Here is a 72089-nt window from a genome sequence, read left to right as displayed (position 1 = left end):
TGGACACTTAGGGTCAGTTTGCAATGGTGTCATAGCATGATGATGATCGTGCAAACTCTGAAGTTGAGCATTACTTTCACCTGCAGTGCATTATTGTCATCTTTTCCTGTTGCATTCAGCCTTGCAGTGTTTAGCATCAGAGTGCGCTTGTGGCATGAGCTGGGTTTTTTGGGCTGACATAGTTGTGTTATGGAATACCATAGAGTATGCACCTCATGGGGGCTGTTTTCTGTAGGGGAACTGATCTGAGCTTTCCATCTCCTCCCTGCAACCTCTACCTAGGAAAAGTACAGTCTTTCTCCACAGTGGGGACCAAAGCAGGAAGGAAGCAACCTCATCAGAGTATAATGACACAGAGTCCACCTTATAAAGCAGCCATTTCATCTAGGGGAGCTGATCTCTGCCATCTGGAGAGCAGTTGTAATTCTGAATGATCTCCAGCCCTCACCTGGCTACAATGGTTTCCCAGGAGGAAATGGCTGGTTTGGAGGGTGACATCTATGACATTGTCCTTGTCTGAGGTCCCATCCCTCCTCAAACCCCACCATCTCTAGGCTCCACCCCTCAAATCTCCAGGAATTTCCCAACCTGGAGTTAGTAACCCTATCACCTTCCCAGTCATTTTTTTGCTGCTACTATTCAGCAGCACCCTCCCTGTGGTAGCCAGTGTGGGATAGCATTTAACATTTCACACCCAGGCTTTTGCTGTGGAAGCTGACTGGGTGATTTTGGACTAGTCACAGACTTTCAGCCTAACCTACCTCACAGAGTTGTTATGCAGATCAAAAGGGGGAGAGGAGAATGTTGTAAGCTGCTTTGGTCTTCACTGCGGAGACTGTACTTTTTCTAAGTTGATGCTGCAGGGAGGGGGGGAGAGATGGAAAGTTGAAGTCAGAGGGGCACATACGGGTAGGCTGATGGTTGGCTAATTATTGCAGTGATCCCCGCACACAAAATTCCTGTGACAGAGTAGCTAGCAAAATTATGCAATTTCCCAAAGGCTTCCTCAGGCATGCATGCTTTTGGGGCACTATAGTGCAGGGATCATTGCAACAATCACAACAAAGCTTACTCCAGCAAAGAAAAGGAACGGTAGTTCCCTGAAGTGGACAAGTTGGTTTCTGGATTTTCTATATTGGACTGTTCACTTTCTAGTCAAGTCTGCAAAGAATTACATTTATTTATATATATATATATTTATTTATTTATTTATTTTTGTAATTTCTATCCCGCCCTTCCCAACAAGTGGCTCAGGGTGGCTCACAGCATGGAGTTCCACATAAATACAGTTTAAGCATAAAACAGTTAAAAATAATTAATACAGTTTAAGCATAAATCAGTTAAAATAATTAATACATTTAAAATTTTAAAACATTTAAAGCATTTAAACCATTTAAATATTTAAGATATTAGGGATAGCAACCTCTATTATAACTACACCTTGTAATGTATGGCGTTCGCAGAACGCAACCATTTCATAATAACGCAACAGCAAAATAGCGTTAGTCCGCCCAGCAGCAGAGGCAACGGAGAACATCCAGGTGCCTCCGTGCGGGGCGCCGCCACCCGCCAATCACAGCTAGTGGCGGGAAATATGGCTGGCCTACATTGGACTGGCCAGCAGGAAGAATAGTTCTGGTGCTGTATATATGCGGGGCCCGGCCCGCGTGTTCTCTCTCTTCCATCTTGTTTTGTACCATGTAATAAACTAGGTTGCCCTACTCTCGTCTCCGCGACTGGTACATTACAGTGGCGACGAAGGTGGGATTCTAGCCTCATCGGCTACTACGGAGATCTAGGGCAACCACAGGTTGCGACCGCCGCCGCCATGGCAACCCAGCGCGGAACCACCGGCTACATCGAGACCTTCGACCCCGCAAATCCAGAGGGCTGGGAGTCCTACGCGGAACGGGTTGAGTTCTACCTCAGGGCCAACAAGGTCACTGACGCTAGCATGAAGAGGGATGTTCTCCTGAGCGTCTGCGGCCCGGCCACATTCGAGATCGCCAAGGGTCTCTCGGCTCCCGACTGCCTAACGGAGAAGTCCTACGAGGACATCATCAGGCTCCTCACCGGCCATTTCTCGCCCCAGCCTTCACGGGTGGCCCGCAGGTTCCTGTTCCACAGAAGGGACCAGGCTGCAGGGGAATCGGCCGCTGACTACTTGGCGGCCCTCCGCAAAATCGCCGGGAACTGCAACTTCCCACAGCTGGAAGACACCCTGGCTGACCGATTCACGTGGGGCCTCCGCGATGAGAGGCTCCAGCAGAAGCTCTTCGCCAAAGAAGAGCTCACCCTCCAGAGCGCCTTCAGCGAGGCTGTGGTGTTCGAGAGGACCACCCGGACCTTCCCCAGGGCCAAGACCGAGACCGCCCACCACGAGGAGCTGGAACCCGAGCACCAGGATGAGGGAGAAGCCTTCCAGATGCGCCGCTCCACAGGACCAACCACCCGAGCTCCACAGCGCCCCCAAGCCAGCGAACGGCCGAATCAACGCACCAACGAAAGGACTAAATGCGCCAGCTGCGGCGACCCCCACGACCGACGGGACTGCCAGTACCGGACCTGGGACTGCAGGAGCTGTGGGAAGACCGGCCACATAGCGCGGGCTTGCCGAGCCAAGTCCTACTGCCCGCGGCCAACCACGCACCACGAGGCTGCCGAGTCCCACTCCACGGCCTCCACCACACTCCAGGTACTGAACTTGCCCCTTACCACCCCCAACAAGATCAAGATGGCGGTCCTCATAGAAGGAGCCCCCTGCCTCATGGAAGTGAACTCAGGCTCCTCCATTTCCATAATCGCGGAGGAGACCCTGAGAAAGCTATGCCCCAGCCAGGGGGTGCAGCTGCGACCGGCAAATTTTATCTTGCGGGACTTCCAGAAAAACCCGGTTCAGATCGCGGGGTGGGCACGGGTGCACGTGGAGCGAGGATCCTTCAGGGGCCCGCTAGACATCCTGGTGGTCAAGCGACCGCTTACCACCCTGTTGGGTCTTGCATGGTTCGGCCCCTTGGGAATCCGCATTGAGGTGGCACAAACGACCACAGCAGGAGGGTTCAGGGAGGTGTGCAGAGAGTTCCCAGATGTATTTGACGGGTCGCTGGGGAGTTACAAGGGCCCGGCCATCTCCCTACCGCTCGACCCAACGGTCAGACCGATCCGGCTCAAGGCAAGAAGGGTCCCCTTTGCCCTGAAGCCTAAAATCGAGGAGGAGTTGGACCGCTTAGTAGCAGAGGGGGTCCTGGAGCCGGTCGAATATGCCATGTGGGAGACCCCCATAGTGACTCCGGTCAAACCCAATGGGGAGGTGCGGATATGTGCTGACTATAAGTGCACAATCAACAAAGCGCTCCAGGATAACCCATACCCAGTGCCGGTAGTCAGCCACGTTCTGGCCGCCCTTGCGGGGTCAAAGATTTTCGGGAAGTTGGACTTGGCACAAGCCTACCAGCAGCTTCCGGTGGACGCCAAAACGGCTGAGGCACAGACGATTGTCACCCACAGGGGGGCGTTCAGGGTGAACAGGCTACAGTTTGGGGTCAGCGTAGCTCCGGGGATCTTCCAGAGTATAATGGATGCTCTCCTCAAAGGGATTCCCGGAGTCCAGCCGTTTTTCGACGACGTTTTAATCGCCGCCCCGGACCCTGAGGAGTTCAGCAACCGCCTCAGGGAAGTGCTCCGCCATTTCCAAGCTGCTGGCCTAAGAGTAAAGAGGGAAAAGTGCTTGCTGGGGGTGCCACGGGTGGAGTTCCTGGGATTCGCCGTGGACATGGAGGGAATCCACCCGATCGAGGAGAAAACCAGGGCCATCGTCCTAGCCCCACCCCCCATGTGTAAAGCGGAGCTACAGAGCTTCTTGGGGGTTCTCAATTTTTACCACACATTCATACCCCACAAGGCAGCCATTGCCGAGCCCCTACACCGGTTACTGGACAAAAAAGCTCCATGGGTGTGGGGGAAGAGGCAAGCCGCCGCTTTCCAGGCAGTGAAAGACGTTCTGGTCTCAAACGCGGTGCTGCACCACTTCGGGTGGTGGTCCCCCCCCCTCTACAGAAACGGGTCCTGGAATCACTCCACGAAACACACCCCGGCATAGTAGGAATGAAGGCCCTAGCCAGGAGCTATGTGTGGTGGCCGGGAATGGACGGGGAGATAGAAAAATGGGTCCAACGGTGCAGCACATGCCAGGAGTTGCGGCCGGACCCACCCAGCGCCCCGGCTACACGGTGGGAGACGACAAGGAAACCTTGGTCCCGGCTCCACATACACTTCGCAGGGCCATTCCAGGGGCAGATCTTTATAATCATTGTAGACGCATACACAAAATGGTTAGAGGTCATCCCCGTGGGGTCCACCTCTTCCGCAGCGGCAATTAGAGCACTATGCAGGGTCCTGTGCACCCACGGCATCCCAGACACCGTGGTCTCGGACAACGGGGCAGCATTCACCTTGGGGGAATTCCAGGCGTTCCTCCAAAGGTACCTCATAAGACACATCAGGTCGGCCCCCTTCCACCCGGCCACCAACGGCCAGGCTGAGCGGATGGTTCGTACAACAAAAGAGGCCCTGGGCAGAATAGTGCAGGGCGACTGGGACCACAGACTAGCCACGTTCCTCTTCGACAACCGGGTTATCCCGAACTCAGTCACCGGGGTCAGCCCAGCCGAGCTCCTCATGGGACGCAAGCTCACCACAAGGCTGGACTGACTGCACCCCGACCGAGCCTCCGACGTGCGAGGATCCCCAGAGGTCAGAGACGCGGCTAGGGGGTTCTTCACGGGGGACCCAGTGTTCGCCCGCAACTACGCTTCGGGACCAGAGTGGGTAGCCGGGCGGGTACTACGGGTCGTGGGGTCCCGCCACTACGAGGTATCCACCGAGGGGGGCCAGATCCTACGCCGGCACATCGACCAGATGCGCCGCCGGACCCTACCAGAGGTACCCATGGAAACGAGGGGAGTGGCGGGGTCCGAGGAGCCACCAACAAACCCTGCACAAACACCAAGCCCACACCCGCAAGCAGAGGGGAACCAGCCCCCAGAAACAGACCCACAGCCCACCGACGCTCAGGCCCCCGGAGGGACCCGAGAAACCGAAGCCGGCCCGGCACCGCAAGCAGCCCCAAGGCGTTCAACACGGGAGCGCCGACCTCCCGCCTACCTCCAGGATTATGTCACGAACTAAGGGGGGAGGAGTGTAATGTATGGCGTTCGCAGAACGCAACCATTTCATAATAACGCAACAGCAAAATAGCGTTAGTCCGCCCAGCAGTGGAGGCAACGGAGAACATCCAGGTGCCTCCGCGCGGGGCACCGCCACCCGCCAATCACAGCTAGTGGCGGGAAATATGGCTGGCCTACATTGGACTGGCCAGCAGGAAGAATAGTTCCGGTGCTATATATATGCGGGGCCCGGCCCGCGTGTTCTCTCTCTTCCATCTTGTTTTGTACCATGTAATAAACTACGTTGCCCTACTCTCGTCTCCGCGACTGGTACATTACACACCTGATTTCTTGTTTCTTGTAAAAAAGTGTATGCAATTGTTTTGCACCATAAGTATTGTCATATCATTTTCTACTGCTTTTTGATAATTCTTGAATATATTATCTGATTTATAGCCATTGGGACTGTGAGCCTTTTTTTTTTTTTTTGCTGTTTTGGCTTTTGAGTTACACGGTTGCCTCTTTTGGTTGGTTTAGCTGAATAGTAGGAAGCAACCAAGACTAGTTAAGTCATGCCAGTCAAGTGGCATCAAGTTGCCCGTAGAGTGCTGCTGGACCTAGGGTAGTCATCTGGAGAGCATTTGTATTTCTGAGTGATCTGCAGCCCTCACCCAGAGATTGGCAACAATGGTTCCCCAGGAGTAAATGGCTGGTTGGCTGCTGTTGAACAATAGCAAGCAGCCAAGCCTAGGGTAGCCAACCTCCAGGTGAAGCCTGAAGATCTCCTGGTATCACAACTGAACTCCAGACAACTGATCTCTCTCACCCTCGAGAAAATAACTGCTTTGGAAGGTGGCCTCTATGGCATGATATTCAACTGAGGCCTCTCCTGCAAACTCTGGCTTCTGTATACTCCATCACAAAATCTTCAGGAATTTCCCAACCTGGAGCTGACAACCCGAGTCAGGACTGGCCCCAAAGAGTTCTCCCTCAAAGGCCAAAATAGGCCTGGAAAGCCTCCTTCCCTGCCTTTTACTGACAAATCCAAGCTTGGAAAACTATGATTGCCTACAGGGCTTCTTTGGTAGAAAAGGCCTAGCAGGAACTCATTTGCATATTAGGCCACACCCTCTAACATCACCAATGTTTCACGTGGGGCTTTTTGTAGAAAAAGCCAAGCATGAACTTATTTGCATATTAGGCCACACCTCCTGGCATCAAGCCAGCTGGAACAGCATTCCTGTGTGTTCCTGCTATAAAAAAAATGTCCTGGTTGCCTAAACAACCACTGAGGGAAAATGGAGGACCCAGTGGGACGGGCCAATAGGATATGAAGGCAGCTTCTCCAGTGGCCCAGTCCTTGTCTGTCCTGGGGCTGGAGGGTGGGGTTGCTTTCTGTGGAGATTGAGCAACATGTGGCTCAAGCAATAGGAGGGTTGGTGAGCTGTTGCTAAGAAACTTACCTTTTATATCTATAGGATACAATGCAAGGGCTTATTAGTAAGGGAATTCAAATACAGTGACCAGTAAATATATAGTTGCAGCTGAATTTGGAATACTACGTACATTCTGATAACTTAACCTCAAAAAGCTAATGCAGCATTGGAAAAAGTGCAGACAAGGACAACCAATGGGTATAACAATGGGTTGGAACATCTTCCCTACAAAGAGCACCTTTCCTACCAGGAGAGGCTAAGGAATTTGTAGCTGAGAAAATATGGCTAAGTTGGGACATGGATGAGGATAGAGAGAACTATCCCCCTCTTTTCCCATACTAAATGAATCCTTTTATTAGCTCATTTGACTAAAGGTCTTAAGCCAGCATTCCATACAATTAACATAAACATTTAGGAAATACACAACACTAGTCATCATAGGATTGTAGCTAAGAAAATATGGCTGAGGTGGGGCATGAATGAGGATAGAGTGAACTATCCCCCTCCTTTTCCATACTAGAACTCATTGATGCCCATGAAAGCTGATGGTCAATGTTCTGAAAATAGACAAAAGGAGGAACTGTGGCTCAGTGGCAGAGCATCTTCTTTGCATGCAATATGTCCCAAGTTCAGTTCCCAGCATCTCTAATTTAAAAATAGGCAGTAGGTGCAGGGCTGGAGCTAGACTGTTTGGCACCCTAGGCAAGGCCACCCCAACCCCCACCCCACCCCAGTGATAACCAATTCTATTCTATGGGTCTTAGACCCTGGAGAGTGGCTGCCAATCTGAATAGAGAATACTGACTTTGATGGACCAAGGTTCTGATTCAATATAAGGCAGCTTCATGTGTTGTTGTTTTTAAAATTTATAACTGACCCTCCCCTGAAGGCCTCAGGGCAGAGTAAATAATAATCAAACATAAAAAACTAAAAATGCAATAGATAACAAAAGAAAATATATAACAAATAACAGCTAACAGATAAAAACAGTAACATCCTCCAGGACATAGATGACATAGATAAAAACATTCTCTCCTTGCATAGAGTGAGTCATAGACAGGGCATGGTGAAGACCATGGTAGAATTCAGATAAAAATTGTTGCTGTCCTCAACCACAGGCCTGGCAGACCATCTCGGTTTTACATACCATGAAGTACTGAGCTAAGTCCCGCAAGGCATGGATGTCACCAGATAGAGAGTTCTACTAGGCTGGTGCCAGGGCCAGCCTCGGAGCTAGGGGTTCTGCTGCCCCAAGCAGAACCTCACCCTCCCCACCTGCCAGGACTCTAATCCCCTGCCCCCCAGCCCTCTCCCCCCCCCCAGGACTTTAATCACCATCCCCCAGCGCTCTCCTGCTTCAGAAGGAGCTGGCTGGGCAGTGGCTGCATCCTTCTTCCTTTGTTCCAAGAAATCGGAGCAAAGGAAGAAGGATGTGGGCAGCCGCTGCCCAGCCAGCTCCCTTGGAAGCGGGAGAAAGCTGGGCAAGGGGTGGGCCAAATGAGAATGCTTGGGCTGCCCCTTGCACAGCCATCTCCTGCTTCAGAGGGTGCTGGCTGGGCAGGGGCCACATAGTTCTTTCTTTGCTCCAATTGCTCAGAGCAAAGAAAGAACGTTTGACCTGCCCCTTGCCCAGCCCTCTCCCACTTCAGAGGGAGCTGGGCAGGGACTGTGTCATTCTTTCTTTGCTCTGAGCAATCAGAGTGAAGAAAGAACATGGAGTATCAGGGTTGACGGGAGTGGGGATGGAGGGGGCACCCACCCCAATCCCATAGTGAGGTGGCACCCTAGGCACCTACATTGCCTACTCCCACACGCTGGCCCTGGCCAGGGTCAAAAGGCCCTGGCTCTAGTTGAGGACAGTCAGATGTCTTTTGGGCTGGGGATCTCAAGTAGATTTTGGTCTCCAAGTTTAAAGCTCTTCAAGGGCATACCAGTGGAAGCAGTCCTGCAGGTGTTGGACTTAGTATATGTGGGTTCAAAAGGCTGTCCTACAGGTGTTCATGTGTGTTCAAAAGAAAGAACTTCTGTGCTCAAAGAGTAATTAACTTGTGGAATTAACTTTCACTAGATGTAGTGATATCCACTAGTTTAGTTGGCTTTAAAAGGGGATTGGATAAATTTTTGGAGGATTCATGATGACAGGGACTAAATGCAAGCTCCATGTTTAGAGGCAGCATCTCTGTCTACCAGCAGCAGTGAGAGGGTTTGTCTTCTTTACCTTGGTAGTAGGTCTTCAAGGGACATCTGGTTGGCTACTGCATGAAACAGGAAGATGGATTAGATGGATCATACTTTTAATTCAAGCCTTTGACTCTAAAAATGATGCCAGAAACCCAAAATCATCTTCCGCGTGACACCTTGCCATGCCCAGATGTGCCTAGGTTCACATGCATTCCTGCTGCCTTCATCCCTGTATGTGGCTACAGAGGGGATTTCTGGTTCTAGGCATGACTCATATAGTGCAAAAAATCTGATATGTTTTCTATAATGTATGTGTGGTCTTGCAAGATGTTTGAATGTAGAATTCAACACGTAAATAGTCCACAGGTACACCCTCAATTCAAATCAAGGCCTTCCAATGGACTTGGGTCAACCATAGCTCTGGCAGAGGAAAGGGCAGCTTCTGGGAGAGCTCTCTCAGCCCCATCCATCTCACAGGGTGTCTGTTGTGGGGGAGGAAGATAAAGGAGATTGTGAGCCACTCTGAGACTCTGAAATTCGGAGTAGAGGGTGGGATATAAATCCAATATCATCTTCTTCTTCCTCCTCAAAAATTCTAGAATTCCATCCTTACCATATACCATAGTTTTACTTTTGAAAATATCTAGTGATCCCTAAGCATGCTTGTTAAATCTTTTTTCCCCTACTATAACAATCTATGTCACTGTTAGACATGTTTTCCCAGCCCCCCAAATTCTGAGGGGCTGTCTTTCATGCTGCATGATCACAATAATTCGGGAATAAAATCTGAAAAGAAACTACTCTTTAAAAACATCATGGGCCATTAAAACCTCTCATTAAGAATGATAGATGATTTCTACTACATTCTCAGCAGAAAATTCAAGGTAACAGAAGCCTGGGCACAGCTAGCATACAACTATCACATTCAGGAGAAAGTACAAGAGCATCACAATATTATCAGGCACAAGCAAAATGTCTGCAAAATATGTAGTTAAATTGATTTGTGTTCTAAAAGGGAAATAAAGGTTCATCTCCCATGTTTAAGGCTGCTTATCAGTTTTGCTGGCAACATTGCCTAGCTGCATAGCTTTGCATAGAATTAGAGGAGCATCACAACAATCATAGCTTGGTTTGAATTTTTTATAGACTTCAGTCTGAAGTGGGCAAATGCCCAAATCAACGATGTGTGGCTTTGTTTTCCTAAGCATCTGAGTCAGACAACATCAGAAAAACCAAAGGAAAGCCATTTTTACACCTTTGAATACAAAAAAAGACAAAATGCATAAAATACCTACCTGTAGACTCCTGATTACAAATTGCTTGAAAATGAGACTGAATGGAATTGGGTGTGTGTGTGGGGGGGGGGGAATCAGTTATTCTGTTTTTGTGTATGTCCTTCTAAGATATTTTTGTGTGTGTGTGTTATTATTAGCTATCCAGAAACATTTCTTATCCATAAAACACAAATGTTTTCTTTGTCTATTATGAATTTTGTTTTAATGACCATATTTATATAATAAATGTGAATCTTTAAGAACATAAGAGAAGCCATGTTGGATCAGGCCAATGGCCTATCCAGTCCAACACTCTGTGTCACACAGTGGCCAAATATACATATATATACACAAACACACTGTGGCTAATAGCCATTGATGGACCTCTGCTCCATATTTTTATCTAACCCCCCCCCCCTTGAAGCTGGCTATGCTTGTAGCCTCCACCACCTCCTGTGGCAATGAATTCCACATGTTAATCACCCTTTGGGTGAAGAAATACTTCCTTCTATCCATCCATCCATCCATCCATCCATCCATCCATCCATCCATCACCTTTTGACTCCAGCAGGAGCAAAAATGGTGGGGCAGAGGAGCATCTCAATGTCACTTCTGGTTGTACTTAGAAGTAACATCACATCGCTTTAGGAATTCCCAGATCTCTATGGTGAAAAATGATAGAGAAATGTGTAGAATGTCATGATGTCACATCCAGGTACAACAAGAGGTCGCAGAAGTGGCGTCATAATGCTGCATGGTGCTACTTCTCACCCTGCATTTTTGCTCCTCTTAGAGTGAAAACCAGCAGTGGTGACTGGAAGATTGTTTGCCATGGAGGACAATCTGGTAAGTAACAACTTGTCATCTGTTATAAATAATTCAATCGTCTACAGAGGATCTCTGAGGCCATTAAATTGGCTTAAATCCACCAAGATACAAAGCTTCTTTGAGACTGATCAACATTTGATAACCAAGGATATCAGAATAGAAGGTAAAAGATTTATATCTATCACTTCGGGATAAACAAAAGACTAAATAAAAATAAAAACAAAGGTCTGGATCCAGAAATGTAATATTATACCTAGGAGGATAAAGGAGGGGTTAAAACTGAGACTTAAAAATTTGGAGAATTGAGACTAAAAGAGGAAAAATAAATATTGTTTGGAATATTCCAATTGTTTTGGAATAAATATTGTCGGAATAGACAGCCCCTCCGAGAAGTTTTGCTGAGCTGGTGACTATAATACAGGAAATGTCGTCATTGAAATAACATGAGACTTCACAACCACTGAAAAAGAGACTTTGTGTCAAGAAAGGAAGGAAGGTGCTATTAGGAGACAAAAAGAATAACAAGTTCTCCAGCCCTCTCTAGGACTCAAAATCATAGAAAATATCAGCTGCCATTATAAGAAGGTCAAAACTTTAAAAGTTAATAAAAAGAAATCTGGACACTGAAAAATAGTAGAGCCAGAAGATATCATCATTAAAAGGTAAAATCTATTGGGCTATATACTTAGAATCAACCTTGGTGTAGTTTTGGAAAAAAAAGGAAAAGAAATTTTAAATGGACAGAAAAACCGTGGTGGCCATTTTGAGTAAACATTTTTTTTTTAAAAAAAAAAAATTAATATCTCAATTTAGGAAGATTAGAGAATGGCAATTTTGGGCTTATGCCACAGGGCATGATCTAATCTACAGGACTGTGTACTTAAAATTTGAACCTGAGAAGTCAACTTTTGAACTTATTTAAAGCAACAGACAAATAGTGATGTCGGAGCAAAGATTAGCAGCAAAGCAGATATGAACGAGGGCTGGGTCACTTGAAGAAGAGAAAATGGCTAAATTGAAAATTGATAAGACTGATAAAGCAGGATGGCAAGAGGCAATGGATGCTATGGAAGCACGATTAGCAAAGATAATTAGAGAAACAAAAACAGAACTAAAAATAGAACTTAAAAAAGATATTGAGACCAGTGCAGAAGAGGTTAAAAAAGACATTGAAGATCTCAGAAAAGACTCACAAGCAGCTCTACAGAAAGTGCAGAAGGTAGAAGAAACGGTGAAGGACCTAGATACAAGAATGGATCATGCAGATTCCACTATGCAAAAAATGCAGGAGAAAGCATTATTAGCTGTTAATGGAGAATCAAATATGGTTAAGAGGGGTGCCTGAGTCTACTACTATTGATTTAAGGCCATACATAATTGAAATTATTGCTAATTTTTAGGAGAAGACCCAGAAGGAACTGATCATTATTATGATTATATCTACAGGGTAAATTCGGAATATGCAAAAAAAAAAGCTACCAAGAGTTGTGGTGGTAAGATTGGTGACAAGAGACATGGTGGGAAGGATTCTTAGTAAACAATTCAAGAGTCCACTGGAGGTGGATAGCAGTAAAGTAAGAATTATGAAAGAAATGCCAAGGAAAGTCATCAGTGACAGGAGACTTTACAGAAGACTGACAGAAAAGCTGAGAGAAAAAGAAATAAGATATAGATGGGAACTTCCAGAGGATCTGAGTTTTGAATTTAAAGATTTACCATCTCAACCGTTCAACAAATGACAAAATTTTTGAGTGAACATAAAGACTTTGGGGGATCAGATTAAGAATAAAAACCATTATGGATTATAAACTAATGTCTTGGAATATAAATGGACTTAACTCACCACAAAAAAGAAGGGCAATTTTTCATTGGATCAGGAAACAAAAATGTAATATAATTTGTCTACACATCAAACAAATAGATTACAATTTTTTATGGAATAAACAACTAGGCATGAATTTTTTTTCATCAGCCAAGGAGAAAAAAAGGGGGGGTAGTTTTTTATATTAAACAAGAATTAGACCCGAAATTAATTTTTAAAGATGATGATGGCAGATATATTGCAGTAGAAGTGACAATGAATTATAAAAGAACTTTGCTGTTGGGAGTGTAAGCTGCAAATGGAGCAAACGACTCTTTTTTAAAAGGAATAATGCAACAATTAGACCAAGTGGTGTACGATCAGATTATGATAATGGGAAATTTAATGGGACAGTGGAAAATACTTTGGACAGAATGGGGGAAAAATAATGAAGGGAAACTACTAAAATCATTTCTTGAACTGGTAAAACAAGAGTTTAGAAGACATATGAAGGGAATTAAACTCCAAAGAGCGTGACTATACTTATTCCTTAGCAAGGCATAATTCCTGGTCGAGAATTGATATGATTTGGACCACAAAAGATCTTGGACTTTTAATGAAAAAAGTAGAGATACTTCCTAAAATAAGAGCTGACCACAATCCAATATTGTGGTCTGCAAAATCAGGAGAAAAGACTCTAAGATGGTGGATAAATGAGGATTTGCTACAGAAACAGAAAATAGTGGTGTCTCTGGAAAAGGAAACTAAAGACTTCTTCCAAATAAATGAAAAAGAAGATACCCAGTTCTGAATTGTGTGGGATGCATATAAAGCAGTGATGAGAGGCATTTTGATTACATTGAACAATAAGGATAAAAGAGCTAAAAATAAACAAATGATGGACATCCAGAAAGAAATTGGCAAAAAAGAGAAAGAGCATAGAAAACAATCTGGGAAAAAGAAGATTTTCTATTATTATAAGAAAAAAAGATTATAAGATTATACAATATTACAAAGCCAGTTGAGCCATTTGTTGAATAAAAATTGGAATGGAATTTAAAAAGATTACAGCAGAAATTTTTTGAAGGTGCAAATAAGCCTGGAAAATATCTTGCATGGCAAATGAAAAAAAGAAGGGAGAATAAAGTAATTAGCAAAATTGTATCTGGAGGAAAAGATATTGTGGACCATGAAGGCATCAAAAGGGAATTTTACAAATATTGTGCAAAATTGTTTAAAAGCCAAAGGGTAGACAGAAAAAGCATTTATGAGTACCTACAGAAAATTAAGGTTAACACATTAACAAAAAACATGGAGAATTCGTTGAATAAATGAATTGAGAAAGGAGAAATAGAGGAGGTGATCAACTCAATTAAATTAGGGAAGGCACCTGGTCCAGACAGATTTACAGCAAAATTTTACAAAGTTCTTGCAGAGACATTATCACCAAAACTTCAGATACTGATGAACACTATAAAATCAGATGGGAAGGTTAAGAAGTTGCATTATTTTTTGCAGACGCAGAGAAAGCATTTGATAATGTGAATTGGGACTTTATGTTTGCAGTGATGGAGAAATTGAGATTGGGAGAAGACTTTATTAGAATGGTAAAAGCGATATATTCTGAACAATCAGCAAGGCTCTGCATTAACACAGATGTAACAGAAAAAATGATAATAAATAAAGGAACAAGACAAGGGTGCCCTCTATCTCCATTGATATTTATTATGACTTTAGAGGTTTTGTTAACTCAAATTCAAGACGATAAAGTGATAGAGGGGCTAAAAATGAAAGGTTTCTCCTACAAGTACAGAGCATTTGCAGATGATATGATGTTTACAAAAGAAAACCCTACTCACGTAACACCATTGCTGCTTTGTAAGATACAAGAATATGGAGAGTTGGCAGGCTTTTACATAAATAAAGAAAAATAAAAAATTATGTGTAAAAATATGTTAAAAAGTAAGCAGAAAAAACTACAAAGGTTAACAGAATGTGAAATAATCTCAAAAGTAAAGTATTTAGGTGCAGAAATAACAACAAAATATTGATTTGTACAAAAACAATTATGAGAAATTCTGGCGCAAGATGGATGGAGATATGATCAAATGGAATAAATTGAATTTATCTATGTTGGGCAGAATCTCTGCAATTAAGATGAATGTTTTACTGAGAATTATGTTTCAAATAATTCCAATAGTAAAAGACAATAAATAATTTAATAAATGGCAAAAGAAGCTTTCAGAATTTGTATGGGCTGGGAAAAAACCAAGAATTAAAATGAAAATTCTGACTGATGTGAAAGAAAGAGGTGGATTCCAACTGCCTAACTTAAAGTTGTATCATGATGCTGTTTATCTGGTGTGGATTAAGGAATGGATGACATTATCAAATAGAAAATTATTGACATTAGAGGGACATGGAAATGTCTTTGGATGGCATGCTTACATATATTATGGGAAAAATAAAATGGATAGTTTCTTTTCACAACACTGTATCAGAAGTAATTTGTTTAATACCTGGTCAAAATATAAAAGATATGGTGACAAAAGGAAACCGCTTTGGATTGTACCAGCAGAAGTAATAAAACTAGTAAGATATCAAAGAAGAGAAGGGGTTAACATATAGCCAACTCTTAAAAATTCAAGGAAAAAAGGTGGAGTTGAAAACAGCTGAGGAAATACAATATAACAATAATTGGTTTCAATTGCAACAAATAAAGAGCTTGCTTGAACAGGACATCAAGAATTACGGAATAAGACAAGAACAAACAGAACTGGAGAGAATGCTGTTTGGAGAAAATGAAAAACTGGTCTCAAGGACAGATAAATTATTATTGAAATGGTCTATGGAAGACAAAGTAGCCAAATCACAAATGATAAAATAGGCGATAAATATATGGGAGATAAATATATAAATATAAATGGGCGATAAATAAGGAAATACAGATAGAGTCATGGGAACATTTATGGAAGAACTCTATGAAAACTTCTACATGTTATAACATCAAAGAAAATTGTTTCAAAATGTTATATAGGTGGTATATGACACCCAAGAAACTGGCAAAAATGAACAATCAGCTGTCGGATAGATGTTGGAAATGCAAATGTCATGAAGGATCTTTCTACCATATGTGGTGGACTTGTGAAAAGGCAAAACAATTTTGGCAAATGATTAAGCAGGAGATCTTGAAAGTATTGGGATATAATATTAAGAAGGCACCAGATATTTTCCTGTTGGGATTACAAATGGAAAAATTCCGAAAGAAAGATAGAACAATAATTTGGTATATGCTTTCAGCTGCACAAACTTTATATGCGCAAATGTGGAAACAAGATAAAATACCAGATGTATGGGAATGGACTTTGAAAGTTATGTATTAGAGTGAAATGGACAAATTTACAAGAATCTTAAAAGAAAAGATTTAGAGAACTTTAAAAATGACTGGAGAAAATTTCAGAAATATATTGAAAAACAATGGAATGTTAAAGGACATCTGGTGATCTTTGACAATGGCTAACTTTTAAAGAAACAATATATGGATTACAGTTATTGGACTATTGGATTAATAGAGAATAACTGGTTTTTTATATTTTTTTGTTTTTTACTTCCTACTGATTAAGAAGGAATAACATGATGATGGATTATTATTATAATAACTTTTGGGTTTTTTGGAAAAAGATTATTTGATAGAGTTTATTACTTTATAACAAATAAGATTAAATAACAATATGGGGACGCTTATTAAGAGGTTTGCACTGCTGGGGGTCACAAATGGGAGGGGTGGGCGGAAAAAAGTTATATATGTGTACTAACACTTAATGATAAATGTTGATATATGGATACAGTATATTACAGTACAATAAAATTGTTTTTACACAAAGAGTACTTGCGTGCCATTGGTTGAATCTGCTCTTCTCTGCCGCCCAAGTGGCTGTTGCCAGCCAGCAAAGCTGATTCTGTCAATAAAACACAACCAACCTTAGTTCTGGCAGTTACTGTGGGAACACACTATTGACCCATCACATGTTGATCACTCATCTCTGGCTCCCATTGGCTGACTTCCTTGTCCCTGCCTCCTGCAGGTCCAGGAATGTTGAACAAACTGCCAGAAGCAGTCTTGCCTCAAAGAGAGACACATCTCTCAGCTCTTCTCTGTCAACTGGAAACAGAAAGGGCTGCAAAGCTCCTGCAGCCTCACAAAAGGCCCTATCAGCCCACACAGATGGCCCCCAGCACACATAGGGCTTTTTCACACAGTCTATGTATTCCGGTATGGAAGCTGGTCAGTTACTGAACAGTAACGGGTTTCTGCTGGCATTTCAGACAGACCCGATTCAGTAACTGGCTGCTACCGGAATACTCTCACCTTTTCACACACTCCTGCGGCTGTCCCGGTAGTGAGGCATGCCTGAGTCGTTACAAACAAAGAGCAGCTTCTTCCACTTTTCAACCCCTCCTTCCGGGTTGAAATCACTATGGGGTGCTGTGTGAAATGTCCAGTATCTAACCCGGGAGCAGTTTTCGCGCCCTTTTTCGCCCGCCGGCGCACGCGATCTCCGGCTTTTTTTGGGGGGGGAACGTCGGGCTAAGAGCGCTATAGCGCTATAGTGACGTATCACAACAGCATCACCATAGGGATGCCTGGGCTCCATTAAGATGCCAGATATCGCCACTGCTGAAACCTGGTAACTTATCTCAATAGAGCCTAGCCATCTCTATGGTGTTGCTGTTGTGATACATCGCTATAGCGCTATAGCGATCTTAGCCGACGTTCCAAAAAAAAAATAAGCTGGAGATCGCGAGCCGGCAGGCAAAAACGGCTGGCGCTGGTGGAAGCGAGATAAGAGCGGAACAGTGTGAAATGGCTCGGTTCAATCATGGAACCCTACCGGAAAAAAAAACATGTGTCTGAAAACTCCCATACCTGTCTTGGATTACTGCAAGCAGCACAATACCGACTCCCTTCCGGTTTCCACTGGTAAGTGTGAAAAGGGCCATAGTCTTTGAAGGCCACTGCAATAGCCAGGGAGCCTGGCACTGCCTCAGAGGACATGGCTGTCCCACCTTTACTGTCTTTCACTCCCTCCTCCCCTCAGCCTTGCCTCAAGATTGTTGCCTGAGAAGGAGATGGGGAAGCCTCTCAGGGTTGTTGTGGGGGAGAGAAATGAGGAGAATGATGTCAGCTGCTTTGTTTCTCCCCCTGCCCCCTGACACACACATACACACTGTGAAGAAAGACTGTCTTTATCCTTAGTGGCTGCAGGGTTGCCAACTCCAGGTTACAAACTTCCAGATGGCAGAAATCAGCTCCCTTTGAGGACCAGCCACATACTTCCAGCCTAACCTGCTTCACAGGGTTGTTGTTCAGATCAAAGAGGGGAGAGAAGAATGGAAACCTGAAGTCAGAGGGGCAGATAAAGGCATGGCTCCACGTGGAGGTTGGCTATGACTGCTTGGTACTGTTCAGCAGCAGCCACCCAATGACAGCCACTGTGGATCAGGAGTTAGGACTTCAGAGTGGGATCTGACAGACCCAGTTTCTTGCTATGGGAGCTGAGGAGGGATAGGACTTCAGTCAGGTACAATTCCATTTCCTCCTGGGGAACCACTGGAGATCACTCAGATTTACAATTGCTCTATAGACGGCAGAGATCAGCTCCCTTTGAGATGGGGGGGGGGGGTCAATGCCTTCACTTGGGTGGGTGGGAAGACAGCAAGGGTGGTGGACACTCACCCAGAGCCTTTTTCTAGAGCCCATTGTATTTTTCTTCACAACGGGCCATACTCATAGTATAACAAAACAGTATCCTAGAATAGCAAGCTGTAGAAATCTTTAAAGAAACTACTTAAATCTTCTGAAGTCTTACCAGCCTTCCTGAGAGTTAAGAAACGTGCCTTCCTTTGCTACCTTAAGAAGCCCTGAGAACTGAAGTTCTGTGATGGATCCAGGGATTTTTTTGTACAACTTATGACAATCATGACTCTTGGGGGGTGGAGCAAGAGGATGTTGGGGCGGGACGGTGGCTCAGTGGTAGAGCATCTGCTTGGGAAGCAGAAGGTTCCAGGTTCAATCCTCGGCATCTCCAAAAAAGGGTCCAGGCAAATAGGTGTGAAAAACCTCAGCTTGAGACCCTGGAGAGCCGCTGCCAGTCTGCGAAGACAATACTGACTTTGATGGACCCAGGGTCTGATTCAGTAGAAGGCAGCTCCATATGTTCAATATGATGTTAAGTTACAAAACCCCCAGCTTTTTAGTAGTATAAACAGGGGTCATTTTGTAGAAAAAGAGTTGCCAGAGCTCATTAGCATAACTCATTAGCATATGTCACACCCCCTGACATCACCAGAAGTGTGTCAGAAGGAGTGAAAGAGAAAAAAAAGAAAGGAAGGAAGATAGATGGAATGAAATAAAAAGAGAGAGAGAATGAGAGAAAGAAAAGAAGGGAGAAGTAGAAAAAGGATGGGAAGAGAGAAGTGAGAGAAAGAAAAATGAAAAGATGGAAGGCAGACAGAATGAAAGAAAAAGACAGAGAGACAGAGAAAGAATGGAAGGGAGGAAGGGAGAAGTAGGAAAATGATGGGGAGAAAGGAGTGAGAGAAAGAAAAATGGGAGGGAGAGAGGAGGAGAAGAAGAAGATGATATTGGATTTATACCCTGCCCTACACTTTGAATCTCAGACTCTCAGAGCAATTTTCTTTACCTTCCCCCCCCCACAACAGACCCCCTGTGAGATGGGTGGGGCTGAGAGAGCTTTCACAGAAACTGCCCTTTGAAAGACAGCACTGCACTAGCTATGGCTGACCCAAGGCCATTGCTGCAGCTGCAAGTGGAGGAGTGGGGAATCAAACCCAGTTAATATGCTGCTGCACTATCATATTAATTAGTGATGAATTTGGTTTTTATTGTATTATTGAGTTGATACTTGAGTTGATATTTGATGCTGGATGCAAGTGCCATAGTATCAGGAAGCCATTGGGGGAGGAGAAAGCTGTGCCCAAATAAAAGCTAAATAATCAGGTTATTTAACATCCTTCTCCGGTCTTCACTTATAATCGGGAGGTCTTGAGCCCGTAAATAGTCTTTCACCTCAGTCTCCGTTTTCCCATATAATTCCTTATAATAATCTTTAATTAGTTCAGCAATCTCAACATTTTTAAATTTCTCTTCACCTTTTTTGTCTCTTAAGGAGAATATTTGTTTTTTCCCTTTCTCGTTCCTTAATTTATATTTGCCTTACATATTTAATCTTTTTTGCCATCTCATCTAAATATAAAAGGTTCATCTGACGTAAAAGCTTTAACTCCTCCTTCAAGAACTTAGTGTTAGGATTCTTATTAAGAGTATCTTCTTTGTTTTTAAGGGTTGCAAGTAGTTGATCATATCTTTTTCTCTTAAGTTTCTTCTGCCATGAATTAAATTTGATCGCCAGACCCCTAAAGTAAGCTTTACTGGTATCCCAAATAATATTTGGGAATGACTGCTCTGGTGTGTTAACTTTAAAAAAGAACCTCATTTATTTTTCTACTTCCAAAACAAATTGTTCATTGTTCAACAATGAAGCATTTAATCTCCATCTCAAATTTCTTGCTTCATCCTTCCAGGTCAAGTACCAGGGGGCTATGATCTGCAAAGGTTCTAGCCAAGATCTGAACATCTAAAAGATCTCTCATCATCCCCATAGTGAGCCAAGCCATATCAATTCGAGACCAGGATTCATGTTTTTCTGAGTAGAAGGTAAAATCTTTTGCAGAGGGATTGCGGGTCCTCCAAGCATCTAATGTCTTATACTCCTTCATCAATCTCATGAAGCTTTTCGGTAGTAATTGGCCTTTCATCTTTATTTGTCTACTAAACTTTCTGTCTTCAGAATTGTCAAAAACTGCATTAAGGTCGCCTATTACGCAAATATTTTCATAGTCACACAGCTGCAGAGTTTGCTGTAAAAGGGCTCCTGCTTTTCATTTGGTGCATATACATTTAAAATTAAAAAATTTTGCTCCTCTTTTTGCAATTCAACAAATAACGACCTTGCATCTTCTGCCACATGGATACATTTTGATTTGAATCTTTCACTTATGTATGTAGCAACCCCTCTTTTTTTCTTTTTAGAGTCCAATGCCATATAAACCTCCCCAGTTTTTTTGTTTTCTAAAAGATGTTTATCCTTTTCTCTAATATGCAATTCCTGTAGACATACAATATCTGCTTTCATCTTAGACAATTGCAAAAATGTTTTCTTCTTTTCTGTGGTATGTTGAGCCCATTAATGTTCACCGAGAGTAGTTTCAGTTGAATACTTTCCATTAAGTTTGATGTTCTTTACTACCATTTTTATACCTCTTCTTCTTTTGCATTCATGTTTCCATAGGTCCGTCTGCCCCCCTCTCTTCCTCAGAGTCCATTTCTTCTTGTGAAGATTCTTCTGTAGAATATTGTCCCTCTCCTTTCCCCCAACCTGCTTTAGGATCTTCAGGAGTCTTTCTCTTTCTATTCCTGCTTTTTAAATGTTGTTTCTATCCATAAATTCTTCTAACTTAAATATAGAGTCAATTTTATATCTTCGTTCTTGATATGAGAATAACAGTCCCTCTGGGAAGAGCCATCTATAAGGAATTGATTTCTCCTGTAGGAACTCAGCCAACTGCTTATAGTCTTCTCTTTCACACCTGCCATGGAATTTCTCTTAAAATTCTTATAGTTTGTTCATCTATTTTAAGAGTTTTATCTTTAAAGGCATTCCATACTGTCTCTTTAACCTGTCTTCTATTGAATTTAGCATGCACCTCCCTGGGGAGAGAATTTATATAGTCAAATTCTCTTTCTAACTCAGAGGGTTCTAAGTCTATTGCTGGTGCCAATGCTTCACAGAATCTCGATGTCAGATCTTCTGACTTCTGTTCAGGAATGTTTTGGAATCTTAAGACAGAGGCTGCACTTTCAAGCTCTAGTTTTGTTATCCTATCATGTACTGACTTTTGCGTAGACTCTACCACTTCTAACCTTTGATTGACTACTTCCATTTTGGAATCAAATATTTTCACCAATTGGGCCAGCCCATATATCTCTTCTTTAGTTTCTGTTAATTGCAGTCCTGTAGACATATACTTTCATACAAACATATACTCTTATCTCATATCTTTCCCCTCATCTGTTCATCTACCGTTTGTCTACTCATAAGTCACCACTATTCACCACCCCTTCCAGCCAAGTCTTTGAGCCTTAAAGCTACACTTCCAAAATATCTACCTCACTCTACCAGCATTCGCTCAATCACCTCCTTCACACACAATCTCAGTCTTAGTCTCTATTTACATTTAACTGTAATCTTCAAGCTTCTGTCTTCAACCCTCTTTCTTCCACCTCACTCCTATTCTTCTCATCAACAAAATCACTGTCTTCACCACCATTCAGCATTGTGCGGAAACCATGACTTGAAGCTATTCTATAGTTAAGTACAATCACACTTATTGAAAGATGACATATTTTGAATTTATACGCAGTATGTATAGACTGTTTCAGAAATGAGTTCAACAAATGCTAGTGGAGCATATAGCAGGCAGAAAAGTTTCCCTGAAGTGCAATGAAAGTGTGTGTTGAGGCAGGATCTCTGTTTTCATCTGTGAAATATGAAACATGAAAATTTCATTCCATTAACACATTTTAAAAAGGAACAAAGATTGAATGTATTTTAATCTTCCAACTCACATTGTTGTGTTACTATGTCATATTTAGCGCCACCCTAATTCCATTTACTTCAATGAGCTTAAATGCGTATGCCTTTACTTAGGATAGTATTTAGTATCTTCTACCATGTATCTTGGTTCTGAGTCACTGTAACTTTTCTCTTCTATCAATTAAGAAAGATACTTCTATGTTCTTTTCTGCAATAGATGGAGGTTTCTTGGCACACAAGATGAACTAAGATTTATAAGACAATTCTGAGCAGACCTAAACACTGTATCCTCTCTAAAGAGAACAAAAAAGCTTACTGGCAAGGAGCTGAGATTCCACCCCCGCCCCCCCACAAGAAAAGAAGTAATTTTGAAATGTGAAATGCAGGGAAATTATCCAATACCAGGTGCAAATGATGTGTTTGTCCTTTGTGTGTGTGACAGGGATTCTTTTTACAAGAAAAGAAGGAAGTTGTAATTTACAGCTTAAAATTGCATTAAAATATGTGCAAACCTTTTTTCTGTTTTTAAAATGTGTATGTTTTTGTTCTTGCCAGTGTTCAGCTCATGACCATATCTACTTGTTCTCTTTAAGCCCCCACATTTGCTAAAAAACATATTACACATTAACAATTCAAACAATTAAAAAGAAAAGCTATTAGAAGAGTTTCTGACAGTGGATCAGTGAATTAATGTACACTGAGGATTCAGCTGTGCTACTGTTAAGTAGTGATGGGCACAATCCACATTTTTGTGGTTCAGTTCGTGAATCAAACCATGAATTGCTACATCGGTTCATGAACCAAATTGGTTTGTGAGCCATTTAAAATTTAAACACCTGCTTTCTGCTTCCCATAGCTTTTCACGGGGAAGAGAAAGCAGCTGCTCTGTGAATGGCTCTGAGCCATTTAAACCCTGCTTTCTGCTCCCCACAAAAAGCTGCAGAGAGCAGAAAGCAGGATTTCCAACAGCTGAACAACAAGGGCTGCTGCTCAGCTGTTAGTAAACTTCTGCTTTCAGCTCCCCACGGCTTTCATGGGGAGCAGAAAGCAATGGTTTAAATAGCTCTGAGCTATTTAAACCAAACAGCTGAGTGGCAGGAAACTCTCCACTGTTCAGCTGTTTTTGAGAAGAGGAGGAGATTGGATTTATACCACATTCTTCACTACCCAAAGGAATCTCAGAGCGGCTTACGATCTCCTTTCTCTTCCCTTCCCCACAACAGACATCCTGTGAGGTAGTTGGAGCTCTGAGAGCTCTCCCAGAACTGTTCTTGAGCAGAACAGCTTTGAGAGAACATGGGGCTGACCCAAGGTCACATCAGCAGGTGCATGTGGAGAAGTGGGGAATGAAACCTGATTCTCCCTTATAAGCGTCTGCATACTTAACCACTACATCAAACTGGCTCTGAAGAGCAGAAAGCAGGGATAAACTTTCATAACCAACCATGAACCAACATGAACCACATCAAAATTTGTGGAAGTTTGTGGTGGTTTTCCAGTTCACAAATATCGATTCATGAAACACAAATCGACCAAAATTGCCACTATAATTAGCACTACATTGCCTTTCTTAGTATATTTACAAGATCTTCTGTTAGTTTTAGTGTTTCTGAGGAACCCATTCTTTTTCTCTAGCGAGGGTTCCAGATATCAGGCTTATTTCATTTTTTTTCTGAATTAACTATAGGACATTGTTGAAGAAGTGGGGAGCATTTTGAGTCATAACTGTATGGAATTGTATATATTCAAGCTGCCTAGAGCTTGTGCTTTTAATGAACACTGCCAGAAAGGACGTATCACTGAAGCAGTATATTCTCAAATCGTGAATTAATGTTTTTATTTTAACTGTCTTTTAATTTTAGATGCAGAGGCAGTGGATACTTGGCAGAGTTGTACAGGAAGCAGCTCTATATACCAGTAGGTATTCATGCATGTACATTTGTCCTTTTCCATCATAAAACACGTTCAAGCCATTGACCCAGAGAAACAGAACACTGAATGTTTAACTCTAGTGATCATAATCTATGTGCAGGTCATGTGCTAAATTGTTGGGTGACTGAACATCCTTGATTTTGTGTTATCTTGTCCATGGAAAATACCTTGTTGCTGGAATGATCATAATATCTTTTGCATGTGTTCTCATAAATATTAACTTCTGTGTGGCTGCAGTAAAGCTGATTTCCTTAGCAGCTATGTATGAAGAATGTTAGACTCTTAAGAGTTTGAACTGCATTGCCCCCCCAGTCGGAAAGAAGAGACAGACACAAAGTGTTGGGTTTAAAACCGGGCCGCTTTATTAAATAATTAATTAACCTGTAAACTGGCAGGGATGAGACCTAACCAGGACAAGCCCTGGGGTCACCCCCGACCCCACCTTGTCCAAAGGGCGAGCCACCCTGCCCCCAGCACAAACCCGCCGTATTCGGGTTGTAACTGAGCGGCCAGGCCCCCAGCCATTCTCCACCTTGGCTAGCATCAATCCCCCATGGAAAGATCTGCCCAGGTGAGGCTCTCCGTGATCTGCATTCCCCACACTGAGCCGTGTAGCCCATCTGCGGTTCCTACAGACCACCCGCACCAATGGTGCAAGGCCATAGGTGCTCCCCTGCAAACCCTATGGCCAAAACATCCTCCAGCCACCGCCAATGCCAAGCCTCTGCTTAGGCATTAGCGCCCCAACGGACGGCCCAGAGCCGACCGCAAACCCTGCCGTATCTCATCGAAAAAAGGCCCGGTTGCCGAACTCTGAAATGATCCCCATCCAGCCTATACATGGCCGGATGAGGGAGAAAATCCCAAGCCATTCTCCATGGCTTTCTGCAGGGGCCCATTGGCCTTGCGCCTAGCGTGCTCTAAGCCCCCAAGTGCAAGGGCACCTCCGACTCCTACCTGGCGATCTAGCTGACCATACTGGGACCAGCCAAAAAGGACAAGCCCTGGGGTCATCCCTGGACCTCGCCTTGTCCAAAGGGTGAGCCACCCCACCCCCAGCACAAGCCCGCCAGAGACGGGTTGTTGCTGAGCGGCCAGGCCCTGAGCCATTCATCACCTGGGCGAGCATCAATCCCCCATGGAAAGATCCGCACGGATGAGGCTGTCCCGTGATCTGCAGTCCCCGCATTGAGCCGTGTAGCCCATCTACGGTTCTTGCAGACCACCTGCACACTTTGTGCTAGGCCATGGGTGCTCCCCTAAAACCGCCCAGGTGGATAGCCAAGATGTGCGGAGGAGGTGCCCTCCTCTCTCCGTACTGCAATGGCCTAATCCCAGGCCAACACAAGCCCCAACAACCCTGCCATTCCCCAACTGCCCCATCGCTGAAGCCCAGCTGGGTGCCTGTTGGAGAGCGCCCAGCTGGATGGGCCGCCCGGAACACCTTGCTGCGCCCTCAGATGAGAATATGATGCCTCTCACTACGAGCCACAGCACCTGAAAAACAAAAAATTGTCAGAACAGATAATGACCAACCGACGATAAAACCGTCACCCTCCAAAACTACCCCCAGGTGACCAACGGGTGCACCTGTTTTTTTTTTTAATAAAAGCTGCCAACTGCCACAGGCCAACCAATTTTAACGTCCCAGACCTGGGGCACCTGCCCCGCGGTATCAATCATAAACTGCATAACCAAATTGCTAAACATAGCGCCGAAAAAAGGGGAGGGCCGTCAACGAGGCCGCATGAAGCAAAGCGGCCCCGAAAGGGGAACTGCATAACCTGTGCCACAGAACCGGCCAAGTATCCAGCAGTCCCGCGGTGCCCCCAAATGCCCAGAATTGGGAAGCCGCTCCGTCGTATGCCCCTCTACTAGTGGGTATTCTCCATGAACCCATGAGCTTTACTACCAAAGGACAACACCGCCAGTTGGCCCTCAATAATGCTCAACCCCAGACCTCTCTCTTTCCAAAACATGCAGAAATGCCTAATATGAGCCGCCGAGATTGGCCAGCTATCCTGCAGAGTAGCGGTTCCTTTCCACCCGGAATTGGGAAACCGTTCTATCCTAAGCCCTTCCGGTACTAGGCGCTAAAGCCAGGTGAATGTCCCTACCGGCTTCAACTTCCCAGGTTACCAGAGATCCAGGTGCAATTGACTCATAGCGTCACCAAGACGCCTTAAGAAAAGACCCTACGGGTGCCCCCATTCCACCTGCAACATTACGGTGACCCACCACCAACCGCAAATCAAGCAGCGAAACCATGCGCTGTCTTATCAGGGCAGCCAACCAGGCCTTAAGATCCGCAACTTCTGCCTCCAGCAGCCAAGAAGCCTGTTTGTGTGAGTCCAGCCAACTGCCTAGAAAGGCAAGCACCGACCTATGCCCTTCAGTCTTCTCATGCGCCAACGGTACCCCTGGCTCGATGGCTAAGTACTGAAGGAATGTAACAGCCTGGCGCATAGCCCTGTGCCTGCAGGACCACCAAAAAGGTAGTCACCCAGACAATGCCCATGTCATTAAGCCCGTGCTGTCCCGTAGCGCCCACTCCTCAAGGAACTGAAGCGCTCGAATGCAGGGCAGGATACCGGGCAACCCATCGGGAGGGTGATCCATATAGAACGGCGCGATCCATATAGAATTTGCTCTCTGAGCAAAAAACCCAGGAGCTTAAAATCCTCGGGATGCACTGGCAAGAGACGAAATGCATATTTAATGTCGCATATCGCCATCTTGGCCCCAACACCACAACCCCGCACTACTGTGACCCCCTGGTCAAAGGAGTTGTACCGCACTGAACACAAATTTTTCAGGAACGGCACCCCTTTGGGGTAGGACAGGTGCCTTCTTAGGCACCACCCCCAAGGGAGATACCCGCAATGTGTATACAGGCGGCATATCAAAGGGGCCCAGGACCCTGCCCTCCTGATACTCCCTGGCGATCTTGGCCCTGACTAATAATAATAATAATAATAATATTTTATTTTTATATCCCGCCCTCCCCGCTAGGCGGGCTCAGGGCGGCTAACAGACACGGGAGTCTCATGATTCACATTAAACAATAATAGACATGGGAGTCCCGTGATTCATAAAACATAACAACTTACACATTAATTACAATAAATTATTTAAAATACATAAAAACATATAAACATATAAGATATAAAAATAGGTGCTAAAATGATGTATTTAAGATGGCTGAGTGTCTATTCATTCATTAATCAGGTTCCGTCTTAGTTGCCACATGGTGACTCAAATGCTAACTGAAAAAGAAATGTTTTGCAAGCCCTGCGGAATTGGTTCAGGTCCCGCAGGGCTCGCACCATCTCTGGGAGATCGTTCCACCAGCGAGGGGCTATCACCGAGAAGGCCTGCTCCCTAGTGGCCTTCAACCTAACTTCTCTTGGCCCAGGGATTGTTAATAAGTTCTGAGAACCAGACCTCAGTGCTCTCCGGGGTACATATGGGGAGAGGCGGTCCTTTAGGTAGGCAGGTCCTCGGCCATATAGGGCTTTAAAGGTAATGACCAGCACCTTATAGCGAACACGGTAGACAACCGGCAGCCAGTGCAGATTGCGCAGCCCAGGCCGTGCAGGCTCCCACCGTGGTAGTCCCTCCAGCAGCCTGGCCGCCGCGTTCTGGACTACCTGGAGTCTCCGTGTTCGGTACAAGGGCAGCCCCATGTAGAGGGCATTGCAGTAGTCTAACCTTGAAGTGACCGTTGCGTGGATCACAGTTGCCAGGTCGGTGCGTTCCAGGAAGGGGGCCAACTGCCTCGCCCTCTTGAGATAGAAGAAGGCGGATCTAGCAGTGGCAGCTACTTGGGCCTCCATTGATAGGGAGGACTCCAGTAGCACCCCCAGGCTCTTGACTTTGCGCACCGGTACCAGTGGCACACCGTCAAAGGCCGGTAAAGTAGTCTCCCCTCCCGGTCCGCCGCGGCCCACGCAAAGGACCTCAGTCTTCGCCGGATTCAACTTCAGCCCGCTCAGCCTGAGCCAGTCAGCCACGGCTTGTAGTGCCCGGTCCAAATTTGCTGGGACATCACCAGCCCGGCCGTCCATCAATAGATAGAGCTGGGTGTCATCTGCATATTGATGGCAACCCAGCCCATACCTCCGTGCAATCTGGGCAAGGGGGCGCATAAAGATGTTAAACAGCATCGGGGAGAGGACTGCCCCCTGAGGCACTCCGCAATGGAGTGGATACCTCTGAGACAGTTCCCCCCCGATCGCCACCCTTTGTCCCCGACCCTCAAGAAAGGAGGAGAGCCACTGTAAGGCTAGCCCCCGAATTCCTGCGTCGGCGAGGCGGCGGGTCAGCAGCCGATGATCAACCATATCGAACGCCGCCGATAGGTCTAACAACAACAATACTGCCGAGCCGCCTCGATCCAGTTGCCGTCGGAGGTCATCCATGAGGGCGACCAGGACTGTTTCTGTCCCATGGCCCGGGCGAAAGCCGGACTGGCATGGGTCTAGGACGGAAGCGTCCTCCAGGAATTCCTGTAACTGCACCGCCACGGCCCTCTCGATTATTTTGCCTAAAAAGGGCAAGTTTGAGACCGGCCGGTAATGTGCCAATTCGGCCGGATCTGATGACGGTTTTTTCAGGAGAGGGCGGACCAGTGCCTCTTTCAGAGGTGTTGGAAAAACACCTTCTGAAAGGGATCGATTTATAATATCCCGTATAGGATATCTTAATTCCTCCTGGCAGGCCTTAATTAGCCAGGAGGGGCAGGGGTCCAGATCGCAAGTCGTGGAACGTGCAGTGGCAAGAATTCTGTCGACTTCCTCCAAGCTGAGCGGGTCGAAGCAATCCAGAGTTGAATCAGAAGACACGCATTGGGCTTCGAGTCCACTTACTGCCTCCAAGTTGGCGGGGCAGTCCTGGCGGAGCGATTGGACCTTATCCGCAAAGAATTTCGCGAAGGCCTCGCAGCCGATTTCCAATTCCTTAGCTTTAGAATTGCCCTGAGGCAATGTAGTCAGATTCCGAATTATTCTAAATAATTGGGCTGGGCGCGAATTTGCGGATGCAATCCTAGCCGCAAAGTATGTTTTCTTTGCGGCCTTGATTGCCATCTCATAGGACTTCATAAACTTCCTATAAGATGTTCTAGTCGCCTCGTCACGAGTGCGTCGCCATTGCCTCTCTAGCCGTCTAAGGCCTTGTTTCAGCTGGCGTAATTCCGGGGTATACCACGGAGCCAGCTTAATCCGAGGTCGCAGAGGGCGCCGGGGTGCGATCTCCTCGATGGCCCTAGAGAGCCGGCTATTCCAGGTCTCAATCAGGCCATCAAGGGAGCCGCCAGAGGGCCAGGAGTCCCGCAGAGCCATCTGGAACCGTTCCGGGTCCATTTGACTCCGCGGGCGAGCCATAATCGGCTCCTCGCCTAAACAGGTTCGGGGGGGCATATTCACACGGGCCTTGAGGGCGAAGTGATCCGACCATGGCACAACCTCTGTGGTTATATCGCTCACTACAATCCCGGCCGCAAAGATCAGGTCTAACATGTGTCCGGCCTGGTGGGTGGGGGTCACAACGAATTGAGAGAGTCCCAGTGTCGCCATGGAAGACACTAGGTCCGTCGCCTGACTGGAGGACGGGTCATCGGCATGGACGTTGAAGTCACCCAGGATTATCAGCCTTGGGTGCTCCAGCGCCCAGCCTGTCGCCGCCTCAAGCAGGGACGGTAAGGCGTTGGCCGGTGCGTTAGGCGTACGGTACACCAGCCAAATCGCCAACCCCTCTTCATCCCCCCACGCCAGCCCGGCACATTCAATGCCCTCAATCTTTGGGGCCGGGAGCGCCCTAAAGGAGTAAGCCTCCCGTGCAAATAATGCCACTCCTCCCCCCCGCCCGCTCGTCCGCGATTGGTGGAAGACCGAGTAACCTGGGGGAGCTGTTTGCGAGAGGGCCACTGTATCACCCTCCCGGATCCAGGTCTCGGTCACGCAAGCCAGGTCCATATTCTGCTCAAGCATGAACTCTCGGAGAGTTGAGGTCTTATTATTGATGGACCTGGCGTTGCATAACACCAATGACGGAGGCGGGTTGCTCCTGGTCCTGCTACCTGTCACCCTTGGGATGGGCCGCAGACTGGAGGGGGGCCGAGCACCGACTTGTCTCTGTCCGCCTCCCTTATAATATCTGCTCCCACCGCCATACCTCCCCCTCCCCAGGAGCACCGGAATCCCTGAGCCAGCCATTCCTCGCTGGCAGCAGCTGCAATGAAACTACTATCAGGCTGGCGTCTAATTACACACCCTCCTCACTCCGTCTAGCTAAACCCTAATTCCAATTAACCCAAAAAACCCCTCCAATTCCTTATATGTATTTGATAAAAATTATTCCAAATAGCAATTAATTTACCCCTCCCTATTTCCCATCAGTTTGCTAATAATATTTATATAGTCTAATTCAAATATATAATAATAATCAAACACTGAGTTAATTAGTAATAAATTAATTTTAACTACTAAGTTCCGGAGTGGGTTGGCAGTTCTTAAAGTGCGGCGTGCGTGCAGTTTGGGCGTTCCTTATGGATTAGCAGCCACCGATGGGTATGCAGATTACAGTCAATAGTCGGCCAGTCAGTACAGAGCAAAGTAAAATAAAGTAAAGTGCGGAGTGCAGGGTCCAGGGCCAAATGTCGATGGTTGTGCCCAGTCATGTAAATGCGCCAGATAGTTCTAAGAAGTTGCAGGCTCCGGGTGCAAAAAAGGTCTCGTGGTTGGGGCTTATTCGTTGTATCTCGCGCAGGCTGGTGAGCCCGTGGTGGGTGGAAGCCCCCCTCGTACTCCCCGCCGCGCCGTAAAGCCCCTCCTGTGTTGCCTGTAGGGACAACCAATTCGTATGGAGCCCTATAATGCCTGTACGGCCAGTTGTTGATTTCAGGCAAAAGCACCCGGGTCACCTGCATCAGGCGCTTTCTTGGGCGTCGGCCCCTTCGTTGCTCTGAGACTCCTCCCGTCGCTCCTGTTCTGCAAGCGTCAGGGGTCTCTCACAGCCTTCCCGGCTCGCCGCTACTCCTCCGTCACTCCACTTCGCAAGCACAGGGGGGAGGGGGTCTCTTGTACTCGCCCCGCTCTCCACTCCACTCCGTCTGTCTCGCTCTCCCAGCGCTCGTCCCCGCTCAGACGCTCAGACGCCGGGTCACCAGGCCGCCGGACCACGATGTCGATTTTGGTCCCGGCCCGGGCGTCCACGTCGTTGCCGCGATCGGCTGCAGTCCACTCCGCCGCCTCGATTGTACTCGCGGTCAGGTAGGCCGCGCGGTTCGCGTGCTCAAGACCTACCACGTGCTCAAGACCTACTACGTGCTCAAGACCTACCACGGACCGAAGGATAGAAGCCAAACAGGGGGGGGCAGGCCCCTGATAGGGGATCCTAAACCCAAAAGAAAAACCCTATCCACAAATACTGTCCATCCGCTTCACCTGGGTATTCTCTCAAAAAACTATTGAGAACCCTCAGCCAAAAGGGGGTTGGGCCCCTGTTCCAGGGACTTATTGACTGGCACCGCCGCCCCCTGGGCCCTACCCCCAGGCCAAAGCCGCGACCTGCTGCAAGCGGAAAAGGGGGCATGAGGCCCGCTACAAAGTGGGCATTTGTGTTCGAACTTGCATGGCTTTCTGGGGCGCACTCCCCTGAAGCGAACTCCCAGCGTAACAGCCGGGAATGAACCGGCTGGCCCTCCATGAGGTGGGCCCTTGCATAAAGCTGCCATTGTTGCTTCTGTGCCAAGTGTCCGCTATCGGACCTATCCCCCACATTAGGCCTTGCCGGAGACATCACTGCAGCCAAAGCTGCTGGCCGACCTGGTCCCATGGCAACCACGGGTTGGCGGAGGCCCTCATACGGAAGGCCTCGGCGTATTGCAGCCATGCCACACCCAGTAAATAATATCCATGTACTGAAACCAAGCAGCCGCATTAGCCGGCTGCGCCCTAGGCAATGATGCCCACATAACATAAAAGCCGGGCAACCCATTTGCCCACGGCCTCTCCACCCTTCTGCGTTTTAATTTTTCTTTTTCCTTCTTGTCGAGCTCGTCTTTACTCTTCTTTTTGAGCTCTCTATAAAGTAGGCTGAACATGTCTACATACTCTCCACGAAGGGTTTTTTTTTTTTAATACTTGTAACAGCCATTAAATGATCTCCCAGAGGCAACGAGGTGTCGCCATATGGGAGTATGTGTAAAGGAATGCTGGCATAAGGATTTGGAGGGTAAAACCACCCGCCTCCTTGCCCACTACGGTCACATCCCTTGCATCTGCGCATACTGCCTCGTACCCCAAGACAGAACCCCGTCGGGGGGCGGCACTGTGGGAACAGCGGCGTCACTTCCGGGACCGCCTGCTGACCAAGTGCCTGAAAACCAACGCTACCTAAACCAGACCCTTGTGGGGCGGAATTCTGCAGGGCCCAAACCCAAGGCAGCCGCGAACCCCACTGCATAGCGGGTGTTCCGGACTGCCCTGCGCCCAAAATCCCTCCCCCCGTCCCTGGAGGAAGGGGAGGCATTTGAATAGGTCCCAAGGCCACCCCGATGTCTGCTGCAACAATACCTTACCCCCAAACTCCGAGGGAGTCCAAACCCCGTCCGGAGTCTGCGGTACACCAACCTCCATGCACGCCGCCAATCTCCTGCTCGCCCAACGGGCCTTCGCCCGGGCCGTCATCCTGTTCCGGTTCCGGCAATGGGTCTGGCCCCGCCACACCACCCTGTAAGGAAGACAAACAAGCCAGCATCTCCCCCTCAAAAGTAAGACGCTTCTAGCCCCCGAAGCGCGGCAGCGCCCTTCCCATATGGGAGCCCCAACAGCGACCCTCTACTGTTCTAACGCCTCCAATTGACTGATGATTGCCAACCGGACTCACTCCCCTTGTCCCTGCTCCTCAGCTGGACCTGGACCTGGCTGCAGACCCAGCCCACGAGACGGGCGGGCAGGTAGCTTACCCTTGGGCCCTCCTTGACCCTTCTTGGGTGCCATAGTGTTGCCCTTGCACTGAGCGGTACACACAACGGTGACCAAGATAACCGCCACAGCAACCAAGTAGTCACTGAGTTATGCTAATATGAGCCACCCAAACCATAAAAGGAAAGGGTGGAGGCTGAATAAGGCGAAGCCGGTCCCAAAACGGCCCCAATGTATGCCAGCCGTCACGATACCCTGAGGAGGGGGTGGGTGGGTTCACTGAATAGGGTGTACCAGCCGAAATCAGTATGGTAACAATGAAGCTGCCTTCTACTGAATCAGACCCTTCGTCCATCAAAGTCAGCATTGTCCGCTCAGACCGGCAGCGGCTCTCCAGGGTCTCTAGCTGAGGCCATCCACGCCTATTTGCCTGGACCCTTTTGGGAGATGCCAGGGAATGAACCAGGGACCTTCTGCCTCCCAAGCAGATGCCTACCACTGAGCCACCGTCCCTCTCTACTAAGCCCAGCTGTGGCTCTCCAGGATCCCAGGCCGAGATCTTGCCCCTTGCCTGCTGCTGGATCGCCTCTACTGTTTTAACTTGCAACTGGAGATGCCGGTGATTGAACCTGAGCTCCTCTGCTCCGCTAACCCAGAGCATCTCTCACATTAAGATAAAATACAAATAAAAATGGCCACCGCGTGCACCGCTGGCCGTGATTGGCGGCCCTTTAATGCGCCTCGCCGCGCTAAAAGAAAAATGGCCCCCGCATGCGCCGTGGTTAAAGAACGCTCTGCCTCCCTTCCGCCGCCAAAATGTTTGATTTAAAATGGCCGCCGCACGCGCCGCGCGCAAATAAAGCTCTGCCACCTTGCCGCCCAAGAAGCCGTTCACCCAAGATGACCGCCGCACGCGCCACTGCGCACATCCAGCCTCCCTTCATCTTAGACACTACACCCCCCCAGAATTAACTGCTGCACGCGCTGCTGGCCCCCGTTCCGGGCACCAAACCACAACGATCGAAGCCGCCGCTCGCGCCAGCCCAGCCGCTCGTGCCGCCGTCATCACCACGCTGCTCCACCAACACTCCGACCAAGGCCCCAGGAATCGTTCGCGCCAGTCCAGCCGCTTGCGCTGCCGTCATCGCCGCGCTGTTCCGCGAAGACTCCGACCAAGGCCCCAGGAATCGTTCCTCGCTGCTCCGATCTCAGCACGTGGCTCTTCTTCAGAGAGCCAAACAAGACTGCCAGAGCTCTGGGTGGGGCCGGGGCTTATATAGCCCCGACGCCACGCCCAGAAAAGGACCCGGATGCACCGGGGCCGAGTGGTCTGTTGCTCCCTCCTTCCGAGGGGGCAAAGACGGCCCCCAGCCTGAACGCCGCCAATGCCGGCATGGCTGGGAAGGGCTGGACCTTGTAGGCTAAAAGAGAAACAAATGCAGATATTAGTAAATAGAATTCCCATAGCCAATGTTGTTTCAACTGGCCTTTCAATTAGTTTACATTCACATCATTGCCCATTACACCTCCCTCTCAGATCTAACCTTTAGTGGGACTTTGAACAGAAGTGTCCATAAGTATAATTCTGAGAATAAAACAAGTTCTGGTGAGCTAAATGTATCCCAGGAAATTTGTGCATCTAGCTCAACACTTATTGCTAACTGGAAGTGTTTTCCCTGTGGGGCTGTTCATTCTCATATCCTTTCTACTTGGGTAACATATACCTGGTTTATCCTGAGATCTGATGACTTTTAGTAGAAGTGATCGAAGAACATGTATCATCTTGAGTTTTTTCTGTCATTAGTGTCATTGTACCTGTGTGACTTCTTAATTAGTAAGAGATGCTAATTGATCAGTTTATAGTGGCCTGCCTTTGTCCTCAGTAAAACAAATTAATGGGTGAACAGCTGGAGATAGAACTTTGAATCCCTTGTGAGAAGCTCAGTGATACTGTGTGTATCAGCATAAATCTCTGGACAACCAGTCCAACCGTTAAAACTACTGTTCAATTTAATACTTTACTTAAGTGTCTTTTACTTTCATTTCTTCCCGTTTTGTCCATCTTTCTAGAATTTCCAGAACTTTGTTAGCAAGTGCTGAACTTATGTGGGCAATAAACGGCTGCTGGAAAGAATTAAACAAAATGGATGCTAAAATTAAGTTTTAATGCATATCACCAATTATTCCTATTCTTCCAAATTCAGGTTATTAGTTTTTAATAGATTTTCAACATCTAAGTTAACTCTATATTAACTCTTTAAAGTAAAAAAATTATTGAGTATTTTTTTTCTTCTTTGGAAAGAAATGCTTAATTTAGAAAGAACAATGATAGATACAGGGTTGCAGGCCTCTGCCACCAATTCCTGGAGGTTTTGGAGGGTGGGGCATGTTCTAGGAATTCACAAAATTATGTAGTAAAACTATAGAATTCCAGGGACTTCCTAGAATGTTGTGACATTACTTTCAGGTTTTATAGATGTTGCTTCTACCGATTTTTTCCCATAACACTCTACTGAGTAGGCACAGGGGCATGGGAGCGTTGGTTTGAGGAATCCTACCACAAGGGGGTAAATCACAACCCTATGATAGGCCTCACGTCACAGCTTCCCTGACTGTGGGGCCAACCAGCATCTGTGGGCAAAGGCTGCCTTTGCCACCCATAGGAGGATGGGCCAGTGATGCTGGATTCAAGTATCCTAGTGTCAGGTAGTCATTGGGGGAGGAGAAAGCAGGTAAATATAGACTGGCTCCTCTTCTTTGCACCTCGTGCTCGTGCTTTGTGAACACAGGTGAGCTGCAGAGCAGAAGCAGCAGCCATGTGCGTGGTGGAGCCAGGCACCTTGGCACAACAATTGGGGTGCAACAACAACTCCTGCTGGGAACCTGGGACACTGGTGCTGGGACAGGCTGAGCTGCCACAGTGTCTGTTACCTCTGTGGGCCTCAAACCTTTGTGTGGCTTCAAGGCTCCTGGTGTGGCAGCAAAAGCAGCAGAGGAGTGGGGCCCAGCATTAATCGTGCCTCGTGGTAAGACAGCAACCTCTCAGAGCCACTGCATAAGCAGTAAACAGTCTTGGTTCCTCCCACATGAACATTACTGAGGGTAGAATGTTGGCTCCCCTAGGGAGCTTGTGGCACTGAGGGAAGTGTGCTGCTTGTAAAGGGACTGCAGTGGGCAGCTAAACAAGAGTTGGGCAATTAGCAGGGAAGAGGTGGTGCAGAAATCCCCCCTTGTGTGGCTGTGAGAACTAGCAGCTGGAGAGCAACTAAAGGCGGGGGCACAGGGTTGGCAAATGCCTCTGGTAGGCAGTGGATTTTGCCTTGCTACTAGACATATTGCTGGCTGGCATCTCTCTCACTTCACCTGGGTACACACTTGCAGTTCCTGCTGCCTTTTGTGCACCCCCTTCAATTCTTTCCACCTTGTTTTCCTAGGCAGCTATGGGTCTTCCCCCTTTCCTTCAGACTGGCAGCCACTTCCATGGGCACCACAGGCCGTGGGTGGGGGAGCAGGGCAGGCATGGGATGGCACCCCTTAAGGCCAGAAGGGGAGGCACAGCAAGTGGGCAATGGCTCCTATACCTTCATCAGATGTCGAAGGTAAGGATCCAACATTGCAGGCAAGCTGGACACCCTGGGATGGGACAAAATTGGGTCACCAGTCCCAGCTAAGGTGGGGAGAAAGCAACACCAGATGATTCAAGCAACTCATACAAAGAATGAAAGGGTGGTGTGGAACAGCAGTGGCTTGGGGGTGTGAGAGGCTCATCCCATTACCAAAGCAGACCAAGTGGCCTACGAGGCCTGCTCTCATTCCTTGCAGGATGGGAGCAGGTGGGGTGGTTGGTTTACAAGGTGGCCTGTGCTGTGGGGTGGCAGCAGCTGTGGCTATTAGGTTTCCCCCAGCCAATTATTAGTAATGTTGCCTTAGACACAATGATGGAAGGTCAGCACTAAAGTGTCACACTGGCAGGAATCCAAGAGGATTTCTTCTCTGGCAACAAAGCTGGAAACTATGAGCGGGGGAGCCCCGTCTTTTGATTCTTTTTTATAATTGCAGGATGGGTTGCAAACTCCAAAGAGAGTAGTACAGCAATCACATGGAAAGAAGTAGAGTGACTGCTACTTGTTGGGGTGTTAATGATCATGAACTGAGCATGACAGTGCACAACATTCCTGAAATTTTTAATTTTGTCTGAAATATTTCCAGGTGGTCTTTCTACCTGATTTGGACCCTCACGGATTGAATAATTAGCAAACTTACCAGCCAGCTCTATCAACTCTCCCTCCCATTCTCTTTCTCACTATATAATGGGAATGCCCTGCTAATCTAGCAGAATACTTGGGCACTAGAGGAGCTTGCCAGCACTCAAGTACTTCACACATTTGCCTGCAAAGGCCAAATGGTTGTGCTTGGGATTAAATACCTACTGAAATTAGATGGCCTGGAATATTTGAGGTGGTGCAGTAGGATATTGCACCTTATTACAAAGTTTGCCTTAAAGAAGACACAGTGGAAAGAACATGGTTGCTGGACATACTTCACAAACATTAACAGCACCTGTTGTTAGACAGATGCTTAAGAGGGATCACCAGATGGGGAAGGAGTATCTACAGCCAGCATCTAGCTTTCCAAAGTACAAGGTTGCTGGCATAGTTCTCAAGCTGGTATTTATTAGGGACTAGTCTTTCTAATAACACTGCTTTTAGGGTGTTTCAGGATGGGCTGTGGCTGAGTGAGAAAACATCTTGGCATGCAGAAAGCCCTAGGTTCAACCCCCCCCCCCCAACATCTCCAATTAAAGGATTTAGTAGTAGGTAATGTGAAAGTCCTATGCCTGAAACCCTGGAGAGCTGCTGCCAGTCTGTATGGACAATACTGATTGTCTCTTCAAAGGGTATGTGCACAGGGTTCGATTCAGAGAAAGGTATCAAAGTGAAAACTCCAATTAGGAACAGAACTCTGAGGTGGGCAGTACAGTTCTTTAATATGGGGTGTGTGTGTGTGTGTGTGTGTGTGTATATATATATATATATACACACACACATACCTATATATATATATAGGTACTTTGCATTTGGTATAAATGGAAACCAACTGAACCTCTAAGGAGTGCCTTCTGTGAAGGAAGCCTTTTCAGCCACCTGCAAGCTCGACAGTGTGGATGCACTCTTTGTTGTAGTATTTGTCATGTGTTAGGGTGCACAAATATCTGTTGAAGTATATCATTTGTACCTTCTGTTTTCTCTTTTATCAAGGATAAAGTGCGACTTCCAGCTTGATGACATGTTCTGGAGAGCTGGAAAGCTGGCATGGGTTAGGGCCATTTGTGGCCTGATTGGCCACCTTGGAATGTACAGTCATTATGTATGACCTCCATCCTTGTACAGTGGGTTGTCTGGGCCTTGAGGAGTCGTGCCAGTTGCAATACAGCAGGTGGATGGTGCCATGGGGTGGGAAATGGGGGGCTGCCTCAGGAACTGCTCTGGCAGGGGCTCTGCCTTAGGCAGGCATCATGACCTGGGAAGGTAGGGCCCTTAACAAGGCACCATCTTGTTAGTCTAGCAGCAAGTCAGGGACATGGCTTGCACCTGGGGCAATGGGTTTGGGGCAGCTTGGGGCAAGGATGTAGTCAGACGGCTGACACCTGCCATGCCTGAATTGTGTGCCCTTGCTGCAGTAATGTAAATAAGTAATAAAGTGGCCCTTAATTATTTTCAACTCTTGTGTTTGCCTCTTTATTCTGACTGGGAGGAGCAACCTCTTGAACATCCAATAATGACTCAGATGGCTACACTGACTGCTGAGATAAGGAAAGAACTTTCTACCTGTCCAAACACACACTGTTTTCTAGATAGTCAGGGTACAAGGGAAGGGTAAACAGTGCTATGAAATGAGGAAATTATGGACTTACAGGGGAGGAAAATGTCGAGCTGAGCTGCTTCTCATAACGAGAGCAGGCTGGAACTTCTGTTTGGGGTAGTGGAAGGCAAATTAATGCCTACTGCCCACTTTTCTCAGTCAGAGATTAGTCCAAGATATGCACAGGAAACTTTGAGGAGATTTACCTTGGCTAAAAGGGAGTCCCGGGGCGGGGGGGGGGCATCTCCTTTGAGGCTTTGAGGGGTCTCCGGGAAGAGTTGCATTTTCATCATCTGCAGAAGTTTTCAGAGTCATTTATTTGACATAAGCTTGACAGAATCCTAACCTTCTTGGACATTGTTAAACATCTAAAGTTACGCAAGACAGGTGGGAACTTGGATAATTGGAAGAAAAGGTATAGATTACTATCTTTCACTCCGGGACTATTTACAATTTAATGGAATAAATTTAAAAGGTGGGAAATGAAAATCTAGAAAGCTTGGAAGAAGAAGGGGGGAAAAGGTGAAATTTGGACTTTGTAAATATAAAAGACAGTGCTAAAAAGTGGAAAGGAATTTATTATTTGGTCTACTTGCGGTTTTGAAAAAAGAGCACCATTGTCACAGACCTGCAGCATATTCAAGCAAAACAGAAAGTACATCAAGTATCATGAGATCTCCTTACTAGTGTGAATGAGGCTTCGTGGCAAGTAAACCAGGAAGTAGTGGATGGAAAACCTACTCTAGGAATATAACACCATTGAGAAATAGCAGCGGCCATTGTTTGGAGGTCAAAATTAAAATAAGGTTTTTAAAGTGTTCAGGACATTAAAATTTGTTGGAATTAACTCAGAAGAGGACAAGAAGATAAGTATTATTTGACATATTATGTGTGTGGACTTTAGAAGTTTTTAAAAGGGAGAAAAAATTGTAAGGACCAGCAAAAAGTCGCGACCGCCATTTTGAAACATTTAAAGACTTTAAAAATTAATATCTTGATTTTGGGAGCTTGGAGGATGGCGAAATTAGGCTTATTATAAAAGGCAAATCCTATTCTTTTGAATCTGATAGTTGAATTTGAATTTGGTGAGGTCTAAATTTTCGCTTTTTTTTTAAATGTTAGAACACAAGCAACCCTGTACAAGACCAATTAGACCAATTGCAGGACCAATTAGAAGCAATGGAGGCCAGAATGATGAGAGAGATAATAACTAAATCGAAAAAAGAAATTATTGAAGAGATTAAAAAAGATATGGAGGATCTCAGAAAGGAAACTGAGGAAACATCTAAGAAAGTACAGGAGGTAGAAGGCATAATGAAAGTATATGATTCCACCTTGTTGAAAATGCAAGAAAAAGTGACAATCCATGACTGCAAACTGATGGAGACTCAGATATGTCTGAGAGGAGTACCCGAAAAGGAAGATGGTGATCTAAAAGAATATATAATAAAAATAATTGCAAAATTTTTAGACGAAGATCCTGAAGAGACTAAAAACATGTATGATTATATGTATAGAGTGAACTCACTTTATGCCAAGAAAAACAACTTACCAAGAGATGTTGTTATAAGATTTATGACAAAGGAAATGGTGGGAAGGATCATGAATAAAAACTTTGAAAATACATTGATAGTGGGAGGCAGTAGAGTAAGAATTATGAAGGAGTTGCCAAGGCAAGTGATAAATGATAGAAGAACATATAAAAAAATTGACAGAAAAAATAAGAGATGATGGAATAAGATTTAGATGGATAATACCTGAAGATCTGAGCTTCGAACTTCAGGGGAAAAGAATCACAAATACAAATGCACAGGAAATGCATAGATTTTATGAAGAAAATAAAAAAAAATTGCATCATGATGGATTACAAATTATTGTCTTGGAATGTAAATGGACTAAATTCACCACAAAAAAGAAGGGCAACATTTCATTGGATTAAGAAACAAAACTGTAATATAATTTGTTTACAAAAAGTGCATATTAAACAAAAGGATTACAAATTTTTATGAAATAAACAATTGGGACTAGAATTTTTTTCATTGGCTGAACAGAAGAAAAGGGGAGTGATTTTTTATATTAAACAAGAATTGGAGCCAAAATTAGTGTTTAAAGATAAAGATGGGAGATTTGTAGCAGTAGAAACAATATTAAATGGAAAGAAAACATTGCTATCGGGACTGCATGTGCCTAATGGTGCAAAGGATGCTTTTTTAAAAGTCATTATACAACAGCTTGATGAACTGACCTATGATCAAGTTTTGATAATGGGAGATTTTAATGGAACAGTTAAGAACTCATTGGACAGGACTGGAGGGAAAAAAAACAACAGTAAAGAAGGAAAACTGCCAAAGTCTTTTTTTGAATTGGTTAAACAAGAAAATCTAAAAGATATATGGAGGAAATTTAACCCTGAAGTTTGGGACTATACTTTTTTTTCAGCAAGACATAAAACTTTTTCTAGAATTGACATGTTGTGGGGAATTAAAGATTTAGGTCTTATAACAAGGAAAATAAAGATTTTACCTAAGATTGGGGCTGATGATAACCCAATAATGTGGATTACAAAATCGTCCAAGAAGTTGAGGAGATGGAGATTGAATGAAGATTTGCTTCAGAATAAAGAAACAGTGACATACCTAGAAAATGAAACTAAAGCCTTTTTCCAAATGAATGACAAAGAGGGCATAGATTTCCAGATGGTCTGGGATGATTACAAAGCAGTAATGAGAGGAATGCTGATTACTTTTAATAATAAGGACAAAAGAGTAAAAGAGAAACAGATGTTGGACATTCAAAATGAGATAAAGAAAAAAGAAGGGGAGTTGAGAAAAAGACCAGGGAAAAAGAAAATTATAAGGGAAATTGCAATATTACAAACTGAAATGAGACATTTGTTAAATAAAGAAGTGGAATGGAGTTTGAAAAGATTGCAGCAGAAAACCTTTGAGGGAGCAAATAAACCGGGAAAGTATTTGGCTTGGCAACTGAAAAAAAAGAGGGAAAGTAAAATTATTAATAAAATTGTGGTAGATGGAAGAGAAGTCGTTAACCAAGAGGGAATAAAAAGAGAATTTTTTAAAGTATTATGCCAAATTATTTAAAGGTGTTAAAATAAAGATAGATGAATATTTACAAAAGGTAAAAATAGAGCCCTTAACTGAAAATATGCAAAAAGTTTTGAATGATCCAATTGAAAAAAATAGAAATTGAAGCAGCAATCAACGCAACGAAAAATGGAAAAGCACCTGGGCCAAGTGGATATACAACTAAATTTTTTTAAAATCTTCACAGAGGAATTAATACCAAAGTTGCAGAAGTTGATTAATATGATAAGAATGAAAGGGAAAATACCAAACACATGGAAGGAAGCTGTTATTTCGTTGATACCTAAGGAAGACAGAGATGTCACGAATGTAAAAAATTATAGACCAATTTCGTTATTAAATAATGATTATAAAATTTATACAAGAATCCCGGCAGAACGGTTTAAACAGCATTTGATAAATTTTATAAAGGAAGATCAAGCAGGTTTCCTTCCCAAAAGGCAAATAAGAGACAATATTAGAACTGTTATAAATATTGTAGAATATTATGAAAGACATCCAGAAAAAGAAAAAGCATTATTCTTTGCAGATGCAGAGAAAGCATTTGACAATTTAAACTGGGACTTTATGTTTGCAGTAATGGAAAAAATGGAGCTTGGAGAAAGCTTTATAAGAACGATAAAAGCAATATATTCTGAACAAAGTGCAAGGTTGTGTATAAATGCAGATCTTACAGAAGATATGAAAATTAGCAAAGGTACTAGACAAGGTTGTCCACTTTCACCATTGTTGTTTATAATGACTCTTGAAATATTATTGATGCAGATACAAGAAGAAAAAGATATAGAAGGATTAAGAATAAAAGATTTACTTATAAATACAGAGCTTTTGCTGATGATATAATGTTTATAAATGAAAACCCCATACAAGTTACACCTTTGTTGTTAGCTAAAATACAAGAATATGGGGAGTTGACAGGACTTTGTATTAATAGAGAAAAATAAAAAATTCTGTGTAAAAATATGCAGATAAATAAACAACAAGAATTGCAGAAACCAACGGGCTGCGAAGTCACCTCCAAGGTAAAATATCTGGGGGTGGAGATAACAATGAAGAATATTGATCTGTTCAAAAATAATTATGAGAAGTTATGGTGTAAAATGGATGAAGACATGTTAAAATGGAACAAGCTTAATTTGTCATTGTTGGGTAGAATAGCTGCAATTAAAAAGAATATTCTACCAAGAATAATGTATTTGTTTCAAACTATTCCTATTGTGAAGGATAGTAAACAATTTGATAAATGGCGAAGAAAAAATTCAGAATTTGTGTGGGCCGGGAAGAAACCAAGGATTAAAATGAAAATTTTGACAGATGCAAAAGAGAGAGGTGGATTTCAACTACCGAATTTAAGATTATATCAGGAAGCAATTTGCTTAGTGTGGATAAAAGAATGGATAACGCTATTAAACAGAAAACTTTTAGTGTTGGAAGGTCATGGAAATAAATTTGGCTGGCACGCATATTTGTATTATGGAAAAAAGAAGATGGACAGTTTTTTCTCTCACCATTATATAAGAAATAATTTGTAAAGGACATGGATGAAATATAAGAACTATGGAGATGAGAGAGGACTGTTATGGATAGTACCAGCGTAAGTAATAAAAATAACAGCTGAGATAGGGGAAGAAAAGTGGTTGTCATATAGTCAAATGTTAAAAATACAAAGTGGCAAAATAGAACTGAAAACTGCTGAAGAGTTGAATAATAAATATGATTGGTTTCAAATGCAACAAATAGAGAGCTTGGTGGAGAATGATATTAAAATTGAAGGAATAAGGAAGGAGCAAACAGAAATGGAAAAAGTTCTGCTTGGAGACAATGATAAATTAATTTCAATAGTATATAAATTACTTTTACAATGGTCTACAGAGGATGACGTAGTAACATCTCAAATGATTAAATGGGCAATTAATGTAAATAAAGAAATACAGATGGGAATTTGGGAATATTTGTTGAAGAACTCTATGAAACTCTCAACATGCCAGAATATCAAAGAAAATTGTTTTAAAATGATGTACAGATGGTATATAACTCCTAAAAATTGGCAAAGATGAATAACAAGATGCCAGACAGATGTTGGAAATGTAAAAAGCATGAAGGTTCTTTCTACCATATGTGGTGGACTTGTAAAAGAGCTAAAATGTTTTGACAGATGATTCAGCAAGAGATTTCTAAGATCTTGGGATATGAATTTAACAAAGTTGCAGAGACATTTCTGTTAGGTTTACAAATGGAAAAATTTCCAAAAGAAGATAGAACTTTAATCTGGTACTTGCTCTCAGTTGCTAGGACATTGTATGCGCAGTTGTGGAAGCAAGAAAAAAATCCCAGAGAAATGGGATTGGATTGTTAAAGTTATGACATGGAGTGAAATGGATGTTAACAAGAACTTTAAGAGACTATGATTTAGAAGTATTTAAGATAGAGTGGAAGAAGTTTAGAAGATACGTAGAAAAAGAATGGAAAATAAAAGGACATTGGACAATTTTTGATAATGATTAAGTATAAGTGGGGGGAAGACATGAACTTTGGTTCTTATTAATTAGGCGTACCTTTTAAAATGATGTTTTGAATTTAGTACACTGGCGGGGGTCAAGTAAAGGGGGGAGGGGTAGGTAGAAAGTAATATATGGGATTTTTTTTAAAAAGTAGTTATTAATGATATAAGATATTGAATATATTTCCATATGTTACTAATAAAAATTGTTTGAAACAGAAAATTATATGGAAGGTACATATGATTATACCCAGCTCACATTAGGTTCTCTACATAGAGGAGAAGGAGAAAGTAATTCAATAGGCATATTTGATACTTTTTAAAAAAGGGATACTTTTTTTAAAAGGGAGAAAGACAATATGTTAAAATGCTGATGAGGATATACCTAAGAATATAATTAACAAGTGGGGTCCCATGATACTCATGGGAATCCCATCCCATATCACTACTGATTCTTTCCTTAGGACTTAGTAGAGGGGCCAGGAAACTCAGGGGGAGAATCCCATATTTCCCTCCATCACTGGCAAGGCTTCATGCCCCATCACCTACCACTCAACCCATAAAGGCTGCCAGCATCCTTCATTGCTGTAACTGAGCCCACAGTGGTTGCTGGCAGCCACTGCCATCACACTCAGACCTGCAGCTGTGTGCAGTGTCTTCTGCTTCTGCTCAGGTCTGCATCAGCTGCCATCAATGGTGCTTGGCAACCCCTGCAGCTTCAGCTATACAGAGAAGGATGCTGGCCACTGCTTCAGACCCAGAGCAGCAGCCAGCGTCCTTCTCTGCTATGGTTGGGGCTGCAGTGGCTGCTGGTATTCTACCTCCACCATGCCCAGGCTGCAGTGGTTGTTAGCGTCAACACAGAGCTGGAATGGCTCCCTAACTGTTTTGTTATGCATGTGCACAGACAACACAATTCTAATGGAGGGATTTAAACCCCCCCTTTAAAAATGTTTTTTCTACAAACTTTTTCTACAGATTTTTCTACAAACTTGAGGAGTCCCCCAAGTTTGAAGAAGGATCTGTTTAGCAACTAAATGTTCCCAGTCTGAAGATTTAGCTAACCACAGATGGGGGCCACAGGTGGCTAATAGTATATAGATTATTTGTTGGGATGCTTTCAAACATAGAAAGCAGCAATATGGAGTTTTGGGGCTTATTGTATGGTGTTTTGAACAAAGAGGTGCACATAGAGGAAGTATTAACAGTTATGCTTTTATCTACTTTCTGAGTGGTGTTCTATTGAACAAAATAAGCAAAATATGTCTTTATAGGGAAATAATAGTTTCCTTTCTTCTTCTACTATGCTGGCCCAAAGTGGAAAGAAATGTATGTCTATACTACACTCTAGCATATGAATTTATATACATTGGTGGTGTGTTTTATCTTTTAGAAGCAGCAAAGACAGTTCTGATTAATAAAATGAAGGGCATAGCTCACATAAGAATTCAGCTATTTAGATGTTTTCATGTGTTTTGTTCTTTCCAGCTGCAGAGTTTTGTGTTCAATAAAATTGTGCTTAGATCATATTTATATTCCATTATTGCAACTATAAAGCATCAGTTTAACATGAACTCTTAATGCTATTCCCATAAGATTGAGATGGCCCAGATTGACTTGCTGTATTTTGTGGATGACATTAATTAAAGTAGTAAAACTAGGTTGTTCATGTTATATCACCTTGTTATTTGAAATGTTAAAATCTGAAAGTCTAAATGTGATCATAGACATGTAAGCATAATTCATATAAACCTGCAAAGAAAATGGTATTTCAGGCTGGCTGCTTACAGTATATAACAACTAATTTGTATTGTATGGAACTTAGATGCTTTCTTAAATGATAGATGATTCTTTTTCAATGTTATATTATGAAGCATAATATGTGCTACTGTGCCAGATGAATTAAAACAGCAGGCATTCCATTTGTAAAATCTTTTTTAAAATTACTGGAAATTACCTTTGAAGTGTGCTTAATGTTCACTTTTGACATGAGTGAAAGATGATCTTCCTCCATTTATCAGCCAGGTATAGCAGAAAGCAAAATAGCACTAGCAACCATGTCTCTTACAAAAGTATTTATTTTGAACCATTTTTTTAAAAAAAACCCAAATCACAAATCATTGAGCATGTCGGGGTGATAATCAGGATTAACTATATCACATTGATGTTATTGCTGTTTTGAGTAGCATCTGTTCTGGTTATGAGCAGAGCTTTAAATCACTGCAAAAAGAGTGATAATAAAACAAAATGTTTTGTCTCCAGAATTGCAATCCTTTGTCGCATTGCAGGAAACTGTCCACAATTTCTCCATGTTCATAAGAAGTTGGGGGCAATTAATTATTTGGAACCCAAACAGAAGAGTTTATTGGACAAATCTGACTAATGAAACAAATGGTCCCTACAGCACTCCAGGATGCCATTCACTATATGTTGTCCATTACTTTTATAGAATAAGGGCATGATGTTTTGCAGTTTTGAAATATAAGAAGAAAGCACTGTGACACAGCAAGGGAGGCTAAACTGGTCACATTGCCTGGATCCAGGGCTTTTTTTATAGCAGGAACTCCTTTGCATATTAGGTCACACACCCTGATGTAGCCAATCCTCCTGGAGTTTACAGTAGGCCCTGTACTAAGAGCCCTGTAAGCTCTTGGAGGATTGGCTACATCAGGGGTGTGTGGCCTAACATGCAAAGGAGTTCCTGCTACAAAAAAAACCCCAGCCTGGATCCTTATTTATATTTCAAGGTTATTATATTTGTGTGTCATCTTTGTGCTGCCAACAGTGCAATCCAAAGCAGAATGATATCCTTTTGAGCCCAGTGACTTGACTTCAGTGGATTTAGAAGGGTGTCACTCTGTTTAGGACTGTACTGCAAATCATGCATATATGAGATTATGAATTGCACAAAGCCATCTAATGAGTATTGCAGTTGATTCAAACATTTAAATCTGGGTTCTCTACATAGTGACCTAGATGGCCCAGGCAAACCCAATCTCATCAGATCTTAGAAACAGGCCCAGCCCTGTTTAGTATTGATATCGGAGACCACCAAGAAAGTCCAGGGTAGGCTTGCCATCTCTGGGTTGGAGATTTTAGGAGTGGAGCCTGGTGAGGGTGGGGTTTGGGGAATCAAAAGAGTTTCCGGCTCAACATTGGAAAGAACTTCCAGACCGTTAGAGTGATTCTTCAGTGGAAGAGGCTTTCTTGGGAGGTGGTGGGCTCTCCTTCCTTGGAGGTTTTTAAACAGAAGCTAGATGGCCATCTGACAGCAATGAAGATCCTGTGAATTTAGCGGGAAGTGTCTGTGAGTTTCCTGCATTGTGCAGGGGGTTGGACTAGATTACCCTAGAGGTCCCTTCCAATTCTATGATTCTAAGCGAGGGACCTCAGTCATAGAGTTCTTCAGAGCAGCCATTTTCTCCAGAGGAACTGATCTTGGTCATCTGGAGATCTCCCATTATTACAGCTGATCTCCAGATGCTATTTGGTGGTTGGCAACTCTAGTTCAGGGTCACTACACAGAGACAGGCAATGGCAAGTGACCTCTGTTCATCACTTGCCTTGAAAACTGTATGGTGTTACTGTAAGTCAGCTGCAATTTGATGGCACTTTACAAACACACCTCCACATTGGAGACCAGCACTTTAAACGCTGAACGACATTGATACCAACCTGAAACTGATGACCCATTGGTAGTGGCTTGGAACTTTACTCCATAATAACTATGTTTTGGATAGCAGATCATGACAGATTTTTTTCTTTGTGATTAGAAGATGAATTCAAGGTTTTAAAAGTGAAAACAATGTGTGCTTTAAATGTTTCGAGGTTCTCCATACATGACTAATACAGGCAGCATGCTGGTAGTGCTAAACACTAGAAAATAAGTGCATGGGAAACAGATCCAAGTGCTGAGCTTGTACGTTTATTTTAACTACTAGGAATAAGGCCCATTGTGAAGAAAAATACAATGGGGTCTAGAAAGAAGCTCTGGGTGAATGCCTTTAACTTTGCTGTCTTCCCACCCCCTAACTTCCCACCCACAACCACCTCTTCCTCTCAACTACCCCGGCACCCTTGGAACTCCACTACTTCCCCTTCTGTGACATTCACTCACCCCCACCCGTGCTGTCTTCCCACCCACCTTGGCCTTATTCCCTCACCCCCCCACCCTTGTTGTCTTCTCACCCACTCCATGACTGAAACCGATGCTGGCTCCCTCCCCCACCCCCACATATGTGTGTATGTCCCTGTGTCAGTGGTAGTTCAAAGCCCAAGTGGCCCAGAATGGAGGTAAGGAACAGGGGGCATGAGGGATACAGGGGGCATGATGATGAGTCAAAGATATTGAAGCTCAGCATTCCTTTTGCTTGCAGTGCATTGTTATGTTTTTTCCCTGTCATATTCAGCCTTGTGGCATTAGCATCAGCGTGCACTTGTGGCATGATCTGGGTTTTTTGGCCTGGCCTGGTTATATTATAAAATACCACAGAGTATACACCTCAAGGCAGCTGTTTTCTGTAGGGGAATTGATCTGACTTCAGCTTTCCATCTCTTCCACCCTCCCTGCAACCTCTACCTAGGAAAAGTACAGTCTTTCTCCACAGTGGGGATCAAAGCAGGAAGGCAGCAACCTCAGCAGGGTATAATGACAGAGTCCACCCTGCAAAGCAATCATTTCCTCCAGGGGAGCCAATCTCTGACATTTGGAGAGCAGTTGTAATTCTTTTTTTTTAATACCTAATTTTTTATTAATTTTTCAAAAATATACAACACAATTACAACTATCTTCTTCATGGTTATTTGTCGCAGTAGTAGGAAACATGAAAAATTGAGATTTTTTTAGGGATAGAAGATTTAAGTTCCATACTGTTATTAATATATTCAAAAAAGGGGAACCATTTTTCTACAAAATTATTCTTTTTAGTAGGGGTTTCTGTTACATAGATCTGTGTTGCTATTTTGTCCATGGCTGCAATTTCCCAAACCTTTGCCTGCCATTGCTGTATCAGGGATATGACATTGTCTTCCATTGTTTGGCTATTATAATTTTGGTTGCCATTAGTAATAGGGCTGCTAAGTCCTTTTTTTTGTGGTATAAGCTTCAGCTTTGGCCAATAATTCAAGAGAATTGGCTGTGGGGTACAAGTTATTTCACAATTTAACATATTTTTCATTAGTTTTATTATTGTGTTCCAGAAGGCATTGATTCCAGGGCAAAGTCACCAACAATGGAGAAAAGAGCCTTGTTGTTGACAACCTTTCCAACAGTCATGTGAGGGTTTCATTCTAGAGAGAAACATTTTCCTAGGGGTTAAATAACATCTGGAGAAGAGCTTGTAATTTTGAAGTCTTATGTTCAATGCGTATGTTGTAAAGAGTGAAGAGGACCAGATTGTTTTCCATTGGTCCTGAGTAAGATTGATGCCACAATCCTTATGCCAAGCTTTCTGTTGTGCATAACTTCATTCCAGTTTTTTTGGTTTAGTAAGTTGTATATAATGGAAATATGTCCTCTGGATTGCTTGAGGTTTTTTTATATTAACATTTCAAATGGGGTTAACTGTCTATCTATAATATCTACAATTTGGGGATTATGTAGAACATAATTAAGCTGTTGGTACTGAAACCAAGGGAAACTAAAATTATATTTACCTTCCAATTGCATTTTAATTAATATTTTCTTATTCTCTATTATGTCTTTCAACCTCCACAAACCAACCTCCCTCCATTTTACAAAGGCATTATGCTGCCTACCCGGGCTGAACCAGTATTGCCCCAGGAAGCATGACATAGGTGAGGTAAATGGAGTTAGGATTTTTCTATATTTATCCCAAATTTGCAATGTCAGGATTAGGTAGGGATTATGAACTCTATAGAAACATCTGTCCTTAGGTTGGTTCCATATAGCTTCACACAGAATATCTCCATTCAGACGGGATGATTCAAGATATACCCACACTTTATTTATACTTTGAGATGCATAGTCGATTATGCTTTTTAGATTAGCCACCAAATAATATACTTCAAGGTTTGGGAGACCTAAGCCTCCCATCTTAATTGGTCTGGTCATTAGAGAATATTGCATCCTGGGCTTTTTTGGGGACCATAGAAATTTACAAAATGCGGCCTTCCATGTGAGGAAGTCTTTAGAAGGGATAAAGCACGGTATGTTCTAAGACAGATATAGATATTTAGGAAAAATAAGTTTTCAGCATATCTATGTTTTCCAGTAACATGAAATTAAGTTTACTCCATTGATTTAAGGTATGTTTTATAGAGTCCTCTAGGGGTTTAAAATTGGAGCTGTAAAGCTCTTGTAGATTTAAAGGTATATTTATTCCCAAGTGCTGTAATGATTTTTGTACCCAATTAAATGGAAAGGTCTATGAGAGTTCTAATTTGATTGAGGCTGTAAGGTATATTGGGTATAGCTCTGATTTTGAGTAATTTATTGTAAATCCTGAAATGATACTGAACTTTTGGATTTGTGCTAAAAGGGCTGTTGCCGACTGTACAGGGTTTGTTAAATAAAAAATTGCATCATCTGCAAAAAGACTCAATTTGTATTCTTCCTTCCCCACTCATAACCCAATAATAGTGCTGTCTTGCTCATGAGCATGGGCCAAAGGTTCCATTGACAAGGCAAACAGGATGGGTGAAAGAGGGCAGCCCTGTCTTGTCCCTTTCTTAAGGTGAATGCCTGCTGATCTATAATTATTAATTGAGTTCTGCGCCTGTGGTGCTTCGTAAATTGATGAGATTGAAGTTAAGAATTTGGGGCCAAAGCCCATATTTTGTGGGACCATTAGTAAGTATGGGACCTCTACCTTATCAAACATCTTTTCAGCATCAATAGCAAGGAGGATTGATTCATTTGACTGTTGCTTACCACAATGAATTAAGTTTTAGGTTTTCCTTATATTGTCTGTGATGGTCCTAGTAGAGATAAAATCTGATTGGTCCAGTTGTAATTCTGAGTGATCTCCAGCCCTCACCTGGAGATTGGCTACAATGGTTCACCAGGAAGAAATGGCTGGTTTGGAGGGTGGCATATGGCATTGTCCTTGTCTGAGGTCCTACTCCTCCTCAGACCCACCATCTCCAGGCTCCACCCCTCAAATATCCAGGAATTTCCCAATCTGGCGTTGGCAACCCTATCTCCTTCTCAGCCAACCATCAACCATCTGTCCCTCTGATTTCAGCTTTCAATCTCCTCCCTTCTCCTTGCAGCCTCTACCTAGGAAAAGCACAGTCTTTCTCCACAATATGGACCAAAGCAGCTTGCATCATTATTCTCTTTCTTTAACCAATGGAATGCAACAGAACTTGAGTGGTGGTTGACAGGCCAATGGCTGACCTGCACAACTAACCTGTGCGGTTGGTTAGGCTGAAAGTCTGTGACTGGCCTGAAATCACTCAGTCAGCTTCCATAGCAAGAACTTGGCCTGGCAGACCCTGCTCTGAAGCACTAACTCCTATGCCACAGGGGCTGTCATAGGGGGGCTGCAGCTGAACAGTAGCAAGCAGCCAAGTCTAGGTTAGCCAACCTTAAGGTGGAGACTGAAGATCTTCTGGTATTACAACTGAACTCTAGACAACAGATATCTCTCCCCCTGGAGAAAATAATTGCTTTGGAGAGTTGACTGTATGGCATAACGTTCAGCTGAGGCTTCTCCCTTTACTGACAGAACCAAACTTGGTTGCCTAACAACAGCCACTGCTTAGCAACATGTCCAGTGGCCCAATCCTCATCTGTCCTGGGATGAGGTTGAGGAGAGGAGGGAAGCAGAGAGTGACAGGAAAGAAGCAGATGCCATGACCTCTGAGAAAATGCTCCCACTGGGGCCAGGCCTTGCCCCCTAGTCACATTACCACCTTCATTCCCAGTCTCTTTGCCATCTCCCCACCATCACTGCCTACTTTCTCTTCCAAATGCCACAGAGAGTGGGTTGATGACAGCAGGTGGGAGAGTGGAGTAGACGTAACCAGTGGAATGAAACAGAACTTGAGTGGTGGTTGATGGGCCAATGGCTGTCGAAGTGCACATCACAGCCAATGGGAGAGCCAGAAAGTGCCAATACACTACGTCTTACACACACCTCATATATAGCAGGGGTCTTTTTGTAGAAAAATAGGAGGTGGAGTTCATTAGCATAACTCATTAGCATATGCTGCCCCCCACCAGCCCAAAACAACCTGATGCAAGAAAGGAGAACCCTGGGTGAGTGAGGCCTGCTTGGACTGGCTAGAGATCCATTTGTTTGGATTTAATTAGGGAACAGTAAAGCAAATAAATATGTTAATATTGAAGATGGATATGTAAATATATTTCTCTTAATTGTGGAATGTAAGAGTAATTAACTAAGCACAACAACAGGATCTCAGTGTGTTTCTAAAATTATAGTTCTTTTGTAGTTATCTGTTTTTTGCAATACAGAGTTGGGGTTATCTTCTGATGGCTTTGCTGTATTTGCATGATCTTTGCACAGCTAGCCACTGAGAAGAGGGGAATGAGGGAAACAAGTATACAGTTGGCTTTTAGAAAACTAGTAAAGGATTATGTATAAATCATGTTCCTAAAATTCCTGTTTATGAATTTCTGACACTGGTAGTTAAATCTTGGTTCAGTTTTTGCAATGAAGATTTCAAAACAGTTTTGTTGTTTTTAATCTGCAGTTATGACATAGCTGTTAACACTCATACAAATTTGGAGCACCATGGTTTATTTCCTCTTGCTACAAAAGAGTCATGCTTGTCATAGAATATATCAACTTTAGCTTGCTTCCACTGTAGTATTTTATTAGTTTTTGTTGATAACATTGTCATAATTAGCCTTAGCATATGCCAGAATAGTTTAAGGCACATCTATGTGCAAGTATCTGCAGACTGTAGTGTATAGAATTATCTGAAACTATCCCTAAAATAGAGTTCCAAAGTATTTTGTTAAAAAAAAAATTAAATATCCATGGGAACTGTAGGAGAACAGTAAGAGGAAGCTATAAAAACAGATCTTCCAAAAGCTATTTAAAATATTGAAGGGCAGGATCATCAGAATTAATTTATAGTAGTATTGGCTTGTGCTGCAATCCTGTCTAAATTTATGGATGAATATTTCAATTTATTTCAATGGGACTTCCCCTCCCCATGCCATAACATTCTGCAAGTAGGAAGAAAGTGATTTTTATTTATTTTCGAGAGAGATGGCAGTGTCATGTACATGATGGAACATAACACCAGTAAAAAATGAATAGGAATTAGGAAAATAAGAAAAGATTTGGGAGAGATATTTCCCTTACTCTTTGGGTGAAAAGGATATGATGGGTGCAGAAATTATTATGGAAAATGAAGATATATTTGAATACAGGCAAAAAAAACAGGCAAAAAAGACTGATGATCACAAGAAAGGTGGGTAGAAGGCAGCAGAATAGTAGGTGGGTGTGAGAGAGTCAGATCAAGGTGAATTGAATCTGAAACAGGTCAGTGAATCAAACTTCATCTGAATGTACTCATTTTGAGCATCCTCAAGCTTACATTAGATGTGGGTGTAAGAGCCAAAGAATGAATTAGAAATAGCTCCTTTAGAATTAAATAGAAGATCAAAGGGCACTACAACTCTGAATTGTATCAATCTAGATAATTAAAGAAGCAATGATTAAAGAACTAGCAGTGAAAGATGGATAGATTAAAATGCAATTTGAGCACTTTTCTGCATAGAGAACTATTGGAACATCCCAAACTTTTTTGGGGTCTATCTAAAATCTCATGAAAACCAAACATTATTGCTACTTATATTTTGTGACACAAGCATCTCACCCCTGAGAGCCAGTTTGGTGTAGTGGTTAAGTGTGCAGACTCTTATCTGGGAGAAGCGGGTTTGATTCCCCACTCCTCCACTTGCAGCTGCTGGAATGGCCTTGAGTCAGCCATAGCTCTGGCAGAGGTTGTCCTTGAAAGGGTAGCTGCTGTGAGAGCCCTCTCCAGCCCCACCCACCTCACAGGGTGTTTGTTGTGGGGGAGAAAGGTAAAGGAGATTGTGAGCTTCTCTGAGACTCTTCGGAGTGGAGGGCGGGATATAAATCCAATATCTTCTTCTTCTAGACAAAATAAAATGGTATCCATAATTTGCTCAAATTCTTCCAGCAATGCATTTACAACCTCACAAGGTGTTCGTAAGTAACTTGAATTATATGACCTGCATAAATTAGGTATATTAAGAATATGCTTCCTTATTCTGCATAATTTATTCTGCTTTGATTAACCATGGGGAGTGGCTATGAGGAATGCAAGGTAATGCATGTCCTTCCTCTGATTGCTAGATCTCAGCTGGAGTTCCTGTACCCTTCTTGAATTAATGGTCCTCAAGAGATACACTACATTCTATTGTGTAAGATATTCTTCATACATTTATATGTGTTTTAAACATGCCTGCAGTGTCTGACTTGGCCAAGTCAGACACTGCAACGACCTCTCGGAGCCCTTCCCAATAGGCACAGGTGTAAAGCAAGGCTGTGTTCTCGCGCCAACTCTCTTTACGATCTTCTTTAGCATGATGCTTCAAAGAGCCGCAGTAGATCTAGATGATGACGATGGTGTCTACATCCGCTATCGCACTGATGGCAGCCTGTTCAACCTGAGGCGACTAAAGGCTCACTCCAAGACAATGGAAAAACTCATCCGAGAGCTACTGTTTGCTGATGATGCTGCACTCGTCTCCCACTCGGTATCAGCTCTGCAGCATATGACGTCCTGCTTTGCAGAGGCTGCCAAGCTGTTCGGCCTAGAAGTTAGTCTAAAGAAGATAGAAGTTCTCCACCAGCCTGCACCCCAGGAAGATTATCACCCTCCCTGCATCACTGTGGGTGAATCAGTACTGAAGACAGTCCAGCAGTTCAGCTACCTGGGGTGCATCATCTCCTCAGATGCCAAGATTGACAAGGAGATCGACAACAGGCTGGCAAAGGCAAACCGTGCATTTGGCCAAATGCACAAAAGAGTATGGAGCAACAAGCATCTGAAAAAAGGCACAAAGATCAATGTTTACAAAGCGGTTGTGTTGACAACCCTCATCTACGGCTCCGAATTGTGGGTTTTATACCGTCATCACCTGCAACTCCTTGAGCGCTTTCATCAGCGCTGCCTTCGCACCATCCTCAACATCCACTGGAGTGACTTTGTGACCAACACTGAAGTACTCAAGAGGGCAGAGGTTACAAGCATCGAAGCACTGCTGTTGAAGACGCAGCTGCGCTTGGCAGGGCATATTTCTAGGATGGAAAACCACCGCCTTCCCAAGATTGCTCTGTATGGCGAACTTTCCACCGGCCATCGAAATAGAGGGGCACCAAAGAAGAGGTACAAGGACTCCTTGAAGAAATCCCTTGGCACCTGTCGCATCAACCATCACCAGTGGTCTGACCTAGCCTCAGATCGCAAAGCATGGAGGCACACCATCCACCAGGCTGTCTCTTCCTTTGAGAACGCACGCATAGCTGGTCTTGAGGACAAAAGGAGATTGAGGAAGAATCGCACTGCTACAGGACCAACCCTAAATCAGACTTTTCCCTGCAGCCGCTGTGGCCGGATCTGCCTGTCCCGCATTGGTCTTGTCAGACACCAGCGAGCCTGCAGCAGACGTGGACTACTGCACCCTTCTTAAATCTTCGTTCGCGAAGTCAAGCCGAGAGAGAGAGAAAACATGCCTGCATGAAGAAATAAGATCACAAGTTCCAGAAGATTGGCAAAGTTTGCTTATGAGAATTTCTCTGGCACTCCTTTTTGGGGGATGGGAGGGGGAAATCAGTCCACCTTAACCAATAATGTCCTGTAGCACATTTGAGCTAAACAGTCTGGCACAATGTTACCCGTGGCCAGCTAGGCCATTAATAAATAATTCTCTGTCCACATAGTTGTGTAATGGTATGAAACTCCAATAGGTATAAGTATTTTTCAAGAATTTTCACTGTGTGTGTGTATATATATTAATTTATTGTTTCTTTATTATTATTTCTCACTGAAATTATGTATTATTCTCATAGCCTGCTTGCGGGGAGGGCGGGATACAAATAAAAAGTTGTTGTTGTTATTATTATTATTATTATTATTATTATTATTATTATTATTATTATTATTATTATTATTATTATTATTATTATTATTATAACAGTGGCTGAGGTGGGGCTGAGATGGGGGGATTTTGAATCCTGACCACTGCCACCAATTATGAGATGGGTATGACTGATTTAACCACTAAACTGATCACCTTGTCACTATTTCTGTTTTTAAAATTTCTCTCTCGGCTTGGCTTCACGAACGAAGATTTAAGAAGGGTGCAGTAGTCCACGTCTGCTGTAGGCTCGCTGATGGCTGACAAGATCAATGCAGGACAGGCAGATCCGGCCACAGTGGCTGCAGGGAAAAGTCTGATTTGGGGTTGGTGCTGTAGCAGTGCGATTCTTCCTCAATCTCCTTTTGTCCTCAAGACCAGCTATGCGTGCGTTCTCAAAGGAAGAGACAGCCTGGTGGATGGTGTGCTTCCATGCTTTGTGATCTGAGGCTAGGTCAGACCACTGGTGATGGTTGATGCGACAGGTGCCAAGGGATTTCTTCAAGGATTCCTTGTACCTCTTCTTTGGTGCCCCTCTATTTCGATGACCGGTGGAAAGTTCGCCATACAGAGCAATCTTGGGAAGGCGGTGGTTTTCCATCCTAGAAATATGCCCTGCCCAGAGCAGCTGCGTCTTCAACAGCGGTGCCTCGATGCTTGTAACCTCCGCCCTCTTGAGGACTTCAATGTTGGTCACAAAGTCACTCCAGTGGATGTTGAGGATGGTGCGAAGGCAGCGCTGATGAAAGCGCTCAAGGAGTCGCAGGTGATGATGGTATAAAACCCACGATTCGGAGCCGTAGATGAGGGTTGTCATCACAACCGCTTTGTAAACATTGATCTTTGTCCTTTTTTTCAGATGCTTGTTGCTCCACACTCTTTTGTGCAGTCAGCCAAATGCACGGTTTGCCTTTGCCAGCCTGTTGTCAATCTCCTTGTCGATCTTGGCATCTGAGGAGATGATGCACCCCAGGTAGCTGAACTGCTGCACTGTCTTCAGAACTGATTCACCCACAGTGATGCAGGGAGGGTGATAATCTTCCTGGGGTGCAGGCTGGTGGAGAACTTCTGTGTAGTGTATCAGTAACAACATGCGCCCCGCGCAGAGGCTACTGGGCTGTCCCAGAAGCCTCCAGCGCAGGGCGTGGAATCACCCGCCAATCAACAGCTGCGGCGGGTAGTTCAACAGATCAGGATTGGCCTGACCGACCCAGTAGGCTGTACCGGGAATTGTATATAAGCGGGGCCCGGCCCGCGTGCTCCCTCTCTTGCAACGTGCTCCTAATAAACTATGTTGCCCTACTCTCGTCTCCGCCTCGAGTACGTTACATTCTGTCTTCTTCAGACTAACTTCTAGGCCGAATAGCTTGGCAGCCTCTGCAAAGCATGACGTCATATGCTGCAGAGCTGATACCGAGTGGGAGACGAGTGCAGCATCATCAGCAAACAGTAGCTCGCGGATAAGTTTTTCCATTGTCTTGGAGTGAGCCTTTAGTCGCCTCAGGTTGAACAGGCTGCCATCGGTGCGATAGCGGATGTAGACACCATCGTCATCATCTAGATCTACTGCGGCTCTTTGAAGCATCATGCTAAAGAAAATCGTAAAGAGAGTTGGCGCGAGAACGCAGTCTTGTTTTACACCTGTGCCTATTGGGAAGGGCTCCGAGAGGTCGTTGCAGTGTCTGACTTGGCCTCACTGGTCTTCATGTAGCTGGATGATCATGCTGAGGAACCTTGGGGGACATCCTAAACGTTCCAAGATTTGCCACAGGCCTTTCCTGCTAACGGTATCGAAAGCTTTGGTAAGGTTGACAAAAGTCACATATAGACCCTTGTTCTGTTCCCTGCATTTCTCTTGGAGCTGCCTGAGAACAAATACCATGTCGGTGGTGCTCCTGTTAGCTCTGAAACCACACTGGCTCTCTGGGAGGAGTTCTTCTGCAATGGTGGGCACTAGTGTGTTCAGGAGTATTCTGGCAAGGATTTTGCTTGTGATGGAGAGCAGGGTTATCCCCCGGTAGTTGGAGCAGTCTGACTTTTCCCCTTTGTTCTCGTGTAGAGTGATGATGATTGCATCGCGAAAGTCCCGTGGTAGTTTGCCTTGTTCCCAGCAGGTGACAAGTACTTTGTGAAGTGTGCTATGTAGTGCTGTGCCCCCATGCTTCCAGATCTCTGGTGGGATTCCATCAACTCCCGCGGCCTTGCCACTTTTCAGTTGTTTGATGGCTTTAACAGTCTCTTCTAGGGTGGGGATCTCATCCAACTCTGTTTTCACTGGTTGAAGTGGGGTGAGGTGGATTGCTGAATCTTGAACTATGCGATTGGCACTGAAGAGAACCTGAAAATACTCCAACCACCCGTTCAGTATGGATACCTTGTCTGTGAGGAGCACTTGGCCGTCTGCACTACGTAAGGGACTGAGCCGGATATGATGGGCCATATACTGCCTTCAGGGCTTCGTAGAACCCTCTTAAATCACCAGTGTCTGCACACAGCTGGGTTCTCTCTGCAAGCTTGGTCCACCACTCGTTCTGAATGTCTCGAAGCTTGCGCTGGAGGTTGCTACATATAGCGCAAAAGATTGCTTTTTTCCGGGACAGGAGGGCTGAGCAAGATGTGCTTGGTAGGCAGATCTCTTTTTTGCTAGTAATTCTTGGATCTCATGATTGTTCTCGTCAAACCAGTCCATGTTCTTCCTTGTGGAGAACCCGAGGGCTTCTTCAGAGATCAACAGGATGGTAGTTTTTAGGTGTTCCCAGAGTGCTTCTGGAGAAGGGTCTGTGGGGCAACTGGGGTCCTCAATTCTTGACTGGAGTTTTGCCTGGAAGGCAGCTTTAACTTCGGCTGACTGAAGGCTGCCAACCTGAAGCTTCCTTCGAGGGATACCTCCTCTCCTGGGTGTGGGTTTAAAGTGAAGACGGAGATTGCAGCTTACAAGACGATGATCCGTATGACATTCTGCACTGGGCATTACTCGGGTGTGTAAGACATCTCGAAGGTCTCTCTGGCACACCAGAATGTAGTCAATAAGGTGCCAATGCTTGGACCGTGGGTGCATCCAGGTTGTCTTCAGGCTGTTCTTCTGCTGAAAGATAGTGTTGGTGATGGTGAGCTGGTGCTCTGTGCAGAATTCTAGCAGGAGGCACCCGTTATCATTGCAGTTGGCAATGCTGTGTTTGCCAAGTACTCCTTTCCAGGCTTCCGAGTCTTTACCTACTCTGGCATTGAAGTCACCAAGGATGATCACCTTGTCCTCTGTAGGGGTCTTCCGTATGAGGTTGCGTAGATCAGCATAGAACTTGTTCTTTTCTGCAGGATCTGCTTGAAGGGTTGGGGCATACACACTGAAGAGTGTTGCATGCTGCTTGTTTTGAAGTGGGAAGCGCATGGACATGATGCGATCTGAGTGACCTGTTGGCAGGTTTTCGAGTTTGGAGGCAATGGAGTTCGTGACCATGGAGCCAATGCCAGAAAGGCGGCTCTCAGCCTTTGACTTACTCGGCCAGTAGAAGGTGTAACCAGCACCATGTTCTTGAAGACTACCTTCCTCAGGGAAACAGAGAGCTGTTATGTCAATATTCAACCTGAGAAGTTCGTGAGCAACTAGAGCAGAGCATCGTTCAGGGCGACCACTGTCTACTGTGTCAAGCATGGTTCTGATGTTCCAACATGCAAGCTTTAATCTTTGCACATTTTGTGAGGCAGGTGCATGCCTTTTCTTTGTTGTTATTTTTTGACCGCAAGTAAGGATGCCCGCTGACCGTGGCTAGCCAACTGGGGGGGGAGACGAGCTTTGTTTAGGCCACCTTTTCTAGGCCCCTCTCCGTGTGGAGCAAGCAGTGCTATCTCTAGATAAGGCTGCTTGGTCGTTCAGGGTGCTGCCGAAAAATGCTTTCGTCTCCGGGTCAGCATTAGGCGACCAATACCCTGAACCGCCTACATGCAGGATCGGGACTGCGGCTTCCAGTGGCATCTTCCACCTGCCGTTTTGCCCCTTGCCCATCGCTGCAGGACTTGGTGTGTTGTGGGTTGTGGATGTGGATATGCCCTTCAGGCCTGCGCAGAGGAATTTTTAGGTGAAGCACAGTGTGCGCGGTACTGGCTCCACCCTTTCACCTTGGGGTCATCTGCCATGGCCCAGTAAGCCGGGACACCGGCAGCGAGTCCTCCAGGTGGTAGGTGTTACATTAACGAGCTCTATCTGCCCGGGTTTGATGTTAGAGTTTTCCTTCTCTTGGCTGGCGAGGTTGGTGAGCCCAGCCTGCTCATTCGGTTATACTGCCGGACATTCGGTTGCACCATGACATGGCAAACTCTGTGAGAAACGGGGGGGGGGGGACCAGTGGGAAGGTGTTGCCACAGATGCAGTAATGCAGGAGAGGCCATTGCAGTGACCATCTGCCAGGCATAGCCGGACAGTGACCACGTGGCGTTCACTACACTGGGAAAGAAGAGGCTATGTATTGCGCATACACTTTCCCTGGGGGGGCAGGATACCCAAGAGGGAGCCCACCCCCTCCCCCCAATAATAATAATGATAACAAAATAAAAACATTTAATTTTTTGCAGAATGAAACTCTATTGAATCCTAATTTTTCTGTGCTGGCATGGTACACTGCAGAATGCCAATGTCATATTTTGCAATGTACAAGTATGGCAAAGTTACTGAGCTCCTATGTGTTCTTTTTTTGTACAAGTTTTGGAAGGGCACTATAAGAGTGTTATATGTATTTAAATATATTCATGACATGGGAAAATTGTTATACGTATTTTCATTGCTGCTTTTCCATATGAGTATTTCCTAAAATTGCTGAAAGTCATTTTGCCATCTTTTTATCAAGATGCAAAATTGGCAGATGTGAATTAGTCTATTTTTTATTATAAGCACAGGGTTCAATTTTTATCTATTTAAATCAATGGAATTTTGCTGTTATCTTAAGGAGGATACATACTGCACACAGAGTAACCAGAGTGGAGAGCCAGTTTGGTGTAGTGGTTAAGTGTGCGGACTCTTATCTGGGAGAACCGGGTTTGATTCCCCACTTCTCCACTTTCACCTGCTAGCATGGCCTTGGGTCAGCCATAGTTCTGGCAGAGGTTGTCCTTGAAAGGGCAGCTGCTGTGAGAGCCCTCTCCAGCCCCACCCACCTCACAGGGTGTCTGTTGTGGGGGAGGAAGGTAAAGGAGATTGTGAACCGCTCTGAGACTCTTCGGAGTGGAGGGCGGGATATAAATCCAATATCTTCTTCTTCATCTTCAATCTGGGGCTCACCAAGTCCCTAAATGACACAGATACCTTGTTTAGCAATTCCAGGTATATCTTCAAATGTAAGGGTCCTCAGTGAGGGTCTCTAGAATGCATAAGACTCCACTAAAGCTTCCAATCCCATCCTGTTACGTCCAGAGTGTAAATTTTAAAATTTACCCTTCAGAAAATGGCACAGTAGGCAAAGGGAAGGATTCAACAAAAGATATTTTATTAAAACAAACAAGTAGGGAAGGGGTTTGGGCTTTAGCAGATGTAAACAGACATTTAAAACTGCACACAGAACACTTCTGAGGTGACTGACTACACATTATACAGTGACCGATTTTGCACTCACCTTACACAGCTCTCACGTTCGTCTTCTCAGCGTGGCTTCCTTCTGATTTCATACTATTTTCCCCAGGGCTGCAGCAAGCAGCATTTTTGCACAGCAAACGGAAACCACAAAAAAACAGTTTGAAAACGCTAATGCTTGCTGCAGCCCCAGGGCAGATAGTGTGAAATCTAAAGGAAGCTGAGCTGAGAAGACAAATGTGAGAGTGGCATAAGGTAAGTGTGAAATCGGTCAGTTTCCCTGAAAGTCGCTTCATTTTCCCTAAAGGTTTCAAGTATCTGTCTGGTTTAGCTTTTGATGACTGGGCTATATTTCTAGTTAACGTTTTCACTTCAAAATTTCACACAAACTTGAGTGCCCTATGCTTTGTCCCAATGGGTAAAAGACCAAGGTCCCTCCAAGTGTTCACTTTAAGTTGAGTTAGCGTGAGCTAGCTCACAGATTTTTAGCCTCCAGCTCACATGTTTTTGTCTTAGCTCAGGAAGGATGACCCCAGAGCACAATAATTTATGCAGTAGTTCATAACTATAATGCCAGTAGCTCAGAACTTTAATGACGTTAGCTCACAAAGTAGATCTTTTGCTCACAAGACTCTGCAGCTTAGAGGGAACATTATTCTGTACTTGACCTTCTCCTGGTGGCATGATTGTTACTATATGCCCATTCAGACTAGTAACCTGGGCATTTGGCTCCTTTTGAGGACCTTGTACTGTCACCTCAAAATTCCTTTTCCAAAGCCTGATCTGCCAGCCTTTCAGACTTCCGCTCCCTTTGGACACTAAGATTCATAAAGGGACAGTTTCCCCCCCTCAAGATGTCTTATTTGACTGTCAAATACAGAGACTGTTCTTCACTTCTGAGAGCAGTCTCTCAGCAGAGTTTCTAAGGTTGAAAACTCCACTTCATGAACTCTGTATTAGACTCTGACTTGTGACTTCTGTCACACTCTTGAGAGCATCTCAATAAGACTTCTGCTCTCTTCTCCAGTCAGTTTTCAACTCTCTTCAGCTCTGTAACTGACTTTTTCAACTGCCTATCTGGCACTCTCCCCTGACAGTTCGAAGCTGTGATAGTGAGTTCTATCAGCTGTCTCTCACTGGCCCTTAGCGTACATATTTCTGCTGTTTGTCACAGGGCTACAGTGGTTACCTCAGCTGCACGTTGACTACTACTGACAGAAAGGTCATCAGAGGGAGAAAAAGAGCTTCTGGAGCCATGGCTGTAGCACCATACAGCTACAGAGTGGCTAGTAGAATCTATCATTGGTGAGTGATATCATCACTCTGCATTGGTACCTGATTTCACCACTCACTAGATTAGAGCCTTCATAGTGTTGCAGCCATGGCCCTGGGAGCGCCATTGTTACCTCTCAACACCCACTAGTAAGGTACCACCCCCTTCAACAGCACTCAGTGATGGCAGCTGGGAGATTCTGTGTTCAAGGGTTGCCACTATAGCTGTCATTTAAAATAGCTGAGCTTGCAAAGTTGCAAAGAAAATGTAGAATGGACTTTTCATTAAGGTCTCTACGCCCAGATAGACTACTCTGGGAGTAGTCTATCTGGGCACAGAGACTTTAATGGAAAATCCATTCCATGTTTTCCTTGCAGCTTTGTCTGTGTTGCAATGTATTTTAATGGAGTGGAACTTAGTTTCACTTTTCAGTATTTATATGGCCAGTTAGAAGCTGTTGCTTGCTGTAGTTGTGTTATCTTTCAAATAAAGGATTGATACTTTGAGCCAGCATCTCTCTGTTGAATGGATGTTAGAACTGGTGTCTAGGTAGTACTCTAGTCTGGGAACCCACAGCCAAAGGAGGAGATATTACACTGAAGAGCCATCGCCAATCTGAGTAGACCTGGGGGCAAGAGGAAAAACTTGCAATGCCCAGCTATGTAATGTTTTCTTAAACCCAGAGCATTTTATATTTATAGTTTATAGTTTAAGTTTCCACTATGACCTTTGTGATTTTTCTTGGTGTTTTATTTTTTTTAAATTGCATTGTCAAATTCCACTATTCCCCAACTTTCTGTTTTAAACAAAACATCACAAGGATGTTAACCATGTTTGTATTTTAAGTACAAAATAATATCTTTAATTATGTTTCTCTGTATCCTTATAAAGTTTAGAATCTGGCATTACATTTCATGATATACATGGCTTGGCCCCATGAAGTCCCATTTATATCAGATCCCGCCCTCATAATAAATGAGTTCAACAACCATTTCTTTCTCCATCTTTGTTTTAATTGAGTTTGAAAGATACACAAATTTCTTTCTTGCTGCATCTCAGGCAACCATAAAGTCTACAAATTCTGATGCACTTATATTTTAGTATGTATGAATACTCTTGAAAAATGTCTCTTCCTACAGTTCCAAAATATCTAACTCTTCCTACAGTTCCAAAATTAGAAATTTTTCTAATTCAGTGGCAAGGAAAAACTATAACTGAAATAAATTTTGAAGCTCCTGTCTTTGAACACTTTCTTTCCCTCTTACAACAGCTGCTTCTGAGGTACTGAAATGTTTGTCAAAATATCATGACTTATAGGCATATTTATGCATTATTTTTCTTCTATTGCACAGGAGGGTAGTAATTTCTGTTCTTCCCATTCCATGAGATATCTTCAGTTTGCATATATTTGCTGCATTTAATATCCATTGTCTGCTCCCAAATCTTGAAGATGGCTTATTGTTTTCAATGAAAGTAGCGATGATGCAACACTGTAGTAACTTGGAAATATATACAAGGAGTAATTCCCCCCTCTTTAGAAAGTTCATTGAATGTTAGTTGTATCTGATATATAATTTTTATATCAGTTTGTATTTATGTTTCAATAGGTATGTACACACACATCAAGTTAGGAAAATGCAAAAAAGTTTTTCTGACTCATAAAAATACAGGTAAGTGATTAGATTATCTGGAAGGGCTAGCACTCATCAAGAAATTAAACACCACATGCCATCCTGCCTTAAACAGAAAGTTGGGTTTCCTTACTCACTATAATCTTTAATAGCTCTACAGGACCCATTTGCCCCCCCCAGTCGGAAGAACGAGACAACGCCATGAGTTGGATGAAAACAGGGCAACTTTATTGAGCTGAACAGCATGGGGCAAAACGAAACTGTTACCGGACAGGCCAAGGGAAACAACCCCGGACCCTTCCCTGTCCGGGAGGGTGAGCATCCCTGCCCCCGGCCGCAGCCAGCTAGAGCCGGCTGCTGCCAGGCCAGCACCGGCCAGGTTTACACCCTACGGCATGGCCGCCCACTCAGGAATGGCCCGCCAGAAGAGGTGACCTGATAGCGGGCAAGACAGCAGAGGGCCGTAAAACCCTGCTACTGTCCCATCCCGCTACTTCCCTAAATCAGGGAAAACCGTGGGTGCTCACCAAAACCTGAAACCAACTTAAACACCCGCCAACCCAATGCCAAGCCTCAGCTTAGGCATCTGGGCCCACCGGCAGGCCTAGAGCCAGCCGCAACCCCAGCTGCAGCTCACCCAGAAACGCCCTGTTGCCAGTCACGGACAGGTGGATGCCGTCCTGCCGGTACAGGTCCGCCCGATCCGACCTGATGGCCGGGTGTGGCACAAACTGGCCAAGGCCCCCACGAAGCACATTCCTAATCGCTCTGTTGGCCTTGCACCTGGCTCTCTCCAACCCCGCAGGGTCCCAAGCCACACACGCCTCAGAAGGATGGCAGACCATAGTAACCACACCTCGGGCCACCTGCTCTGGATCACCTTGAGGTCCTTGACAACCTGAAGAGACAGGGCCCTCCCCTGCATCAGGCCCAAATCATTGCCTCCAAGGTGAATTAGCAAAATGGGAGGCGGAGGACCGTTCCTCCCCATAAACAAGAGTGGCAGGAGCCCGTCCCAACGGAGACCCCGACGGCCCTGCCACTCGATGGCTGCCCATTCACTAAGCCCCAACTGCGAGCCAAAACTTGAACGCTGGGCCTGATGGGCAGCCCAAAAAACCATGCTGTGGCCGACGATCAGTATCCTCTGCCTCACGCCACACACCACAGCACCTAAAATAGAAGAACAAAGTGACAACGTTAGAACCAACTAGTTAACAGTTGCCAGGCAACATAGAACGGACATAGCCCTTGTACGCCGAAGTCCGCCATCGCCCGACCTGTTGAATGGCCGGCCCCGGGTACCCCATGGCCGCAGCAGTCGAAGCCGCCCCAATTCAGAACGAATGAGTACCAAACCGAAGACCAGACAACCCAAGTCTGTCCAAGGCCCGGCTGGTCACAGACCAAAACTGGAATTTGGTCAAAGGGGACCCGTTCTTGTGCCGAAAAAAGGGGCTGGCATCATCCCCGCGAACTGAAATATAATCAGTCAGCACTAACACCGGACAAATATCATGGTCATGGCATGCGCCCAAGGTGATCGTAACACCCCGATGGCTCTGATCGGTCTTAGACCTGCGGACCCTGATGGATGCATGGTCCCCAACAATTTTTACATCTCCAGCCTGGAGAGCCCAACCAGAAGAATCATTGCGTGAGCGGACCACCAGCTCACTAACCCTAAGCACGCCAAAAAAGGCGGTCATGGCAGCTGCATGAAACAATGCCGCCTCAAACTTGGAACAACAAACAATGGGCCATGTTCTTCGAAAACCCTTCAATACCTCAGGAGTAAAGGGGTGACGCGTGTCCGGCCTCGGGCCGCGCTCCCGGGACCAGCCTTCCAACGTTTTACGAAGTCTGAAATCATTGGAAGCATCCGCTAGGCCCCTTACCTTACTGGTAAAAGCTAGGGCCGCCAGCTTCGCCCTAATGGTTTTCACAACAAGCCCCTTACCTTTCAACTCAACGTAGAACTGCATGAGATGAGCTGCTGGAATCGGCCACAGGTCGGCCAATCCTACCAGCTCCCTGAAAGCCATAAACTGCTCAACGGAGCGATCATAGGCCTTCCGGGTAGAGGGGGCTAGGGCCAGCATAATTGCCCGGTTGGCCTCGACTCTCCAAGCTGCCATATCTCTGGGGGCATCCGAGCCGGCAGGAGGTCGACCCCTGGTGCGAGAAGTCGAAACCACTCCATCTGACGACGAGACAGAGCGTCCGCGACCCCGTTGCACACACCAAGCATGTGCTTGGCAAGGAACAAAATGTTTAACCGTAAACAACACAAGGTAAAAAACCTAACTAGGTGCATCACCGGGATAGACTTGGACGTGAGGGTATTAATCACCTGAACCACGGCCATGTTGTCGCACCAGAAGTGCACCACATGGTTGGCTAATTCTTCACCCCACAGCTGGACCGCCACCACTATAGGGAAGAATTCTAAAAATGTCAAGTTACGGCAAAGATCTGTATCCAACCACGTAGGAGGCCACGTCTCCGCGCACCACCATCCGTGGAAATAGACCCCAAAACCAATGGCACCAGCGGCATCGGACATAATCTGCAGATCTGCCTCAATCCGCATCTCCTCACGCCAAAAAGAAACCCCATTGAAGTCAGAAAGAAACTGTTCCCATACTTCGAGGTCCTCCCGCATTCCCCGACTGACTCTGATACGATGATGGGGAAGATGCAATGTACCCATAGCATCACACAGGCACTGCAAAAATGCTCTCCCAGGGGCCACCACTTTGCAGGCAAAGTTAAGGTGGCCCACAATCTGTTGAAGCTCAAGAAGCGAAATCTTACACTTACCCCTCAACCCCGCTAGCTTCTGGCGAAGGCCATCGATTTTTGATGCCCAAAAAAGTCAAAACACAAGTGGGGCCCTCCGTCTTCTCATGGGCGAGCGGGACGCCAAGGTCGTCGGCTAACCGGAGAAAGGAGTGCAAGAGTCGGGCACACTGGCCCAAGCCCTTAGGGCCTACAAACAAAAAATCATCGAGGTAATGAACGGTATTGGCGGACCCGACCCACTCACGGAGGGCCCATTCCAAAAAAGTGCTAAAGAGTTCAAAGGCTGAACACGAAATAGCACACCCCATGGGCAATGCACGGTCCATATAAAACTTACCCTCGAACTTAAAGCCCAAGAGCTCAAAATCGTCCGGGTGTACCGGTAGCAGACAGAATGCGGACTTTATGTCGCATTTCGCCAACTCAGCACCAACCCCACAGCGTCGGACGACCCTGACAGCCTAGTCAAAGGAAGTATATCGGACCGTTCATAGGAAGTCCGGGATGGCATCGTTCACCGAACCGCTTTTGGGGTAAGAGAGATGATGAATTAACCAAAATTCACCTTGTGCCTTTTTAGGGACCACACCCAAAGCCGATACCCGCAAGTTGGGAACGGGGGGGCATCAAAAGGGCCCAAAACCCGTCCCTCTCTGCACTCTTTCCCAATCTTTTCCCTAACCACTTGCTCCATCCCTTTGATGGACAATAAATTCTTAGCCATACAGGGTCCATGTGGACCCTGAAATGGAATCTGAAAGCCAAAACAAAAAACCGTCACATAAGTATTCCCTGTCTCTTGACCTGGGGTAACCAGCTAATATTTCAATGAGAACACTCACCTTGATGGGGCTGGGGCCCTTTACCAGAGCCATGGGCACCGGCCACGCCCCCTGTCCGCTTGGGACCTCCTCGGGGCTTGGATCTGGCACATGCAGACAAAGCATGCGAGCCCCCGCACAATGGGCACTCATGCTTGTATTTGCAGGTCTTACGGTTACAGACTCCCTGGGACATGTACTCCCAGCACAAAAGCCGGGGTTGAACCGGCTGCCCCATACCAGTGTCGGGGCCAGACGTACCTGCCTGCTTACTCACCAGGTGCCCGCTGTCAGACCTATCCCCCGCATTGGGCTTAGTGGGAGACATCAGCTGCAGCCAGAGCTGCTGGTTTATTTGATCCCAAGGCATGGCCGGATTGAGGGCAGCCCTCATCCGGAACTCCTTGTCATACTGCAACCACGCAGCACCCAAGAAGTCCATGTATGCCTTGTACACGGTATCACAGTACTGGAATAGTGGTGCAGCCCGTAAAGGCTGTGCACGCGCTATCACACCAGCATAAATTAGAAATCCGGGCAGCCAATTGGCCCAATTTCTTTCAACCTTCCTACGCTTGATCTTTTTGTTGTCCCTCTCATCCAATTCATCTTTGTCCTTCTTCTCCAGTTCCCTGTAAAGAAGGCCAAAGACGTCGACATACTCGCCCCTAAGTATCTTCTCACGGGTGGCCACAGTCAGGTGGTCGCCCAGCGGCATGGCCGTGTCACCAAACGGGCGGCACTGAAACGGGACCAACCCCAATGTGACTGGGGGCCAACCTCCCACACCACTAAGGCTATTAGGCCAAACCAGAGGCCATTGACCCCCCCCACAACTGGCCCCAGGGCAAGGATCCGCCCTGATGGGGTTGACTGACCGTACCCTGAGACGTTGAAGGGCAGCCCGCCGCCGCAGGGGCGGACGTGGCACACCAAGGCAATATCTGGCCCTGTCCACAAGGACCCCAACTACATGTTGCTGCCATTGGAGGTAAGAACACACAGGCTGCCCCCAGGCCAACTGAAGGTGATGGCGAAGTGGCCGAAGGCTGATGAAGGGGTCCCCAACCACCCCAAGGCCAAGCTCCAGCGGGCCCGTGCCCTCCCGGCTTACCTTCTTGTTCAGTCACGCCAACCGCTACCACAACAGGCGTCGACCCGCTGCGATCATCAGCACGATCCGGGCCCTCTGGAGGAAGAACCCCATCTTCGGAGTCCAAGGTGGGCTCCACTGGAACCTGACTCGGCTCGCCAGACGGGCCAGGGCGGGCAGCCATGTCCTGCAACGAAGAAAGACGGGCCAAGACCTCCTGTTCGAAAGCCCTAGTGGACGCCCGTGCAGCCTTCCGCCCTCGGGGCAACCCAGTTGTTCCAGGGTCCAAACCATGTTGGCGCTCTAAAGCAGCCAAACGGTCCACAATAGCCTGCCTAGTACGGGCCTCCTCATCCTCGCCGGGCCTACTGGGTGCAGGCCTCTTGCCAGGGGCCTTCGCAGGCTGCTTGCCTTTGGAGGTCCCCTGTCCTTTCCTGGGAGCCATTACAGAAAAACAACCCAAACCGATTAAATTCAAAAGGCTCACCGGATCTACCTGCCTGGGGCCTTAAGACTAAGTCACCCTGGAAAGGCCAAAGGCCTATAACGTGGGCCACAGGATCACCACTCGGCTGCTGCCACAAAGGCAGGCAAACCCCCTGGCCAACCCCTTGGGACACAAGGAAAAGAAGTAAATCAACAATCCCTTGCCCCCTGAAAAATAAACCACCCCAACAACCACAAAGAGGCAGCTGCTGAAACCCCAAGGGGCCCAAAATGGCTACCAGACTCCCACGCCGAACAGGGCCATGCCCACGGCTCAAACGCCGCTGTTACCGCCTGAAGCGATGTCCAAAGTGGTGGGGGCTGCCGCCCCGATGCTCCCTCCAGTGCCTGCCAACTGATTCCCGAAGGAGCGTGCTTCCAGCCTCATCGGAGGCTGAGGGAAAAAAGTGGGGGTTGCCGCCCTAAAGCTCCCTCGAGCGCTGGCAGCAAAAGCCTGCTTCGGGCCTTGTAAGAGGCCGAGGGAAAAAAGGTGGGGGCCGGCGACTCTCTAAGGAGCGTGCTCCGGGCCCGTCAGAGGCCGAGCGAAAAAGGTGGGGGCCGCCGCCCCAACGCTCCCACAAGCACCGGCCAGCTGATCCGTGGGAGAAGTCTCAAACGCCGGTGTCAAGCTCCACGCCTCGTCAGAGGCGGCCCGACAGGACGTACACACCAGCGCTGACCAGCTGATCGGCCCCGGTGCTGCCCGACTCTGCTGCTTCAGGCCTCGCTGGAGGCCGACCAAGAGAGCACGCACTTGCTCGTCCCAGAAAACGCAGCGAAGTGCATGCTCTCGGGTGTGGCTGGGCTTATAAAGCCCCAGACCATGCCCCACGACTTACCCGGATGGGCAGGAGCCATTGCCTCGCTCCATCCGGGGAGGCAAAACGCGGCCCCCGCCCCCAGCCTCCTAACGGCGACGGGTGCGGGGAAGGGCCAGATTATTAGAAATTTTAGTTGGCTGTCATTGACATGTTTTATCCAATTATAACTTTGTGACATTATCAGTAATTTCACTTAAACTTCAGACTTCTCCCTTAGTGGATTTTAATTACTTTGCTTATTTGTTCTCCCTTAGTGGATTTTAATTACTTTGCTTATTTGTTTGCATACCCAGCACTGAAGGGGAGGGAGGAGATAGTGAAATCCCATCTAGTATATTGTGATAAGAATAAAAACTGGCCACAACTTTATTGGTTATAGGAGCTGAAAGAGTCTTGGCACAGCATAGGGCAAACAGATGCTGGCATCGGCCAACTTGCCTGCTAGCCAATGAAAAACCCCTGTCTGCCTCCAGCCTGCCTGTCAGAGGGAGTGATAGACCAGGGGATGCTGAGATCCATGTGGACAGTAACTGCTGTGTGGCCTTTCCTGCCATTTGAGAATGAGAAAGTCTTGACAGCCTCTGAGATGGGCATGTCCTTTAAACCCTCATCACCAAATCCCTTTAGGGATCCCCCAACTTTAAGAAAATTGAGTCCCTAGGCTGCTTTCCCCTGAAATGGATCCAGCCACATGCTGATACAACCAATGCAATTTTGACAGAAGGAACAGTTCAGTGCAACATAAGCAAACAGAAATAACCCAGTGATAAGCATGTGAAGTGTAAACATGAACACATAGGGAGGGT

This window comes from Heteronotia binoei, chromosome 4, assembly GCF_032191835.1.
Source record: "Heteronotia binoei isolate CCM8104 ecotype False Entrance Well chromosome 4, APGP_CSIRO_Hbin_v1, whole genome shotgun sequence".
Classification (NCBI taxonomy): Eukaryota; Metazoa; Chordata; class Lepidosauria; order Squamata; family Gekkonidae; genus Heteronotia; species Heteronotia binoei.
The sequence above is the reverse complement of the archived record's forward strand: the minus strand, read 5'-3'. Positions refer to the sequence as shown.